Source organism: Ambystoma mexicanum, chromosome 6q (assembly GCF_040938575.1).
Source record: "Ambystoma mexicanum isolate Mex_15411 chromosome 6q, UKY_AmexF1_1, whole genome shotgun sequence".
Classification (NCBI taxonomy): Eukaryota; Metazoa; Chordata; class Amphibia; order Caudata; family Ambystomatidae; genus Ambystoma; species Ambystoma mexicanum.
The window spans coordinates 1,056,859,989-1,056,932,077 of NC_090937.1; positions in this window are offsets into that span (position 1 = coordinate 1,056,859,989).

The following is a 72,089-nucleotide window of genomic DNA, read 5'->3' on the forward strand; positions in this document are numbered from 1 at the left end:
GACAGAGCACACATGAATTTCCACCAATCGCGTGCGGAACTTCCTGCGCACCCAAGAAATACACTTACCCAGGCCAATCGCGTGTACGCTCACTTCCCTCCAATTACACGCGATGACACTCGGACGTGCAGTTTTACCACGTGTGCTCGCATATGCAATTTCATTGGCCCAAAGGCCACCATGCGCAGCTGTGACGTCACGCGCATGGCCGTAGAGAATGGCGCGTGTAAAAATGAAGAGATACACGTCCGAGTGTCAAAGCGCGTAATTGGTGGAAATGGCCTCATTGCGTATGCGCGTCTGTGACGTGTGTATAAAAGGTACGTGTAGAACGCCATTTCCTTGTACGTGCTTTTCGTGGAGAGCGAGTGGGTGAAATCTGTACTTCTTGTCGGTTCACACGCGATTTACTTCACGGCGTTTCCAGTTCGTACTCCCTGTTACCTCTGACAGCTTTTTCTCTTTTCCTCTTTTTCCTGGGCCTGTTTCCTCAAACAGCATTCCCTACTACTGTTGTCCTGTCTCCTCAGACAGCGTACAATTCATCTTTTGGTGGGTGTGTTGCCAACGCGCACACGCGCATATTTTTCACGCTTTTGTTCCTGGCGGACGGTGAGTCACGCACGGATTTAACATCTGTGCTTGCCCCGTGTGTCACGTACCCCTTCAGAGGTCATTCTAGGTTGCGTGTGACACGCATACGTTCATTCTTGTGTTCCTGGGTGCCACAGCGTAGTGCAGGTTTATTTTTCCACGCATGTGGTCTAGGAGGGGTTGGGTGCACCTTACTTTGCTTTTTTGGGGTGCCTGTGCGTTGCGTGACCCGTCATCTTTCCCCAGGGGTGTCATACAGCCTTGCTAGAACACTAGGGTACGATTACCATCTGGTACCCAACCCCTTTGACCCCCAATTGCCCAGGACAATATTTCACATCGACTCCCATACGCACAATAACATCAGTGCCATGGCTGTGAGGCGAACAAGCCGTAAGGGTGGCAAAGGTGGCTGAGCCCCAAGTGGTGGCTGTGGTTGATCCGGTAGGGGACGTGGCCGTGACTTGCAGGGTGCCCCTAGCCCCCCATGTGTGGAGGAGCAGTCAGGGACACCCATGCCCCCCCCCTGGTTGAGGTTACCGTGGCTGACACCATCCATGCTCAGCCCTTGTTGGACCAGCCCACTGTGGAACCAGACCTGGCACAGGGTGACTCCATGGCTGACTTCCAGGTCAGCAGGTCTAGGCCACGTGCGCCGGTGAACGTTGGTGTCATCAGGCCACGTGGATCAGGGGAAGCTAGGTCATCTGCTGCCCCGCGTAGGCAGGCTGGGGAGGCTGCAGGGGCAGCTGCGGCTCCATCCACCCCACCTCTCACACACCCATCCAGGACAGTGTCGGTCCAAGTCCATCATGCTGACATTCCCCCTGACACCATCACACTTGAGATAATGCCTGCACCAACTCCCATGCTGAGTGTGCAATCCCACGCTCCTGCCCCTAGTGTCCAGAACAGCGCAGGACACTCCGGATCCCCACCACCTTCCAAGCAGAAGAGGAAGAGTGCTCGTCCAGTAGAGGTTGATGCCCCAGACACGGCTGCACAGTCCGGCCCGTCAAGGAAGCCCAGCTTCAATGAGGCCAAACTGAATGCACTTGTAGAGTATGTGTCCGCACATGACCGCGAAATGGTAATTGTTGCAGGATCCAAGACCACACCTGCACAACGTCAGGCACACTGGCAGACCATTGCGGACATCATAAGTGCCCTTGGAATCGTGAGGCGCACAGCTAATGAATGCTACAAGCGCTGGAATGACCTGAAGCGCAGGGCAAAGAATAAGCTGGCCTCAAGTCATGCCGCAACTCTAGTGACTGGAGGTGGGTCTCCAGCAGACGACATAGAACTCACTCCACATGAGCAGGCTGCTGGGACCTACGTCACGGAGGAACAGATCCAAGGCGTGGGAGAAGTGGCAGATTACGAGGCATTGTCCGGTGAGTGCACATGCATGTGTGTGTCATCCATGTGCATGGTGTGTGTGGGAGGGCTTCTGTTTGGGTGCCAGGGGAGGGTGTGTGTGCCTGAGTGGTTCGGCTCACCCATGTGCCTCTTCCTATACATTCTTGGCAACAGCATTTGGGTATAGCAGCATCCCTTCGGCCAACATTAGACATCCAGCCCAACACCACGCCAGTTGCCCTTGGAGTGTCATCTTGCCACAACACTGTTGCTTATTTGCCTCTGTTTATTCTGGCAGATTGTTTGCATACCACCACTTTTACTCAGGATTTCTCAGTCCTATTGTCACATGTCTGACATGGCTATGGTACAGTGGACTGGCTCAGTTTCGTGGACATGATTAGTTTGGACATGTCCCTGTGCTATAGGACCATTTTTGACTGGCAGCTGCAGGTTAAACATTTGGACCACTACAATGAAAATAATCAATTATATGAACAAACTGGACTGAATGAACAATTGGTGACCTCCTCTCCCTCTTCACTTCATGGCTAGGGTACATGCCATCTGTGTGATGGCATGTGTATTTGACCTGCCAATCACTGGCCAATGTGTGATGCCACTGCTAGGCAGCATGCAGCAAATGTGTTCATCTTCTATCTTGGTGTCATCAATGTGTGCCATCTGCCTCCCCATCACACGCAGTGACGGTGCATGCATGGGAGTGTTTTAGTCATGTGGGACATGTGTCAATCAAGTACTGTTTCTGTAGCCTCTCAGCCCTAATTGTGTACCATAGTGCTAATGCCTGTTTCCATTTGTTTTCTTTTATGTCTTTGCAGGGGAAGACGCAATTGATACTGCTGGGGTTGTGGAGTTGGTGCAGACCCAGGAGGGGTCTGAGGGCCGACCGACCACCAGTGAGGGACGTGGTGTGGTGGTGGGTGAGAACCCACAACTGCTGCAGGTCGTGCTCTCAAGGGGTGTCTCTGGCTGCACCTCCCCCGAGCTGTACTCAGGTGTTGATTCGGATGATGAGACCTACGTGCCGTCGCAGGTGAGTGTTCCTGGGAGGGATTCTGTTCTGTCCGACCCACCTGCACCAGGGTTAGAACCCTCAATGGGGATGTCAGTGTTGGCAGGTACGCCTCTGGTGGTTACGGATGCAGGGTCACACTCCGCGACATCTGAACCCACCTGCACCAGGGTTAGAACCCTCAATGGGGATGTCAGTGTTGGCAGGTACGCCTCTGGTGGTTACGGATGCAGGGTCACACTCCGCGACATCTGATCCTGTTCCTGGGCCAGCAGATCAGAGGGGGAATGCAGTCCTGCAGTCTCAGGCAGTGCCGGCACAGCAAGGCGCAGTTCGCCTTGCCCCAGACAGGTGTGGTGCCCGCCGACGTGGTGGCCGTACGCCACCTGGCAATACCGCATGGGAGCAATCCATTTACGGTATGGCAACCCAACAGGCAGCATCATCAGAGATGATGGCTCAGGCCATGGATAGGGTGGCCACTTCCATTGTCCCCCCCGAAAGGCTGATGGAGCGACTACAGCAGGCAACCGACTCCATCTGCCAGTCACACAGGGAGGACATGTTGGCGTCCGACAGGGACAGGCGGGCGGCACTGGCGACTCTGCAGGAAGCCATCTCCATAGAGTCCCAGGGCCACAGGGAAGTCCTGAGGCTGGAACTCCTTCACCTCAGGACGAATCTTGTTGAGCTTGAGGCTTCAACAAACCGAAGGACAGAACAGCAGCTGGAGCGTCTAACCCGTATGCTCTCAGTTGAGATGCAGGCAACTAGGGCGGAGGTCCAGGCATCCCGTGAGTTGTTGCATGCGGACCTCCGCACACTTATCCTCCAGAACGAGACCTACCACACCTGCATGCTTGCAGCCATGGAGGAACAGACTAGGGCTTTGCATGGGCTGCCTCCCATAGTGCCACCACCTCCGGATGCAGCTGCAGAGGGTGAGGATAGCGACAGCAGTGATACTCCCACAATAGGGAGATCGCAAGATCCACACAGGTGGGTTTTGGTGTGCACCCTGTCCTCGGACCCCAACCCCCCCGGGCCCATTAATGGCCATTTTTGATTTTTTTTTTTTTGGGACAGTGTGTTGCCTTGTGCGGCTCCCGTGGGCATACGCTGCATTGTGTCTGGGCACATGCAGGCTTGTCATGGATTTTGTTCAGATGCTTGGGTTTTTGTCACACACACCCCTCCTGCTTCATGTTTCCATGGGCTTGCAAAGGGTGTGCCCAAGTGACATTGACGTACATGGTGACATTGGACTCCCATGAGCTGTGTGGGCAGTCTGTAGTCAATACTGTGTATACATTCATAGTGCATATTGTTGTTGTATTGTACACCGCATGGTGTATTGATATGTGCCTCTGCATCCATCTCATCCTCTATATTTGCAGGTCCATTCCTCATGTCTTCACAATGCGGTCCACCTTGGAACTGGAGTCCATGTTGTAAGCAGTGCACCTACACTCTTGCGTGTCACTAACACTGTATACTTGGAAGTGTTTGGAGGGCTGTCATCATCAGGTGGTGAGGCTAGCTAATTTTTAAGTCTGTAATGTCATGTTTAAGGTAGGTTGGAGGTTGTGTAGGTGATTGGTATTCTTGGTAAGTATTTGGTAATGTGGGTTGTAGGTCCTGCATTACTGTGAGCATTTCATGTGTGGACATGTTTCCATTAGGGACACTGTAGCTGCTGACACTTGGGGCATGTTGTGGGGATTAATTTCTTTCCTCTCACATTGCATGACATGCCATGGTGTGTTGTGTGGCCGTGCCGGGAGGGGGTGGGTGACATGGCACTGTTTTCATGTAGTATTTTGCAAGTGGGTATTCATTTCTGCAGCATGGAAGTGTCTTTTCATGACACTGCATTGGTGGTGTTTGTGTAGGTAGGGATGCACACATTGTGACACTTCCACATGAACAATCTCAGGCTGCTATGGTTCTGACAGTTGACAGTCCCTTCGCTCGTCTTAATTGTCAGGTTGAGTCATCATTGCTTATCAGTGGGGTGTGATTTCTATGTGAAGTAATTAGCCACCAGCTGCGTACGGGCTGCCTCACCCCGTGCCCTCTCCCCTCCCATGCGCAGTGGGCGTGCATGTGGTTGGGGATGTGGGGGCACCACCATGTCCACGGCCAGGCCCCGGCGTGTTGCAACATTGTGCAGGACACATGATGCCACTATGATCCTGCACACTACTGGGGGCGCATATAACAGCTGCCCGCCAGAACGGTCAAGGGAGCGAAAGCGTGACTTGAGCACTCCGAATGTGCACTCCACTATACCCTGGGTTGCAATATTGGCTGTCTTGTATCTTACCTCTGGAGGCGTCATGGGGTTCCGAATTGGCGTCATTATGTGGGTGCTTAGAGGGTAGGCACTGTCCCCTGGTGAGGAGGTGATGGGTATCATTAGTGGGGTAGTGACATAACTCTGCATCTGACATGCATGCATGTGCAGTGGCATTCATACTCACCAAGCATGTATCGCCATGCCGCCCAGCTTCTAGGTCCCGGCTTAGGGTAGACATTCGGTAAACGAAGCTGCTCCAGTGGACCCTGGATAGTTGGCATATACAGAGGTGATGATTCCCTTAGCATTACATACTACCTGCACGTTGATGGAATGCCAGTGCTTGAGGTTCCTATAGATGTGCTCAGATGCCCTGGGGTGGACGTAGTGCCACATGGGTGCCGTCAATGGCACCTAGCACTTTTGGGAATTGTGCCACACCGTAGAAATCGAGGGTGGCAGCCTGCCTTTCTGCAGGTGTCCTGGGCAGGTATATGTGCCTACGGACTGATGGGCATGCAGTGATGATGTTCAAGACCTGGTGTAGGCAGCGTGACTGCGTGGCCTGTGACACCCCACCCACTATGGCACTTGTCCGCTGAAATGATCCTGTGGCCAAGAAGTGCAGTACATTGAGGACCTTCTCCAGGGGGCTGAGTGCTTGGGAGCACAGGGTGGGTGATGTGAGGTCATCCTCCCACTCACTGACCAGGTCCAGAATTATGTGTGGGGAAAACCTGTACCTCCCATACACCTGGTCATCAGGCATCCCAAAAAGGCTGGTTCTGGGAGTGAAAATTCGGGCCCTCACTATCCTCCTCCTCCTTTGGTAACCCACGGCCACTGCTGCTAGGAATGGTATATTCATCCTGGCGTATGAGCTTGTTTGTTGTTAGCGCGCACTTTTATGCTGCGCGAGTCGACGTACGCCTGCTTCATGCTGGCGTACGTGTCTCAGGTTTGGACCATTTAATTTTGGCACGTTGTAGGCGAACGTGTGAATCTTCCCGCCCACCCCAGGAATACACGTAGCACGCTCTCACAGGCACAGTCGCGGGTAAATATTCCCGCCCACCCCTGGAATACATGTACCCCACTCTCACAGGCCCAATCGCGTGTGGAAGTTAACGCGCACCCCGAAGTACACGTACCCAGGCCAATCGCGTGTGGGACTTCCCATGCACCCCGAAGTACACGTACCCAGGCTAATCGTGTGTGGAAGTTCACGCGCACCCTGAAGTACACGTACCCAGGCCAATCGCATGTGGAACTTCCCGCGCACCCCGTAGTACACGTACCCAGGCAAATCGCGTGTGGAAGTTCACACGCACCCCGAAGTACACATACCCAGGTCAATCGCGTGTGGAACTTCCCGCGCACCCCGAAGTACACGTACCCAGGCAAATCGCATGGCTGGGGGCTGGGGGTGGTGGTAGAAACGGGTGGCGGCCTGGTGGAGGCTGCCCCTGGTGTCTGGGGGCTGGGGGTGGTGGTAGACACGGGTGGGGGCCTGGTGGAGGCTGCCCCTGGTGTCTGGGGGATGGGGGTGGTGGTAGACATGGGTGGGAGCCTGGTGGAGGCTGCCCCTGCACTGCTGGGGGGTGGGGGTGGTGGTAGACATGAGTGGGGGCCTGGTGGAGGCTGCCCCTGGTGGCTGGGGGTGGGGGTGGTGGGAGACATGAGTGGGGGCCTGGTGGAGGCTGCCCCTGGTGGCTGGGGGGTGAGGGTGGTGGGAGACATGAGTTGGACATCAGTGGGGGCCTGGTGGAGGGTTCCCCTGGTGGCTGGGGGGTGGGGGTGGTGGGAGACATGAGTGGGGGCCTGGTGGAGGCTGCCCCTGGTGGCTGGGGGGTGTGGGTGGTGGGAGACATGAGTGAGGGCCTGGTGGAGGCTGCCCCTGGTGGCTTGGGGGTGAGGGTGGTGGGAGACATGAGTTGGACATGAGTGGGGGCCTAGTGGAGGCTGCCCCTGGTGGCTGGGGGGTGGGGGTAATAGGGGACATGAGTGGGGGCCTGGTGGAGGCTGCCCCTGCACTGCTGGGGGGTAGGGGTGGTGGGAGACATGAGTGGGGGCCTGGTGGAGGCTGCCCCTGGTGGCTGGGGGGTGGGGGTAATAGGGAACATGAGTGGGGGCCTGGTGGAGGCTGCCCCTGCACTGCTGGGGGGTGGGGGTGGTGGGAGACATGAGTGGGGGCCTGGTGGAGGCTGTCCCTGGTGGCTGGGGGGTGGGGTGGTGGTAGACATGAGTGGGGGCCTGGTGGAGGCTGCCCCTGCACTGCTGGGGGTGGGGGTGGTGAGAGACATGAGTGGGGGCCTGGTGGAGGCTGCCCCTGCACTGCTGGGGGGTGGGGGTAATAGGGGACATGAGTGGGGGCCTGGTGGAGGCTGCCCCTGGTGGATGGGGGGTGGGGTGGTGGGAGACATGTGTTGGTGATCAGTAGTGCAAGATGACATGTGGGTTGGCTGGTGGGCATGGCCATGGTGGATGGGTTGCCTGTGGGACATGAGCAGGGGTGCAGGGTAGTACCCTGTTGTGTGGGCTGCCTGCAGGGGCCGTGGAGGGTGTAGAGGGAACACCTGGGGAGACCCACATGGCCAAATCACGTGTAGCATTCCCCGGCACCACCGAAATACACGTACCCTGCAGAAATCACGTGTTAATCTTCCGCGCACATCGGAATACACGTACCCAGGCCAATCGCGTGTGGAACTTCCTGCGCACCCCGAAGTACACGTACCCAGGCCAATCGCGTGTGGAACTTCCCGCGCACCCCCACCTACCCAGGCTAATCACGTGTGGAACTTCCCGCGCACCCCGTAGTACACGTACCCAGGCCAATCGCGTGTGGAACTTCCCGCGCACCCCCACCTACCCAGGCTAATCGCGTGTGGAACTTCCCGCGCACCCCGTAGTACACGTACCCAGGCTAATCGCGTGTGGAACTTCCCGCACACCCCGAAGTACACATACCCAGGCTAATCGCGTGTGGAACTTCCCGCGCACCCAGGAACACGCGCACACGCTATTTTTCACACAGCAGGTGTCCGTGTTTGTCGGTGCCCCTTTGCACCTCATTTGTCCTAGAGGGCCACTGCATGGGCCATTCATCATGGCTGTATATGGGTGCTTTTTGTTAGCGCATATTTTGGCGCACATTTTTTTCAGTCGCAGGGGCGCTACCGCCTGCTTTCTTGTGGCGTACTTGTTTGGCCCTGTGCGCGTCTTTGACCGTGCGCTGGTTTGCCCTATTTGATTCCATGAATACGGGTTGTAGGCGAGCGTGTGGGCGTTCCGCGCACTTGCCTCCTGTACTTCCCCCGTGACGCCCATATTTTCACGCGTTGTTCCCCATTCCGAGTGTTACGCCCCGTGTTCCGCCTACTTTTGTGATGTGCGCCGCGCTATGTGCGATTTCGCAGTGGCCGTGGCGCATGCTGTTGGATGACCTGTGCGCCGGCGTGCGCGGCGCACATTTTTAGCGCACATCCAATGTTTTTCTCGCGCACGGACTTCCATGAACCGCTGTGCGCTGGTTTTCCTGCGATTTTCGCACTTGCACTGCGATTTTTCGCACTTTTCCTGTGATTTGCACATTTTGGCACCTCTGCGCGGGAATTTTCGGCGCACATTAATTCCATGAATCGACCCCTTAGATGGTTGGGTTAAGGGTTACAAAGTGAACTCCTTTGAAGGTATGCGAAATCTGTTTTTGTTGGAATCTATGTTTGATGCCTGCTCTCCCGGGCTGAGACAGCACTTGGCTGACTCAAAGGAGATTGATACCAAGAAACTAGCAAAAGCTGCTGACTTGTAGTTTGCCAACATGGCTACTCACAAGGATAGTGCAGCCATTCATTAAATGAATGAGGGGAAGCAGCACAAGAAGGATGACAAAGAGAATTCTAAAACCTCCAATCCAAAAGAAGGCCACAAAAATAAGAAGGGTAAGCCATTTGGTAAACCAGGTCAGTCTAGTGAAACCTCTGGTGCCAAACCAGAGGGAGGTCAGCAGAAGCCCCCATTTATCAAAACATTTGGAAAATGTTATGCTTGTGGGTCAACTGACCATGTAAAAGGGGATCCCAGATGCAAGGGTAAACCTTCATGGGTCCACACTGCCTCCTTAGCCTTCATCCCTGAGGGAGAAGTATATATGACAAGTGGACATTTTCAACTATTAGCTGAAGACCCCATTGGAGCCTCTGCCAGTGTTTATTTAGTGTCCCTGGGTCTGTGGGAACAGAAAAATGTAGATGTGTACAATTCTATACCAGATAACACAAAAGAATACTACAAGGACAGTGTACTTGTGAATGGTCAGAAGACCCCTGCCTTTAGAGACACTGGGGCCAGCATTACAGTGGTCGATGAAACCTTGTTCAAACCTGAGAATGTTGTGAAGGCACCCGAAACCCTGCTAAGCTTGCTGGCGGCCCTCTCCGGATGGTTCCAATACTACTAGCTCTCATCCAGTGCAACAATATGACTGTAAGAATACCTGTGAGTGCACAAAGTGAAGTGCCTGGGAGAGTCCTGCTGGGGAATGACTTGGAGTTTTATCAAGCACCCCCCAGCTCTCCCAATAAAAGGAAGCAGAAGCAGACTAGGAAGGCCAGAGAGCTCAACTTGAATCACTCTCAGTGGGTTGTTACAGAAGATCCTATTACACCCAGTACACAGGAAGGACACGCTTCTGTCTCCAGGAATAAAGAGACACAGGGGAAATCCAAGGTCTCAGGAAACCAGAAGAGTAGCACTCCTGTGCATGAAATCATGAGATCCCATAGAGGACAGTCCCCAGTCACACCAGTGACTCCTCCACAAGCTGAGGCTGAGTGCGAGGTCCAACCAAAAGAGGTTGAATCAGCTGCTGATGATACCAAGCTGGAAGAAGACATTCCTCCTGATGGAGATCAGGATCATAAAGACCATCCTGAGCTGCAGACTTTGCTTGCAGAAGGTGGCCCCTGTAGGGCAGACTTCAGCAGAGGTCAAAGAGAGTGTCCTACTCTTGATGCTCTTCGCCAACAGGCAGCTTCCCAGCTAGAAGGACAAGAGCCAGGGAAGCACATGTTGTACTGGGAGGATGGCCTCCTCTACAGTGAACCTATTGAGTCTACTCCAGAGGACTATAGAAGACTTGTAGTGCCTCAGGATGTATGACCCCAGTTTCTACAGTTAGCCCATGATATTCCATTGGCTGGTCACTTAAGCTTTAAGAAGACCAAGGAAAGGATTTCTTTTTATTTCTACTGGCCTAAGATGGGGTCTGATGTAGATACATTCTGTAGAAGCTGTCACATTTGTCAGACATCTGGCAAGCGTGGAGCCAAGAATGTGGCACCTTTGGCACCCGTCCCAGTGGTGGGAGACCCTTTTGAGAGGATAGGAATCGGCATTGTTGGTCCCTTAGACCCTCCCACATCTTCAGGCAACCGATTTATATTGGTTGTCATAGACCATTTTACCAGGTCCTGAAGCTATACCTATGAGGACATCACAGCTCAGGCTGTGGCTAAGGCATCCTTGGTATTTTTACCAGAGTATGTTTTCTTAAGGAGGTTATCTCTGACAGGGGATCCAACTTTATTCCCACTATATGCAAGCCATGTGGAAAAACTGTGGAGTGACCTACAAGTGCTCAACAGCCTACCATCTCCAAACCAATGAGTAGGTGGAGAAGTTTAATAGAACTATGAAGAGCATGATAGGTGCTTTAGAGGAACCCCTTAAAAGAAAGTCGGACCGTCTACTGCTATGCCTTCTATTTGCTTGTAGAGAAGTCCCCCAAGAAGGGGTTGGATTCAGTCCCTTTGAGCTTTTCTATTGTCATCTGTTTAGAGGTCCATTGGCCCTAATCAAGGAGGAGATGGAGAGTGCTCCTTCCCCCAAGCCAAGAAGCTTCAGATAACTTGAAAGCAGGTCAGGCTCTGGTGAAGCATTGGCATGACCAGAAGGCCACCATGGTTGTGTTTACTCAAGAACAGCTAATTCTAGTTATGGTACCTACAAGGCAGAGGGCCTTACAGACCAAATGGATTGGACCCTTCAAGGTTGTGGGAAAACTTGGAGAGGTCAATTATTTGGTGGATTTAGGCAATCCTAAGGAGGCCCCCAGTGTCTTTCACCACAACCACCTAAAGGCCTATGTCTCTAGACCAGAACTGGAAGCTTTGCTTCTAGCCTCTGCTCAGGAGGAGGAGGAGAGTGAGCCCCTACCTTACTTCATCAGATGACAACCGTTAGATGGAAAGCTAGAAGGAGTCAATTTCTCTTCTGATCTGACACTGGAACAACAGGAGGAGTGCAGAATTCTATTAAATCAGTTTGCCCCTCTGTTTTCACTATCACCAGGCTTGACCCTGTCGGTCCAGTTGTGCTAGTACCAAAGGCAGGATCCAAGGAGTTGAGATTCTGTGTGGACTATGACTGATGCCCATTATTTACCTAGGGCAGATGAGCTGGTGGAAAAGCTTGGTTCAGCCACGTACCTCAGTACATTTGATCCAACCTCAGGCTATTGGCAAATAGCTCGACAGACCATGCCAAGGAGAAAACTGCATTTTCAACGCCAGGAGGACTCTACCAGCTTAAGGTTATGCCTTTTGGACTAAAGAATGCACCTGCTAAATTCCAAAGGATGGTGAATCATGTTCTGAATGGATTGTAGGACTTCTGCATGGCATACTTGGTTGACATTGCAGTGTTCAGCCCTACTTTGAAGGAAAATATTGACCACGTAGGATATGTATTGCAGGCTCTTGAGCAGGCCAATCTGACCATAAAGGCAAGTAAATGTCGAATTGGTCAGAGTACAGTGGTGTACCTTGGACATGAGGCAGAAGAAGGTGAAATAAGGCCTTTGCATAGTAAGGTACAAGCTGTACAGGACTGGGCCACCCCTACTACTCAAACCCAAGTGAGAGCCTTTCTAGGTCTCACAGGTTACTATAGGAACTTTATTGAGGACCATGGGACCATAGCTTCTCCCTTGAATGTGATCTCCTCACCTAAATTCCCCAAGAAGGTCAGGTGGAATGAGGAGATCACTAAGGCATCTGAAGGACTTAAGAAAGCCCTTTGTCAAGCTCCAGTCTTAAGAACTCCTGACCACAACCAATACTTTATTGTACAGACAGATGCTTCCAATACAGGTGTGGGTGCAGTTCTGAGTCAGCTGGATGAGAAAAGCAGGGAACACCCAATCTGCTTCATCAGTAGGAAACTGAAGGAACCTGAGACAAGGTGGGCAAGCATAGAACGTGAATGTTTTGCCATTGTGTGGTCTTTGAAGAAGTTTAGACCATACTTGTATGGATCTACTTTTGTGATTCAAACAGACCACCAACCCTAAAAATGGTTAATGCAGATGAAGGAGGGACATCCTAAAATGTTAAGATGGTCAAAAAGCCAACAGGGGTTTGATTTTACCATTGAACCCAGGTCAGGATGTAATCACCAAAACGCTGATGGTCTCTCCACAAAGTATGACCGACTGAAGTAAGGAGATTCACCCAGGGGTGGATTAAATCCCCCTGTCACTTTGTCTGGGGGGGACGGGTGTTAGGGAGAATTCTCAGAAATGTGCTAATTCCCTCTACCTTAGAGACCCCTAGCAACTTTGCTGGATTTTGAGGTCTTGATTTTTTTAACCTGGAGAGAGTAAGACCCTTTTTTCCACTCTCTCATGTATTTTAATGTGATTTCTGAGATTTGTGTTTCTTTTGGATATGGAGTCTGACAAACTCCATAGGCATCATCTTTTACATTGTATCAAACAGCGACTTCAGTGCAGTGGCACCGGGAAGCCTTTCATATTTCCCAAGGTTTAAATACTTTATCTGGGATAAACTACTGTTTCCCAGAACAGTAAAGTGAAATTGAATTTACTTACATTTGTACATTTCTAGACCCAGCACACACTATCTTACAATAGGCTGCTGGGGGGGTTACCTAGTAGCCCCTTTGTCTAGCTACTCATGTAACAATTTTATCTTACCCTTTCCTCACTGACTGGCTTGTGGCAGTGGTTTCGTTTTTACTACCATGGTGTGCATTTACTGAGTGTTGCATTCGCAGCTGCAGTAAAGCACCCAAGAGTGCCATTTTTGTCAAAATGGTCCCGGTCTTCTTTTTTCACCATTTCTCTGTGGAAAGGTCCTTTTTGTGATGTACTCTTCATGCCAAACCAGGTTTGGTCCCTTTGTTCACTCTGCCTTTGGCGGGATTCACGAGTGAAGCCCGCCTCTGGCTCCAGGTTGTCAGGGGTGGGCAGGAAGTGAGGGAGGTGCCCAGTCTCCTAGGAGACCCCATATGCACTCTGTAGTGATTGGCCGGCTGATTGTCCGGCAAGGACAGCCAACCTGCTGGTTGACTGACAGCTAGGCTGGAATGAATGGGAGAGAATGAAATAAAAGGCAAGGCTTTTGGCTTGGAAGGCAGAGTCGACCACTGGATGAAGGAACGGAAGAAGAACTTGAAGAGGACGCCTGCTGCAACTCATGGACTTTTGGTTTGCCTGGTGAAGCCCTGCTGCTGTGCTGAAACTCCAAATTCGTATCGACAGAGAAGCCCCTGCAAGGACGACTTCTCCCCTTGAGTTGGTGGGACCAATGAACTCCAAAGTAAGCCACCTGGACATCCTTCTCGGAGCGGGTTGAATTTCCACAGAGTTGCTGCTGGAAACCATGTAGCCAGGGAGAGGAACACCAGATTGTGTGTGTTGCTTTTAAGCTGGCCTAGAGCTCCAGGAAGATCCTCCGGACTCCGAGGAAGCAGGACTGACCGAGCCTGAGCCCCCTCAACAGAGTGCAGCATCCCAGAAGCAAGGAAATCCCATCTCGACACCAGGAACCACAGTGTTGCTATTTGCGGTAGACACGAGGAGCTGAAACACTGAACAGCCACTGATTTGAAGATTGACGGCTGCGAACAGTCACCATCCCATTAGAGTGCAGGAGTCCCCTCTTTGTCCCCACGACTGAGGCCCAGGAACAGTGAGATATGTAGAGCTGCTCAGGAACAGAAGTCGTCTGCTGCACTTGTTCTTCAATACAAAGGTACTGTAAAAAGTCTGAGAGAACTTACTCTTGCTGTACAGTTGCTTGCATCTTCTACTCACAAATCTAACGGCTTGTGGACCTACATTTGATTCTTCCTTTCTTCAAAGACTTCTAAAACATTGTGCAAAGACTTTTTCTACTTACCTACCAGAGGTGCTTCATCCTATATAAGACTTTTGTCCATTGACTTTGGTTTAGCCTATTATACTGAATGACTGTGCTTAGGGGATCCAAAAGTATTTGCCTGCTTAAGAATAGTTGTGGTCTTTTGTTTGTTCTAACCACCTTTTCCTTTTACCAACTTCTAAGAGTGTTCTAAATGCCAACGGTAAAATATTAATGTTCCCAGCACCCTAGCTATTGAAGTCACCTGAGGGTGTAGGTTGTGTCTGTGGGCCATCCCAAAAGGGTCTTTACTGATTTAGAAACTAAGTGTGTACAGTATTGAAGTGTATTTGTGTGTTACTATTATATATTGCTCCCTTCTGAGGATTGCTTAGTCTAACTGACTGATAAATTAATAATTGTTTATTCAAGAAACCTTGTGTATAAGAGTTTATTTGAACATGTGTCACTGTGAATCTCTGTGTAATTCCACTACAGCTCACATTGACCCCTCTTGAGATAGGCCTGGCTGCTCAACACGCTACCAAAACTGTGTAGTACAAGATTATACCAAAGGTTGGGTTTCCTATTAGCTGTAGTCATGGTTGTTGTAGTGGTCCCAAAGGGTACTGCATACAATCTTGCCTAACACTGGTGGCAGGCGGTGAGGATATATTGTAGAGTTGTTACACTAAGAATGTGCTTTGCTTTTGTTCAACTAAAACCTTCACAAGGCTAAGCTCCACTAGAAAAACCATTGTAAAATGCCAGAGAAAGGAGCAACTTAAAGCTATAGAGGATCGGCACAGGAAACTAAATACGATTCCTCCTCACACAATTGGTCTGAGTCACTGTAGTTTCTCCTGCCCATACATCATTGATATCTGCAGACCACACGTATCTTTGAGGATTTCTTCAAATCTTTTTACAAATAATATTCTGGAGGCTTTTGTGAGAAAAAAAAAAAACCTTTGTTTCTGCTGCAACTGCACCTCCTAAAGAATGCCCACACCATAACGGGCAGGGAAACACGTGTTGAGGTTCAGGCTAATGATTAACCAAATTTAAGGATAAAAAATAACCAGTGAAATTAACTGGTGTTTGCTCAACAGAAAATTCATTCCGGCCAACCATTAAACCGTGAAAACAAGTAACTAATAGACTTGGCATATCACTAATCAGACAAAAGGCTAATGTCTAACCAGTGATCATAACGAGTTGTATAAGTGGAAACAAGGAACACCAACTGAACAATAGACTTGGTAAATTACCAATTAGAAGTGAAAGTAAATGAGGAACAGATTGCATATATAAACTGTACTATGCACAATTGGAAAAGAAATACTCATCCTTTGTGGAATTGTAACCTGTTTATCTATTTAGTTTTCAGCAACTGATTTAATAAAGACATTTTCTACCAAACTTAGTCTAATTCATCTCAAAAACGGATAGGCGCAACTTAGGACTACAACTAATATTAATGTTATTCAGAGCCCTGGCCAGTCTCAGTACAAAGTCCAGAGTTTGCAGCTAATCTAGAATTTACTATTGACACCAATCGGATAGCGCCTTAGCTCTTAAGACTGTATGTTATCTTCTAAAAAGGGTTGTTGTAGTGGTCCCAAATGGTACTGCATACATTCTTGCCTAACAATACCCATTTCTTCAAACATGGATATGAGACATTGGCAATGCTGATACATTTTACTACCCGTTAATTAATGTATGGGCACATGGCATTGTCACAAACATAATTTTGGGAAAACAACAGAATACAGGCATTGTAAAGGACTGATTTTGTGGTAATTGACCTGGTCAACTACCATTCCTAGGCAAATGGGGCAATTCACAGAACAGGTTTATGGTTGTTGCTGTGAGCTGCCAGATCAATCAAGACTCTACTTTAGCTTTCGGTAGGTTAGAAGGAAGGGGCTTGCAGATTTTCGGTGTTAGACTATGAGGGTATGTTCTCCAAATATCGATATACCAACTATAGAATTTGTGTTGAATACATACTCTATCTAAAACTATTCTCAGGTCTGCTGTGCATAATTATGATGCTGCCCTAACAGCATTAAAGGGGGTCATTTTACTATGAGAAATAGAGATCCTGGCAATAATTGTCATAATTCTGTCTGTACTTGCTTTTCACTTGTAAACATGTGGGTGGTGTCTGCAGCCTTAGATTGGCTGCTGTCTTTTCATCTCACGGCTTGCACAGGTAGACACTAGTTACATCTACAACTAGACTTATTCAGATCAGGGAACCACAGGATACCCCGGCCACTATTGGTGTAACACAACATAGCTCTCTATTCTTTCCCCAAAATTATATGGTTGGTAAAATTAAAAATAGGTCAGTGAAATTGCTTTCTTTAAACTTGGCCAACCTCTCCTCTAAAGTGAGAGATACTGACAGGATATTTTGTGTTAACTGGTTTGAATTTATTTTGTCAAAATAATCGCAGATTTATTTTAAAAGAGACATGGGTGTCTTAACTTTATTTAATCTTCCTGCCAGGCCTAATTGTATAGGCTGCAGTTTTGGGGTTGATAACACATTCATCACGGTCCGTGTGAAGTTGAAAATGCTGTCCCCTGACTCTAACTAAACAATAATAACAAGGAACTGAAACTCTCTGATGCCATCACCAGTGGCCTTTTCGTTATATGTTTCCATATTGCATTTTTTTATAGAAGAAATGAGCATTGAACTTAATAAATGGTCATTATCATGGAAATACAGAAATTAGAGATGCAGTGTTTTAATTTCCCTCCATTGTAATTGTTGGTGGAAATGTTGACATGAAAATGGGGTAAGAGGCACACAATAATTTGATGGATGCGGGGTTGATGCATATACTATCCCTAGATTCCTTTTAAGTGATCTTCGCTCAGATGACAAATGCCTAGATCTATGGTTGTTTCTTTTGAAATATGGGCTTGTGGCTTTAAATGGAAGGATTTCTCTGGCTGGTCTGTGAAACACTACCTTAAAAAATGTAAGATTAAGCTACCTCATTACATATTTTATGGCCCAGGTTGCTGTTCGGGGTATAATTAAAACATAAAACATGTGCAATCATCCAGCAACCAAAACAGTACCACAGTGGGCCTCATTACGAGTTTGGCGGTAGCCGTGGCCTTATTAAGGGCACGGCTACCGTCAAACTCGCTACCGGCCCCGGCCCCAGCACCTGCGAATGTGCCATTAACGGCCCATTAAGAGATGAATAGGCCGATAATTGCCCATTTGCGGGTGCCGGTATTGCCAGCCTCCCGATCCCCATTCTGCCACATAGGGTACAATGGGGGTCGGGAGCATGGTTGCACCGGCACTGTTAATAACAGTGCCGGTGCAATCACGAGTTCTGCTCGCGGGTGCCGGTCTGCACGCCTGGTCAGACCACATGTGCAGTCCGGCACCGGCAAGCAGAACTCGTAATGTGGTGGAGAGGTAACAATGGCGCCGGTAGCACTACCGGCACCGTTGTTGCCTTTCCGCCACATTCGTAATGAGGCCCAGTGTCTTTTGATGTATCTGTATGTTATGCACTGAAAATTCATTGAATTGACAGCTGCCACCATTCATCATGAATAAATACTTAAATATAGTGTAGGTTATCACTATTGTTCACCAGCCAAGCACAATGGCAGTAGTCAAGTCCAATAGGAAGCAAGTTCATTGAGTGTTTTCTAATCAGTAATGGACGAAGTTGAATGTAGTACATTCAAAATGTTTTCATATCAGTATAAGGCAATTCAATATCAGTATGAGGCAATTCAATATCAGTATGAGGCAATTCTTCTTAAAGTTGTCTTTAAAGCGTATTGTGAACGTGTTAAAACAATCAATATATTTGCACATTGAAATAATTACAGATGAATGTCATACACATGGAAATAATATATACCAATTTAAAATATATCCAGATTTGAAAACGTTCTCATCAAATTATGTTGATACTATCTCTGCTCTGTACATAATTTGGGATGAAACGGTATTCCGAAAAATAGATTTCACACCTTTTGATATCTAAATAAACACCAACAAAAAGTGCCCCTGTCGCCATGATTCCAGTGTGTATTTGATCAAATGATATTCAGCACTGACCTTAATTCATGTTGAAAATCAAATATGCAAACCCACATTATGAGATTGATTATGAAAAGCAAATAATGAAACTCAATTATCTCATGAGGCTCAAGAAAAAAGATGGTTAGCTGGTAAAATGGCCACCAATGCCTGAACTTCTTAAATGTCCACAGGAATACCTGTACGATAACCAGTGTAACACTGACGATTCAACTATGATATAAGAAATGCAAGTATATTTTTACCCAAACATCACATCTCTCTTCAGATTACTATCTGGAGAAACTCATGTCTGACATATGGTACAATACCCATCACAAGCAAAATGTGTTCTGTCATTAATGGAAAGAAATCACAAGGCCGGGCTTAACTCAGAAGACAACATAAGCATGCATAACATTTTAAAGTCACTACTTTATAATCTTGACCATTCTGACAATGCAATAACCAAATATTTTGGATCATACACATCACTTATTTTAGCCTTTAGATATTTGCATCATCGTGAATGTCAATGCATTCAAATATAATGTATAAACATTGTACCAGTAATCTATGTGTTCCTAATTAGCATGTAAAATAAAAAAGGACATTGTAACACATATGAACAATTATTGTGAATAACATGAAACAAGAAGGCAATATGAAGAAACTTTGTCATCAAGAAGAAATAAATAACAAGTTGTTCACAAGACAAAGAAAATAAAAGAAGTCCACCTGATACTGAAATAATTTTGTCTTTGAAAAATGTTTCACGATTAAACACTGAACCTCTCAAAAGAAAATTATGCTTAATGCATACAGTTTAGTGAACACTTTATGTTGAGAATCAGTTAATTACTAGTTATCTTGGACATCAAATTATTCTCTCAAATTGTTTTTAAATATCATTGCAGGCAACAGTCATGATATGCATACTTCTGATATGTTTATTAATGACAGTACTATTATGAGTTTTATGCATATCATATTTTGATTGGCAATCTTACGAGTCCTATCGATAATTAATATTAACAACCAAGAAGGTGAGCAGTGGTTACATTTCTCTTCTCTGGAGGATGATTTGCCCATGTTTACGGAGGGGGGCAAGGGGGGTAGGAGAGGTGTGGTGTGTATTGCCACTATTTCACATGCACAGACCATGCAGCATTACGTGGTTTACGAGTCAGAAGGAGAGACTGAGGCATTGACAGTGGCCTCAGTAGAAAGATTAGGCTAAGAATGAGAAGCAGGGCCATCTGAGGAATCCCCCTTAAGCATAAAGGTAAATAAATCTGGGTCTATGGTTGAATCTCCCTTTGAGGCAGGGCTGGCAGGGACTATATTGGAGGACCCTATGGATGAAAGACTGTGGTGGCAGAGGGGAGCATACAGGTGGTACAATAAGTGGACACATCATGCACCTAATGGGCAAGAGGAAGCAGTTTATGTAAATACCCTGGAGGAATACAGTGAAAGGCTTCCAGTCTGGGATGGGGGCATTTCAGAGGAGGAAGTGGTCTTCACCGAGCAGGGGTAGTGTAATGATATCTATTGAGGACCACTATTGATATGATATTTCTATTCATATTGTGCCCATACACAAGTGATACAGGGCACAATGAGGCAAGGGAGGGGAACTAGCGAGGACAGTACAACAATCTTACTAGGCCCAGTGACATCAAGAATGCGCAAGTGCAGGGGAGAGGGAAGGAGGAAAGCGCAAGGGACATGGAGGAGTGGAAAGTGCTGACCACGGGATCAAACAACAAGTAGTATGGCTGGCAGTTGGCAAGTGCAAGTGCAAGAGTTAAGCGCAGACAACGGGTGTCTAATACGTGCAGGTAAGGGGACTGTAGGATTACAAATACAGACCCAATTGTAAGGGTTGCCAGGAGGCAGTGCAGGTGTGCAGCTTTGTGGGCAGGAACCTAGGCCCGAATTCAGAGGGTAGCCAGGTGCCCAGTTCAGTAACAGACAGAGGAGTGGAAGAGATAAGGCAGAAGCAAAGGGGAAGGTCTTGAGGTGTTTCCAGAACCGAAGATGGTTCTCCTCAAGTTGCAGAGAGACAGGGAGGCTGTTCCGGGGGGGGGGGCACAGCCAAAGAAAGAGATCTACCACCAACCTGTTGCCTGGAGAAGCTACTGACACTGAGGGAGTTGGAGGTGGAGGAGCGAAGAGCTTGAGTAGAGTGGTATTTCCGAAGGGAGAGTTGAAGGTATTGTGGACCCAGGCCCTAGAAGGCCTTGTGGACAATACAGAGTGTCTTGAACTTAACCCTTGCAGCCACTGGGAGCCACTGGGAGCCAATAAAGAGATTTCAGGGCTGGAGAGATTCAATCCTTGGGCTTGAGGCCAAGGATAATTCTTGCTGTCCTGTTCTGGATGAGTTGCAGAGGGCGGAGAGTAGAAGCAGGCAGATTTAGAAAGAGGTTGTTGCAGTAGTTCAACCTAGAGAGAACCAGAGCTCTATAGACAGTAAACCTCTGGGGGAAGGTGAGGAAAGGAGTTATACCTCTGAGGAGGTGAAGTTGGTAGTTTGACTTCTTGGAGAGATCAGAGATGTGAGGAGAAAAGGAAAGTGTGGAGTCCAAGATTACCCGAGGATCTTAGCCTCACAGGTGGGATCAGGAAGTGGGCCAAGGGGGGTCTAACAGAGAGTGACAGGAAAGGCAGGTGCAGGTGTGCCAATGAGGAGGCTCTCTGTCTTACTGGCATTCAGGCAGAGGTCGTTGGCAGCACACCACTCCTGGAATACAGAAAGACAGTCAAAGATGAGAGAGGGAGAAGAGGTGGCAGAGGGGTGCCTGAAAACAAGCTGAAAGTTGTAGCAGAGAACGGCAATGTGGTGGGCAAGAGGTGCCAGGTATTGGTTGAAGAGCCAGGGATAGAGGTTAGACCCCTGGGTAACACCACAGGTAGTGAGTGAGATAGAGGAAAGGAAGGACCCAAGTTGGACCTGGGAAGGGCGGTTGGAGAGGAAAGAGGTCAGCTAAGCCAGGGTCTGATCTTTGATACTCAGGTTATCAAAGAGGCAGTTCAGCAGGATGGCATGGTTGACCGTGTCAAAGGAAGAAAAGAGATGAGTAAGCTGAGGACTAAGGGGAGATGATTTAATACTAAGAAGCAATGTGAAATCTTAAAAGTGAGGTCGGAAGCAATCAAAAGCTGTTTTACAAATGAAAATCCGTGGCAAACTTTTCAGTGCATGGTAATCGCGATTACGGGAGAACTATGTGGATGCTAGCTACAAGCAGAAGTTGAAATTTTGTTCCTAACATAAAAACTGAAGAAGTTATGGATGTTTTAGTGGAGGGCATTTTTTCAAGATAGGCGCCAGAATGGGAAACAGGAATGCCCTTTTAAAAGACAAATGGGATTTCTTACAATAAATTATGACTATAGAAAACGAGAATGCCACACATGAATCTCCATCAGTTCCTGACCCGGGAACCCTTCACGTGGTGGATACTCAATTTCTTTCTGGGATTCACATTAGTTACTCACAACACTAATGACATGATTTTAGAAAACAAATGAGAGAAACTCATCGTAAGAAATGTTCTGACAATACTATGATTCTGACTTTGAGGATAGGATGAATTGAGATTGGGATGAGTCTATGCAAAGTACATATGCTATGTGACACAGTTCTTTCCATATATACTCACTAGATAGGTTTTAAAACGAAACCATCAGGATTATGGTCAAAGATTCTGGTCAGGGATTCTGGTCAGGGATTCTAGTGAAGACAGACAGCTGGGCACACCGGATATGACTGGGTCTGTTCACAGCAAGGCACAGCGACTGGATCGGGTCTGCAATGGCTCTGGACACAGCTTGGCACAGGACTGGATTGGATCTGTTTGTTCTGATGATAATTCTTTTAGCAGGCAGCAGTACTACACAGCCCTGCTGTTTGTTTGATGTTCCCCTTTGGTGGTGGGACCAGAATTTAAGGCCTAACTGAGAATTGTTCAGCTATGCAATGGGCCTTTTTCTGCTTTACCCAGTTTCTGGAGTCTGGAGCAAGTAAGATGGATGGTTCTGCTTCAGGGTGCTCCGCCAGCAATCGTTAGTGGGTGAATCTGTGTCTTTCTAAGTCCTGAGCTGTCTCTATTTATGCTTGCGATAAAGGGGAGTGTGTGCTGGTGTATCCTAAGTGTGCCTCTTTGCCATGGATTGGTCAGGGTCTCCTCTCTTCCTTGATAGGAGGAGAAGAACAGGGTGTCATCCTGATGATGGTTGTGAGGCCTAGAGTCCACCCCTAGCCTCTTGAACACAAATCTACTTTTGGTACAATATATATTTCCATGTATGCAACCTCTATAACAATCATATATACAGATTACATATTTTGTTTAGCAGATACTCCTCCAAACCCCGTCGCTGTAAGATCTTGTGTCTGCCTTTTACAGAATTTTGCCCTTTTTGTCCGGAACACAATGTTTGATTTCGGAGCAAGTTTCTACAAATGTGCACATTGAATATGGGCATAAGTGTATGAGGTTTCATGCTTATGGTACCTTTTAAAATGTGCAGTCAATATTTACATTAACAATGCTGTTATTTTTGTGAGTTATCAGTCTTTTTAAAATGTGTCTTTGGTCTTTGTTAAGCAACACATGTTGTTTGTCTCCACCTCCTCCTATCTCCCTGCAGCTCAGAAGCAGTCTCTTCCCAGTTCCTCCTGGGCCCAGGCTATTTTACGACCCTTCACACTTGACAGTTCCTGTAGCTGGAGGATGTCCATTGTCTCCTTCCCACAGCAGCCCAAATTCTCCTCCCACCCTGTACTCATCACTTAGGTGTGATTTCCTGGTGGAGGGAAGCAGAAGGGAGAGGCCTGGCCACTGTGGGGGAAGCTGTTATACTGGTTTGGTTGCTTTTAGTCAGGCTTAAATTCAAATGTTATTCTGTTGCATTTTTTCTTGCTTAAAATAAACTTGCAATTTCAAACAAGTAGCTAGAACAATGATTCCAGATTGTAAACCGTGGGATTAAACAGTTACAACATAGGTTACTCTCAGTAACAGGCCACTTAGATTTCAGACATTAGATTTCAGTTGTACAAGTTTCCAGTTTATCATGCAGGCTTCTGATAGGTGTCATTCTGGCGGCCGAGGGTACTGCGCCCAGATTTTGACAGATTCCACAGGTAGACAACTTTTGCTATGTATGTTTTTATGACAAATTCAGCTTTTCAGGATATTGTAAGTTTACAATGATTTCTTGAACTAAGTGAATTATAGCACCCAGCAAGAATATTGGATGTTTGAGGGTGTTTTGCAGCAGCATTCTGCAGTTTCAACAATCAAGAAAAAAGGATTTAAAGCAAGATTTTGGATGTATTTCTGTCAAGTCAAATGAGGGATGAAAGGGTCTCAACCCCCTCTCCCGAACCACAGAAGCCGAATAGATCGACCCTCCCACCGTGGTTGGCATGGGCGTCTGTATGTAAATACACAGATAACCATGTGGCAGCCAATGGGGGGAAGACCGAGTTAGGAAAAGGGTGTAATGACAAAGGGAAGGTAGGGAAGAGAAAACATGCATTTCTTAACACATCACTTAATACTGAAACTTCATAGTTGTGCACTACATGCTTGATACTGCCTATCCTATTCAACTCCTGAATATACTATGTAGCACCTAGGGTTAAATGTACTTATCTTAGGTCCGGGTGACTCGAGAGTACACCCGGACCTTAGGATATGCTGCTGTTGGAGCATCGTAGCCGGAGCCACTGCCGCGCATAGTCTGGAGCCCAAAGCTGTAGTATGGAAGATTCACTGCCGCGGCCGGGGAAAGCTGCCAAGGGACCCGCGTTGCCTCCAAGAGTAACTGCCGTAGCCCACAAGGATCAACAGACTTGGGGCGACAACTCTCTCTCACCACCGTGATTGCCTGCAGCCCCCACTTGCCGCCGTGATTGCCTGATTACCCAGATCGCCATCAGTTCGTCCAGAGCCCCATACACACCGTCCTAACCGCCCGTGCTGCAAAACATCAATTATCAGCACCTGTGCTCGGACGGTCAACGGCTAAATACTCCCCTGATCGGTTCCAGCTGTCTCACGGCGCGAACTCCAGTGACTGCAATTCGCCCGTAAGCATGCTGGGAACCGTATTCTTTACCTCAATTTCTCCTGTACTGTCTCCTGAGCTTGCCCCACACCCTATTCCTGACATTACCTCCTCTCCCAGGGCTCTTCCCTGGCCCTGCCTTTTTCTGGATGAGGTGCATGAACTTGCTTTATCAATTTTGGTGCATTCACTGAGCTGGCAGGTTCCCTTGAACAATCCTCCAGTCCATAACCAGCCCATTGGATTAAGTACTACAAGTTCCAATGTCTGCGTCTGGAATCCAATATCTTCTTGACTTCATACTCCGTTTGACCTTCTTTGGTGATGGCTGGTGGTCTCTGTACACGTGTTCCCGGAACTGCGGGTTTAAGGAGAGGCACATGGACCTATTTTTAACATTTCAGGCGATATAGGTTTAACAGCCATTGGCAAAATACATGTCACCACTTCATAGGGCCCAATAAATCTGGCTGAAAATTTACGATATCCTGCCAAGGGTAAATTACTTGTAGATAACCATAGTTTGTCTCCCACTTGATAATGAGGAGCTGCCCGTCTTCCTTTATCTACCTGTTTCTTATAATCCTTCTTTGCCTGTTCTAAATTCACTCTAGCCTTTTGTCTGATAGCCAACAGTAATTCTTTCCTTTCCTATAATGCTGGAAATGTTTCCACTGGGGTAACTGTTCTGGCAACATATTCTGTCCTTGTCCATACAAACATTCATTAGGTGACATCCCCAGTGAAGCATGCTCGGTATTATTATACGTAAATTCTGCTAACCACAAAGCCTGTACCCAGGAATCCATACTATCATGCAAATAACATCGTAAATATTGTTCCAGAGTCTGATTGACACGCTCAGTCTGTCCATCAGTCTGTGGGTGATAACTTGTAGATAAAGCACATTCAATACCCAGCATTTGACAAAAGGCACGCCAAAATTTAGATGTAAACTGTGGACCCATATCAGACACAATACTTTGTGGCAATCCATGTAATCGAACAATGTTCTGTAAGAATATCTCTGCCAATTTCCCTGCCCCTGGGATACCTTGACAAGGCACAAAAAGAGCTTGTTTGGGAATATAATCCACTACCACCCAGATTGTGCCATAGTGATTATCAGGAGGCAAGTCAGTTATGAAGTCCATTGAAATGTGTGTCCAAACATTTTCTGGAGTAGGCAGCGGTTCCAATAGTCCTGACTTACGTACATGATCAGCCTTACATCGTGTGCATGTTTCACAATTTTTAATATAATCAATGGTATCCTGTCTTAAAGTTGGCCACCAGAAATACCTTGTCAACATTTCCTGTGTCTTTTTCCTCCACGCATGTCCTGCAAAGGGAGAGTTATGGCACCAATGCAAGGCTTTTGTTTGTAAATCTTGAGTAGGCAAATATAATTTTCCTGCATAGTATGGGAGATCATTCTTCATCGTCTCTAAGGGTCCGTTGGTACCCCATGTCATATTTTTTTGGTTCTTCATTTCCTTTTTCACCTGGATCAACAGACTGTTGGTTACTGCACCTACCAATCTTTCCACAGGCAGGATAGTCTTCACCTCGGTAGTCACATTTTTTAAATTTTGCTGTCTGGATAATGCATCAGCCTTCCCATTCTTCTTCCCGGTCCAGGAAGTTACCAGGAAGTCAAATTCATTTAAATATTGTGACCACCGCAACTGTCTGGGGCTTAAAGTATGTGCAGTCTTAAAGTACTGTAGGTTCTTATGGTCAGTTATTACCAACACCTGATGTCTCGCTCCCAGAAGATACTGACACCACTCCAGAAATGCTTCTCGTATGGACAATAATTCCTTGTCCGTAATAGAGTTATTCTGCTCACAACTCGTGAGTTTCAAGGAATAGAATGCCACTGGATGGCACCTACCTTCGCCATCCTTTTGAGACAACACTGCAACCAACGCTATATTGGAGGCATCAGTCTCTACTTGAAAAGGTCTTTCGGGATCTGGATTCTGGATGTCTCAAAACAGGAGCAGAGGTAAATGCCTTTTTAAGTGCGCTAAATGCTTGTTCTGATTCTTAGTTCCAACTAAACCCAGAGGATTTTCTTAACAACTTAGTTATGGGTGCAGCAATTTGTGAAAAATTCACAATGAATATTCTGTAAAAGTTGGCAAATCCCAAAAAGGACTGAATGTCCATGACACATTGAGGCACTGGCCAATCGATGACTGCCGTACCTTCTTTCGATCCATAACTATACCAGTAGGAGTGAGTATGAATCCCAGAAATTCCACCTTAGTAGTGTGGAATTCACATTTTTCCAACTTTACACACAATTCATGCTCCTGTAGTTTTTGTAACACCGCTCGCACATGATCTATGTGTTGTTCTTCTGAAGCAGAATAAATCAAGATATCATCAATATATACAATGACAAATATGTCCAAATACTCCCTCAACACCTCCTGCATAAAGTACTGAAATGCAGCAGGTGCATTACACAGCCCAAACGGCATAATTAAGTATTCAAATAATCCAAATTTAGTTCTGAAGGCTGTCTTCCACTTGTCCCTGTTTTTAACACGCATCAAATGGTATGCCCCTCTCAAGTCCAGTTTAGTATATATCACTGCTGATTTCATCTGATCCAATAGTACTCAGATTAAAGGCAGGGGATACCTGTTTTTTATGGTTACCTTGTTCAACGCCCTATAATCATTACAGGTTCTGAGTGTTCCTTCTTTTTTCCGCACAAAAAACAAAGGGGATGACACTGGCGAAGTAGAATGTCTAATGAAACGTTTATGCAACATGTCATCCAAATATTCCTTTAAATGTTGATTTTCCTTTTCTGTTAGTGCATAAATACGACTACATGGTAACTTGGCCCAAGGTTCTAATTCAATCACACAGTCATAAGATCGATGTGGAGGCAACCTCTCTGCTCCCATTTTGTCAAATACTCCTGCAAAATCAACATACTGCCTAGGAATGCCAGTCCTCACAGCAGCCACCATTTGTGAATCTCCTGCCTGATCCACCAGAAATAGGTCCGGTCCAACCTCTTCCTCCAAATGTTCTTCACACCCCACCGCCTCAAATGATACCTCTCTCTTGACCCAATGAATACTAGGGTTGTGTAAAGTCAACCAAGGCATTCCCAAAATAAGGCCAAATTGAGGTGCTGCTATCAGATCCAACACAATCTCCTCCACATGTCCTGATTCACATCTCATCTGAATTGGTTGGGTTTGCTGATAAATGGGACCAGAAATGAAGGGAGAACCATCCACTGACTGTACTCCTTCCACCTGTGTCTTGTTTCTTAACGGTAATCCCAATTTTCGTGCTAAACCAATGGCAATAAAATTTCCAGTAGGACCTGAATCCACCATGGCTGACACCATTTGTTTTGTGCATGCAAATACTTACGTTACCAACACATACAAATGAGAATTCTTGTTATTCATCGTATTAGCTGCCCAGCTTGGGAACCTACTCAAACTGGGGCCTGACACCTGAGTTCCCCCTAAGGCAGGCCCAATCCTTTTCCCACCTGCACCTTGCTCCTTTCACTTCTCACAACCTTTTTTGGCGTATTAGGGCATGTTCGTATATAATGTCCTGGTTGACCACAGTACAAACATAAGTTATTGCGCTGCTCCTTCTCCACCGCCGATAAAGGCCCTCTTACACCACCTATTTGCATCACTACCTTTTCCTCCCGGCCCTTATCTAATATTACAAAAGGAACCACCTCAGGTCTCTTCCTGTCACCTTTCCTTTCATTCATACGATGATCTAACCTCAAAGATAGGTCAATCATAGCAGTACAGGAACTCGGTTGAGGTTCCACATGACCCATTGCATCCTTCAATTCCTCCCTGAGTCCCTGATAAAACAATACTGTCTGTTTATTCTCTTGCCAATCAGTCTCTATTAACAACCGATTGAACTGCGTAACATAGGATACTAAATCACGTGTCCCTTGCTTTAATGCTAATAGTTCCTTGTCCTGGGCTAATGAAACTTCTCTTCGATCAAATTGTCGGCCGAATTCTGTCAAAAGCATATCCCAATTCTATAGCAATGGGTCATCCTTTGGTACTAATGGTATGGCCCACGCCGCCGCATCCCCCGTTAAAAAGGAAATCACAAATGCTCTCCTAGCTTGGATGGTTTCAAATGCAGCAGGTTTACACAGAAAATGTAACCTATATTGCGTCAAAAATGTCATATACTTCCTAGGATCTCCCGCAAATCTTTCGGGTGCCGCTAATGGAACACTGCTGGGTGTGTGTACAATAACTGTAGAGGCTCTTCCTGTGGTTGCCCCTGTGGATGGTCCCGCCCCTCCAAGGGAGTACCCTGAGCCACTAACCCTTGTACTTGAGCCTTAATATTATTAGACTCCTGTCTGGCATGCACTAACTCTGCTTGAATATCTTGCAATGTCTTTAGCACTTCTGCTAAAGAAGGAGGATTCGACTCCATTTGGCTTGGGTGGTTCAAATACCCCTAAACCGGGGGCTGATAATTCTTTCAAGTCAAATGAGGGATGAAAGGGTCTCAACCCCCTCTCCCGAACCACAGAAGCCGAATAGATCGACCCTCCCACCGTGGTTGGCACGTGCGTCTGAATGTAAATACAGAGATAACCACGTGGCAGCCAATGGGGGGGAAGATGGAGTTAGGGAAAGGGTGTGGAATGACAAAGGGAAGGTAGGGAAGAGAAAATATGCATTTCTTAACACATCACTTAATACTGAAACTTCATATTTGTGCACTCCATGCTTGATACTGCCTATCCTATTCAACTCCTGTATATACTATGTAGCACCTAGGGTTCTTAATTATACTCTAACATACCCATGACTATGTACATGTGTGTATAACGTGTATAACACATAGCAAACATGAAGCAACATAAACTGTATGGCACACACAATGGAATCTTCCCTACATGAATTCAACATGACACATGGTCGTGTGGACTGACATTGAACGTGAGCAAACATAAGCGAAAACATAGATCATGAGTTGTCTGTAGTTGGATGCATGAATTAGTAAAGATTCCTCTCTTTACTGCGAGTATTGCCTGATACTCTGGGTATAAACAAAGTTACCAACAACCTACTGAACCAACGCAAGTAGCTCATGAAAATCGCTGAATATTTAGCACTGAAAAACCATGCTTAAGGCATTAACATAAATACTTGAATGTACTTATCTTAGACATTAGGACATGCCGCTGTTGGAGCACCGTAGCCGGAGCCACTGCCGCGCATACTCTGGAGCTCAAAGCTGTAGTATGGAAGATTAACCGCCGCGGCCGGGGAAAGCTGCCGAGTGACTTGCGTTGCCTCTAAAAGTAACTGCCATAGCCCGCAAGGATCAGCAGACTCAGGCCGACAACTCTCTCTCACCACCATGATTGCCTGCAGCCCCCGCTAGCCGCTGTGATTGCCTGATTACCCAGATCGCCATCAGTTCGTCCAGAGCCCCATACACGCCGTCCTAACCGCCCGTGCTGCACAACATCAATTATCAGCACCTATGCTCGGGCGGTCAATGGCTAAATACTCCCCTGATGGGTTCCAGCTGTCTCACATCGCGAACTCCAGTGACTACAATTCACCCTTAAGCATGCTGGGAACCGTAGTCTTTACCTCAATTAATCCTATACTGTCTCCTGGGCTTGCCCCACACCCTATTCCTGACACTTTCAGCAAAGCACTGCTTTTCCCTCTGTGCTCCATTTTCACTTGTTGGGAAGCCCAGTGACATGTTTCAGGAGTGAGATCTTTGTTCCACCACTGACAACATGCATGGTAGATTTGGCAGCCATCTTTTTGTGTTGCAAAGTGCGATTTTCATAGGTTTTGGCATACACAAGGGTTTTGCGGCCATTTTGATATTTCTGGCACCATCAGAACACAGGGATGCTGCATGGCAAAACAAAAGTGGGTCAGGACATCCCACAGAGCCCCCCCCTGCTGACTTAAGTTTGATCGCCCATAAAGGGGAAGTCTGGAGATTGGGATGGTCTTTCTTTCTTTTTGGTCCAGATGGAGAAAGTCGTCTGCTTCTCCCATCGGTGCTGGATCGACAAGTTCCCCTCGCCTGTTCCAGATGGGAGTATGGAGCGATACTCCGGGCCCCTTGCGGCTTTCCTCCCGGTCCCCGAGTGGCCCTCCTTGGTGGTTAGAATCCATGGTTTCAGTACTATAAAACAGAACAGAGCATGGTTATGAACATTTCCCCACCACTATTCATGTAGTGGGACAGATGCATACATTTGATATATAATTGACAATATTCCCCACCTGTAATTCCTAATGATTTTAACAGGTGGAATGGTTTTTAACAGTTGGAATTTTCTAGGGATCCAGAATGTCCACCTCTGGGTTTCTGGAGGGCTCCTCTATTCGCCGCAGAGTATGCCTAGGACGGCAACACTTCAGCTGGTTGATGTGGATCCACTTGTCTTCCCCCTCTGCCAAACTGCATTTGGGGATGAAGATTTTGTAGGTGACTGGTGAGATTCTGTCTACAATTTCAAAAGAACCCTGCCAGCTAGGGAGGAATTTTCGCTGTTTGGCTTGGCTCCTTTGGAAATTGTACAAGTATATCCAGTCTCCTACTTGGTATTCTTTTTTAGTTGTCTGAAGGTCATAGTGGGTCTTCATACTGTCTGCAGATCTTTCTAAATTCCGCTGAGCATAGGCAAAAGCATGTTGAAGGTGTTTTCTCAGATTCTCAACATACTCATGAGTTGTGGAGGCATTTATCAAGGTCTGCTCTTGGGTTCTGTAGAGCAGATGCTTGGGAAGCACCATCCTTCGTCCAGTCATCAGCTCAAACAGAGACATTTTTGGTGCAGAAGAAGGAGTAGATCTGATGGCCATCAGGACAAGGGGTCATCGAATGTCCCAACTTGGCCCAGAATCTGCCACAATTTTTTTTAATATGCTCACAATAGTATTGTTGTATCTCTCAACTCCACCACTAGAGTCTTGCTGGTAGGCAATGTGTAGTTTCCTTTTGACCCCAAGTATCTCCCACATCTTTGTCATCACTTTGCTAGTGAAGTGGCTACCTCGGTCTGACTCAATCCTTTGGGGTAGTCCAAAACGTGAGAAGATGTGGTTGATCATCAGGGCAGCTGCTGTTTCTGCCTTGCAATTTGGGGCGGGAGACATTCTACCAATTTAGTGAACAAGCATGTTACGGTCAACATGTACTTGTTCCCCCTAGAGGAGTGAATCACGGGCCCGATAAAGTCGGCTTATAAATCTGACCAAGGTAGTGTCATCCCCGTCTTTTGGAGGGGAGTATTGTGTGTGAGTGATATTGGCTGAAATTGTTTGTTTGTTTGTTTGTTTATTTGGTATAGCGCAAAACCAAACCCAAAGGGTAGCTGGGCACAGACAATACAAGGATACTTGAGAACTTGGTTGCAGGAAAATACAGTTATACAGTTCACAAAACACCCCTTCAAGTATTGGTCGAGGTCCTGCCCCATGTGTGGCCAGTATGCAACTTCTCGCAAGATTTCTAGTGTTGTATGAAACCCCCGAAGACCGGCTGTGGCCGCATCATGGGTGTGGCTTAGCATCAGGCTTCGGAATGAGCTAGGGACAACCCACTGGTCACGGCCAGATATGGATCTCCTCACCAACAAACAGTCTTGGATTCGGAACATTTGTGGACATTTCATCAACACTCATAGGTCCTCTTTCCCTATGTAATCGGTATCCGTCAGGGGAAAGTTCTCAGGGTCCTCAATGTGTCGATAAAACTTACCAATTATTGGGTCCCCTTTTTGAGCCGTAATAAAATCAGCATCTGGGGTCTCCTTACTCCATTGTGCAGTTGAGAGTTAATTGTAAGCATTTGTCTGGGACCTAGTGATAGCAGTGACCTGGATTTCCCCCAACAGGGACTCACTCTCAAGTAGATCCCCTTGGATGGCTCTGGTTCTGGCTAGCTGATCAGCTAGGTCATATCCAGTTTTGTCTGTTCCCTCTACTTTATAATGACTCTTGATCTTTTTCCAGTAGATGACCAGTAGGTGACCAGATCATCAATATTTTGGATTCATTTTGCATGTTTCAATGGTTTATTATTAGTACATAGCACGCTTCTGGTTTTCCAGTTAACCAGGTGCTTCATGAACCCGTTCCATACATAATCTGAGTCTGTGATTATGACCAGTTCGTAGAGTTGGTGTTGGACAGCAGGGAGGATGTCTTGATGCACAGCCATCAGCTCTGCCACTTGACTACTTCGGGACCGATTTTTTACCCAGCAGAGGTTTCTGGAGCATCATTCACCCCTGCATTCACTACGCCGGCCACAAGTTCTTTTTTCCCCATTGTTGTCAACATGGTAGGAGCATCCATCCACATAGACAGTGGGCATTCCCTCCACTGGTCTTCTTCATAGACTTTGTGTGGGAAATTAAGGTATGCATCCATGTTGACTTTCATCCTCCAGATAGTTTTCTCTGGCACAATCATGCAAGTCAGCCACACCTTGCGCTAGGGGACTCTTCTTGTTTTGGCCATATCTGACCTCTGCAGGAAAGCCTTGCTTCGAGAGAATCCAGGAAGTAATTCCGGAATTACACACATTTCCAGCCCAGAGTCTGAAGATATTGCAAAGGTTCGTGTGGAGTCTCCACTATGATGTGTTCCCCCTGGATAAACTGGCGGTAATTCTTGAATGCCCACACCGTTGCCAGGCGTGCCTTCTCACAATCGTTGAATTTTTCCTCCACTGTGGATAAAGTCTTACTCGCATAGGAGATTACTTTATTGACCTTGTCATGCTTTTGATGTAATACTGCAGTCAAGCATGTATTTGAGAACCCGGTCTCCAAGAAGAACTCCTTGTTTTTGACAGGGTAAGGTAGGCAAGGCGCTTGTGAGAGGCTTCTTTTGAGTTGTCTTACTGCCTCGGCTTGTTCTGGACCCCACTCCCACTTGACCCCCCCGTTCAAAAGATGGATCAGGAGTCTTGTGATCACTGCGTAGTACTCAATGAACTTTCTGCTGTAATTAGTTAGTCCAAGGAGGCTCCAAAGTTCCCGCAGAGTTGTGGGGTCTTTTAATTTCTGGAGTGCTTCCACTTTCTTTTCCTGGGGACAGAGACCCTGAGGAGTTATTTCATGCCCAAAGAAATTGACACGGGTTCTGCACCACTGTGCCTTTTGAAAGGAGAGTTTTGCTCCGACAGTCCTCAACTGTGTCAGGACATAACGGATCTCCGCTATGTGTTCCTCCACAGTTGAGCTTTTGACTAGACATAGGCCAGGTTACCCCTTTCAACCAGGTCGGCCATAGCCTTATGTAGAAAAATGTTAAATTCATTGCCGGAGATGATGTATCCGAAGGGAGTCCGGGTCCACGTGTACTGCTACCCCCCGAATGTAAAGGCCAGCTTTTATTGGTCCTCCCTACTGACAGGTACAGTCCAGTACCCATTAGTCAGGTCATTTGCAGTGAATACCTTTAACCCCTGGATCTGGGCAAGCCCTTGCTCAATGTAGGGAAGATGCCATTGGGAAGTATGGACCCATTTGTTGAGTGCCCTTAGGTTAGCACAGAGACCCCACTGGCCGTTTAGCTTCAAGATCCCCAGCACTGGATTATTGAAGGTGCTGTGGACTGGACGAATTATCCCACTGGACTCAAGGTTCTTAATTGTTTCAGTAAGCGACTTCATTGATGCGAGAGGCAAGCGATTTTGCTTCACAAACACTAGAGTCATGCCAGGGTCTGTGGGAATTGTTGTTGTGTGGATGTCGGTGCGACCACAGTCATATGAGTCCACCGCAAAGAGATCTTTAAAATCTAAGAAAACGTGTTTCAGTTTTTGCTTTTGCTCCAGAGTCTCACAGGCATCAGATAGGTTGACTCTCTCTTCAACCATCTGCCTGAAGCCTGGAAAGACTTCTGGTTTGGCTATCTCAGCGGCCTCCTCCAGCTGGGTGGAGAATTCCCTGGTCAGAGTGCTGATTTGGACTGATGGCTTCAGGTGGGGAAGGCAGTCCTCGTGGACTTGAAAGATCACCTCATCCCTCCTAAAGTCACAGGTCACATCTTCCCTACCAGTACACAATTAAATTCCCCCATGCCGGGTGAAGATCCTGTCTGGTGTTGTGTCATCATCGTTATCACTGTCAAAGCAGTCCATGGGGATTGGTCCTAACAGTTCATTACCTAAATCTATGGAAAAATGTCGGTCATCAACCACCATTCCAATAATGGTGCCTGCGGCCAGAGTGATACTCTTTAGGTCACTGTTATCCACCTCTATTGGAATGGTGTTGTGTTCTATGTTGACTAGTCGTGTTGGGTTTACCCCCTACCCTTGCTGTTGGAAATGAGCATTGAGATGGATATAGGCATCAGGGTTTTTCAGTTTCTGTCCTTTTTAATTTTTACTTCCAGTGAGAATTGTCGGGTCCGTTCTGGGATGGTGACTTCCTTTCCAATCTTAATTTCAACTTCATATGGCAACAATTGAGCCGACTGAAATGCTTTCTCTGTGTCATCAACGTCCATGGGATTACCCGCTAATCAGGACCAAGCTTTGAAGTTTATTAGGTCCAAACTAATGGCAAAGAGATTGAGAATGTCACTGCCTGAGTAGAATGCAGCAGGGACATCTCTTACGACCCAACAACTATGGGCTATGCTCTTGTTGCCTATGGACATTTTGAGCATACACATGCTAGGCAGGAGATGTTTGGAATTGGGTGTTTCCAGGTCCATTTCCCATTTGTCTAACAGTTTAAATGTGGGAATGGCTGGATCTTTTGGGAGTTTGCAGAACATGGCCTCGCTGATGAAGCTCTTACCGTTGTTCACACATACTCGGGCGAGAACAGAGTCCTTTCCTTCATTTAACTGAATAGGGATGAACAACTGCTCTCCAATTTTCTGAATATCAGCCAGGCTCTGAGCTGATTTCTCATCTTTTTCAGCTATAGGAATGGGGTTTTGTGATTGTGAATTAGTGTAGAATTTCAGAGTGTTTCCTTCCAGTGTGGAATGACACCTTAGACTGGAAGGAAGGTTGATTTTCAGAAATAGAGAGGACTCCCCATCACCAGTTTGTTTTCCAACTGCAATTACTATTACGTCTGGGATTTGAATATTCTGGAAGTGAAATTCTATTTGGTCAGGTTTTTGTTCAACGATGTGGCATGTGTCGTTCTAACTAACATGGTTGACACTCTGTTTTAATTTTATTGGTCGGTTAGTCTGGGTCCAGAGGACCTTTTTACACAATCTATGAGGGGAGACAACCTACGCAGGATGTCATTCCCTAGTAAACAAGGGGTGCCCTCTGGAGTCACAACTATGACCGGGTGCTTCACCTTATGTCGCCCAATTTTAATGTCCAAATCTGCAGTCCCCTCAACGGGAATTTCCTTCCTGTCGAAGTTCTGAAGTTGTCCAGGAAGAGAGGTGGTATTTCTCCCCCCTTCCCGAAATCAGTTGATCAAAGGCCCTTTTTGACGGAAGGGGAAGCTTGGGATCCAGTGTCTACCAGTGTCCACCAGTGTCCACCAGTGCCAAAATTGTACATTGCCCCTGTATCTGGACAGGGGCATAAAATCTTCCCTCCTTTTCCTCAAGGGGGCAAAGATAATGTACATTTTTGGACAACTGGTGGGTTAATTTCCTTGCTTTTGGATACTGACAGAGAGGTGATTTGGGCAGGATTTTGTTTGGGCTCTTGGGAATCTGTAGGAAAAGGGTAACAGCTAGATATGGAGGAAGTATTGGGCTCCCCTGGTTCTGATTCTGAGCTGCCCCCCACCCTTTTTGGAGGCAGTCACCAGGATGGGTTTGATCCTTTGGGACCCATTGTTCTTTGGGAGGAGTTCCCCCATCCCTGAAGGAGAAGATCCTTTTCCCAGGATCCTCTCAGGACCCCTCTCATTCAAACTGGAAGATTTGAACCTCCTCCTCAAAATGGGTCTTTTTGGGCTCTTTATTTCTCCTGCGTGCCCTCTACTGCTTGGGTTGCAGACTTTCGGGGGCACGAGATTTTGGTTCCGGGTCCTGGGTTTCCAGGGGCGTTCCACAAGTGGGGAAGGAAGCTTCCTCCAAGGCTTTACACCCCCCTTGCCCTTGTGCCTCCTTCTTGGGAACCGGTGGGTTGTCGGGGTTCTTCCCCATCATTGTTCTAGAGCACCAGGCACTGGATTTGAGGCATTCTGAGCCGCCATGCTCATCTGAGGGTTCTGTTGAGCCCTCAGCATGCGACCCAGATCCTGTGCCATGTTCTGGACCTGGCACTCTAGTTGGGACACCTGCTCTGGCTGGTACGGGGTCCTCAAGTCTCCCCTGGGTTGATCCCGGGAAGGGTAGCTATCCCATCTCACAAAATACCCCTGGTTTGGAAAGTTTGGGTACCCCTCCACCTTTGGCCTCCCCTCTCCCGGATTGGGCTGTCTGGGCTCAGGAAAGTGGGGAAAGAAGGATGGGTTGTATTGGGGGTTGAAATTTGGCGGGTACCTGGGAAAGAAATTTGGTCAGGCATTTGGGGGATTACTGCCCTCCTGGGGAAAGTGAGGCGGGAAGTTCCCTGGGTTTCCTGCTGTCTGGTTGGACCCCCCCCCCTTGGGCTGGAGGAGTCCACACATAACCCAGGATGTGTCTATTTCCCTTGTAGCGTGGTCTGATGTAGTCAGGGGAGTTAGGGGTCCCATTTGTGGGGTTACCTCCCGGGCTCCCTGTTTGGGATTGGCCCAAGGGCCTTCTGGGTTTGGGGTTGTTTGGATTCTGTGCGGGAAGGTTTTTAGGCCACCCCATCTCCAGATCTAAAATGGGGTCAACCTTCGCATCGCCACCTTAGCAGCAGCAGGGGTATTGGTTGTTTTGGGGCTTTTGCTACTATTTTTAATTTTCAACAGCTTCTGCGCCTCATAGATGTGCGGTGCTTGTTCAATGACCCAGTCTAGTGATAGTTTATCGTGAAAGTCCCTCACTAGCTGGGTCATAATATACTTAGGGAGAGCATGAAAGAAGGTGTTCACAAATGATTTACTGTCAGTGCGCACCCTTCTAGTTGTCTGCGCAAATTCCTGAACAAATTCTTGCGGGGCCTGGTCTTCCCCACATTGCAAGTTGTAGGCTGCCTTGCGAGCCTCTTGAGGGTTCCTATGATTGGAAAAATGTTTCAGGATGGCCGCTCTATAGATAGACCACCTAGAATGGTCCTGATCCTCCAGCCCCGCAAAGAAGCTGGAGTACTCAGGAGAAAATGTCCACTTTACATACTGTATACAGCTTTGGCTGTCCTTCAGATGGAAAGTTTCCATCATCTGTTCAAATTACTCAAGGTGCTCCCAAACCGAATATTTAGCATTTTTGTGGTAGGGTGTGTTGATGCTCCTAATAGCTTTTATTTGCTTTAGGGGATCCTTGCGTAAAGCCCTCTTGACTGTGTTGGCTTTTTTAGTTCGGGTCACCCTGGTCCACTCATCCTCTGACTCAGAAGCACTGCTACCAGAGGTGGCTGTCTGGTCTTCTAGGCTCTCCTGGACTCTGCGAGCTTGGGAATGGCTGGCAGAATGTGGGGGCCTAGTTTCTAGGGACCTGTGGCACTCAGAATAGTCTTCTGACTCTTCCTTGCTCCCAGGATTGGCTGAGTACCCCCTACTGTCCTAGCTGGGAAGAGGTTTTTAGTATGCTCTTAGTGGACCTACTCTCATGGAATTTCCCATCAAATTCTACCATATGATCTCTGGGTAAGTTATATTTCTGAGGATCCATTTCTCTGATCCTCCCCTCACTGGAGTCTCCCTGATCAGAGAAGATGGCCCTAGCACTCGGAAACCCATACACAGATGCCCGCCCATCCATTTCCCGGAGGCGCTGACCTATTAGCCCCATATTTCCCCTTGGGTTCAAGTCTACAATCCCCATGGTCCTTGGCTCATGTGAGCCAATGGACATGGGGTTGTCAGAGTACATGGAATTGAAGAGATTGAGGTCTCTGGTGCCAGGGTTCCTGAGGTTATGCTCAGGGGTTTCCCTCTCCCTACTCTTTGTTGATATGCAAGAACCTGACCCTTCTGTTCTTCTATTAAGGCCTTACTGGTCTCTATTAGTTGTTCCTGCATAGCTACCTGTCTATGGCCCATGTCATTTTTCTCACAGAGAGCCCCATTGCCTCTCTGTGCTTCCTGTCTGATTTGGGAGTGTTGGGCCAACTTTTGCTGCAGGAGACTCACTTCCTGAGTCCTGTCCTTACTGGCCTGGTCATTCTTTGCCAGAGCCTCTTCCACCCTCCGACTGTGCTGTACCAGTTTTTCACAGTCCATTTTGAGCTCACCCAGTTCCTGAAGGGCCCGGTCATTTTCTTCCATTTTGGTTTTGAAATAACTGACTTTCTGGCCTAAAGCGTCCCTTTCCTGAATTAGAGTACCTCTCTGTGCAGCCAGGTCAGCCCTTTGTTTTTTTAATGCACCAGCTTTCTGGCGCTCTTCATTGAATTCTGTTTGGGATTCAAGGTCTTTGAGGATTAATTTATTATTTTCCTCTTTTAATTTGTCTATGCGGTTCTCTAAAGTGACCACCTATTCTGCGCATGCTCTGTTAAAGGTTAATTGCTGTTCTAGCTTTTGTTGGCTCTGTAGTAGAGAGTCCAATCTCTCCTGACACTCTTTTTGCAATGTCAGTTATTTGGTGTCTTGCTCTACCTACTCTTGCTGCAGGAGATCCAGATCTTCCTTTACTTTTATCAGGTAATGTCTGGTTTCACTCTCTGAATCTTGGCTCTTTTGTAGCCTTTGCTTTGAAGAGTCCAGATCAGTTTGGCCCTTCTCTATTGATTGTACTTGCCTTTTTGCCAGATCTAGGTTTTCGGCATATTTTTCCTGTATTACTCCAATATGGAGGTACAAGTACGCCGCTATTTTGGCAATTTTGCATTGCTCTTCTTTTATATTGGGGCCATATACAGCTCACCAAGTGCCTGGTGTAATGGACCCTGATCATGCCATTTATCTGATTCTGTGGCAGTGGCTTGTTGCTTGATTTCTTGCAGCCAAACATTCTCATTCTGCTCAGCCCATTCAACCCTGACAAACAATGTGTGCAGTAAGTGTTCTTTTGCCATATTAATTTCCACTGGGGTCGCCATTCCGGAGATATTAATTTCCTTCTGACTTATATCAGGGTTATTTTTACCTTTGCAAAACAGGCCCAACTCTTTTGAATGTTTCTATTGAAGGGTGTTTTTACAGTGTAGCACAGTGTGGTAGCCCTACAAGGTGTATGTACAACGTCAGTTAGCACACTGTGTTAGACGAGCCCCCAATCTGTAAGTGATTTCAATCCAGCACTTCACCTAAGTCAATGCCTAGCGTGTAATCCACAACTGAAATTCTTATTTATTTGTGTCTAAAAGTTCTTTTATTCTGAACGATGTACCACTCATATCACGCCCCTCTCTTGGAACCCCCCCCGGTCATACTGAACCAGGAATCAGGCTGGTTTGCAACGTTAAAATATTTTTTTATGTAGTTACAATTTAATCACACTATTTTTAATGGGTATACAATGATCACCAATGGGGTGATGTAACATTAAGCAATCTCTTTTAATGCACAAGGAGCAATAGTGAGCAAAACAATTCAGCACAGAAATAATACTTTTGTGTATGTGTTCAAATCAAATAGCAGTGTGGTTACTATTTCCCCCTGCACACCCCTCAACCTCCCCAATAGACAATGTAAAGAGACAGGAGGAGAGAACAGGTTTCAGGAATGGCAAAATTCAAACAAAATATCAATCCCAATTTCCCCCCAGCAACACAAGAGAAAAACAGAATTGATTGGCAAGCGGTCAGAATGGTTTTAAAGTTGTCTTGAGAATGGATTGGGTAAAAACACTAAATAGGGGCTAAATCACTGAAAATATATAAATTCTTATGGGAGCCGCTTTGGATAGTTACAGACAAACACTAGCAATGATTTAATACTAAGAAGCAATGTGAAATCTTAAAACTGAGGACGGAAGCAATCAAAAGCTGTTTTGCACATGTCAGAAATTCCCTAAACGAAAATCTACGGCAAACTTTTCAGTGCACGGTAATCGCGATTACGGGAGCACTATGTGGATTTGGAATGCGGTTTTAGGTTCTATGGAAAGCTGGGGATGTTAGCTACAATCAGAAGTTTCTAGCATAAAAACTAAAGACGTTATGGACGTTTTAGTGGAGGTAGTTTTTTCGAGCTAGGCGCCAGAATGGGAAACAGGAATGCACTTTTAAAAGACAAATGGGATTTCTTACACTAGATTATGACTATAGAAAAAGAGAATGTCACACATGAATCTCCATCAGTTCCTGGCCTGGGAACCCTTCACGTGGTGGATACTCAATTTCTTTCTGGGATTCACTTTAGTTACTCACAACACTAATGACTTATGATTTTAGCAAACAAATGAGAGAAACGCAGCGCAAGAAAAGTTCTGACAATACTATGATTCTGACTTTGTGGATAGGATGAATTGAGATTGGGATGAGACTATGCAAAGTACATATGATATGTGACACAGTTCTTTCTATAGATACTCACTAGATAGGTTTTTAAACAGAACCTTCAGGATTCTGGTCAAGGATTCCGGTCAGGGATTTTGATCAGGGATTCTGGTCAGGGATTCTGGTCAAGACAGACAGCTGGGCACACCGGATTGGACTGAGTCTGTTCACAGCACTGCACGGGACTGGATCGGGTCTGCAATGGCTCTGGTCACAGCTCGGCACAGGACTGGATTGGATCTCTTGGTTCTGATGATAATTCTTTTAGCAGGCAGCAGTACAGCATTGCCTGGCTGTTTGTTTGATGTTCGCCATTGGTGGTGGGATTCTGGTTCTGCGATTTAAGGCCTAACTGAGAAAGGTTCAGCTATGCAATGGGCCTTTCTCTGCTTTGCCCAGTTTCTGGAGTCTGGAGCAAGTAAGATGGATGGTTCTGCTTCAGGGTGCTCCGCCAGCAATCGGTTAGTGGGTGAATCTGTCTGTGTCTTTCTAAGTCCTGAGCTGTCTCTATATATGCTTGTGATAAAGGGGTGTGTGTGCTGGTTTATCCTAAGTGTGCCCCTTTGCCAGGGATTGGTCAGGGTCTCCTCTCTTCCTTGATAGGAGGAGAAGAACAGGGTGTCACCATGATGATGTGGGTTTATGAGGCCTAGAGTCCACCCCTAGCCTCTTGAACACAAATCTACTTTTGGTACAATATATTTCCATGTGTGCAACCTCTATAACAATCATATATACAAATTACATATTTTGTGTAACAGATACTCCTGCTAACCCCGTCGCTGTAAGTTTTCGTGTCTGCTTTTTACAGAATGATGCCCTTTTTGTCCGGAACACAATGTCCAATTTTGGAGCAAATTTCTACAAATATGCGCATTGAATATGGGCATAAGTGTATGAAGTTTCATGCTTCGATCAAAAATACATTTTGTGTAATATCACATTTTCCTCTGTTTCTTCATAGAACATGTCACAGAGTTCTGGCGCCTTTTAAAATGTGCAGTCAATATTTACATCAACAATGCTGTTATTTTTGTGTTCTTAACAATTTTACACAGTAAGTTATCAGTCTTTTTAAAATGTGTCTTTGGTCTTTGTTAAGCAACAAATGGTTGTTTGTCTCTGCCTCCTCCTGTCTCCCTGCAGCTCAGAAACAGTCTCCTCCCAGTTCCTCCTGGGCCCAGGCTATTTTACGACCCTTCACACTTGACAGTTCTTGTAGCTGGAGGATGTCCATTGTCTCCTCCCCACAGAAGCCCAAATTCTCCTCCCACCCTATACTCATCACTTAGGTGTGATTTCCTGGTGGAGGGAAGCAGAAGGGAGAGGCCTGGCCTCTGTGGGGGAAGCTGTTATACTGGTTTGGTTGCTTTTAGTCAGGCTTAAATTCAAATGTTATTCTGTTGCATTTTTTCTTTGCTTAAAATAAACTTGCAATTTCAAACAAGCAGCTAGAACACTGATTCCAGATTCTAAACCATGGGATCAAACAGTTACAACATAAATTACTCTCAGTATCAGGCCACTTAGTTTTCAGACATTAGATTTCAGTTTTACAAGTTCCCAGTTTATCATGCAGGCTTCTGACAGGTGACATTCATGTGGCCGAGGGTACTGTGCCCAGATTTTGACAGATTCCACAGGCAGGCAACTTTTCCTGTGGATGTTTTTATGACAAATTCAGCTTTTCAGGATATTGTAAATTCACAATTATTTCTTGAGCTAAGTGAATTGTAGCACCCAGCAAGAATATTGGATGTTTGAGGGTGTTTTGCACTGGCATTCTGCAGTTTCAGCAATCAAGCAAAAAGGATTTAAAGCAAGATTTTGGATTTCTTTCAGCAAAGCACTGCTTTTCCCTCTGTGCTCCATTTTCACTTGTTGGGAAGCCCAGTGACACGTTTCAGGATTGAGATCTCTGTTCACCACTGACAACATGCATGGTAGATTTGGCAGCCATCTTTTTGTGTTGCAAAGCGCGATTTTCATAGGTTTCGTCGTTCACACAAGTTTTGCGACCATTTTGATATTTCTGGCACCATCAAAACACAGGGATGCCGCATGGCAGAGCAAAAGTGGGTACCAATCAGAGGTACGCCCTGCAGATGTGTAGAAGAAGCTTGAGGGGGGCAGAAGAGGAAGGAGGAGAGGGCAAGGTAGCCAAGGAGTAGGCAGAGATGGGGGCAAGGAAGCCGGAGAAGAGAGAGAACAGCAGGAGAAGAAGGGAAGTTGATGAGGAGCGGGAAGCATCTATCAAAGAGGAGAAGGTTGGCCTGCTGGCCTTGGACCAAAACATTGCCATTCAGGTAAACATTAATGATGACCTTAGAGGAGTGGAAGGGGGCCAGGATGGACTCCCCCTGGGTGCCACCATTGATGGGAGAAGAAGAGAAAGGAGAGAACACAGAGACCATATGAGTAGTCCATAGGTCTGGCAAAATAAAGACAAAGAGGATGTCTGTGAGGGTCTGCCTGGAGGAGGCGCTGGCTTAGGTGTCAGCGATAGAGAGATCAGGATTCATGACCAAGATATCATTTATCCTACCAGACTAAGTGAGAAGGGTAGGATAGTCAATCGAGAAACAGTTGGAGAAGACAGGAGAAACAGAGAGCACCAAAGGTGATGTGGAGGAGGGAGAAGAGAAGAGAATGGGGGTGGGTAAGGAGTGAGAAAAGAGCAGAAGGGGGGCTGGGAATACTGGGAGGAGCATGGAGAGAGCAATGCAGAAGAGGCAGAGCAATACAGGAACAGCAGGACAAAGTAGCGCAATGCAGCCCCTGGGCACATCTGAAATGAAAATGAGCAAACAGGGTGAAACACAATACAGTCACTGAGCACAGCTAGATTTGAAATTTAGCAAACAGGGTGAATACTGTTATTTCTGTAATATTCAGTAGACTTAGCCCTGTCTGAACCACATGTAATATCACCAAGGATTTCTCCCCCTGTGCCACACTTAAGCCAAGAAGCAGGATGGGATTTTGAAATAATAGATATTTTTTTTTAACACATGGTTTTAATAGATATCTAGAAAACTATTAATGTACACATGCCACCTTCTTTGTGGCATCCAAATCTACACAAAATATATGGGACACTTTATGTTTTGAATTAGCGAAAATACAACTCAGGTTTACTCTTTTGATGTCCTGTCCCACGAGCTCTGAATTATTAAATCACACAATGAGTTGCAATATTAAAGCACAATCGGGCACATTACCGTTTGGTTATCAGTTTAGAAAGTTCAAAGGCATTTATACATTCAAATTGAACATGGGCTTAATCTCTCTGCACCCAAGATACATGCATTTGAGAACACACACTGCTCTCCATTGTTGGTGACTAGGACTTGATGAACTTTACAGCTGCAACTTTTGATGACCCAAATTCCAGGTGATTCAAAACATTACTATATGCCTAAAAGGGAGACATGTAATTAGAGCACCTTCCTGATCCTAAGCAGCTTTCAGAGAGGCAGGAGGTTGTTACTTGAGCCTGGCTTAACGGATCTAGGGAAGGGAGATTAAACCAAGATGAAGCAATATAATTGAGTAGGAAGAAGTGTAGGCAGAAGGAGTGAGTGACTGGGCACTCAGAGAGTTTAATTTTGGGTAGGATTTACTTAAGCAGTGCTGTGTCACATATTCAGGGATTTGAAGTTGGTTAACACATGGGAGCCAACTGGTGTGATTTTAAGGAGAAGGAATTCCTGTGAGGTAGTGCAGCTCAGCTTGGATAGCTATTGGAAACAAGTGCATGCAACTCTTGATATCCTATGGGCAGTTTGTGGGAGAGTCATGCTCACCAGATTTCAGTGGGAGGATGAGCAGACATTTTGAAAAGCAGGTGACACATCAGTCAGTGTACATCTCTCAAAAGTAAGTTAGCTGATGAGGAACATGCCATCATGTGATACATGGAAGAAGGCACTGGAGAAGCCAGCAATCCTTAAAAGGCAGCATGTGGAAAAGTCATACTCAATTTGTTTTGTTGGAAGGAAGCAGTAGAGATTAAGTGAGGTGGGTGACATTCCATTCAGTGCCTGTCTCTTAATGTTAGTGGATTTGTAAATACCTGTATGCGCCAGGTGAGTGGAGGTGTGAGGACCTGCCATCTGGCAAGGGTGCAAAGCAGTGGCTTTTTTGATTTTTAGTTTGAATAATGAAATGAAGCAGGTAGCTCGATCTCTGAGAGGGTAATCTAATGGTCAGATTACCCTTTTGCAAGCTCCATGCCAAAAGCATAGTATGTATCTATAGCCTGTTTCATCAGTATCCTGATTTGCAGCTTCTGCTCCACCTGTGGCACCAGACAGGTCCCGGGGTCATGGATGACCATGTGACAGCGGGAGTGACCAAAAAGTCTCTGCCGTGCAGGGGAGGCATTAAAGATATGCCCCCATGTACCCAAACAATGATGATCATAATTAAACCATGATGGTGGCAGGGTAATCTCTAAGAATATAGCTATGCCTACGTTTAGCCATAGTGCATGCGACTACTTATGATCATGGCCGCCACATTCCAAATGATATTGCGCATGTGTCAGCTCCTCTGAGACAGCTCTGCTGTGGAAGGTAATGTGTATTCTTGTCAGCCAGTTGTAGCCTGACAAAGGTTACATGTCTTTATATTGAAATCCGATTTAGTGAATGCAAATACCTTGAGTATTTTATAATGGAAACCTTTATAGTGAATGCATTTATTTTTAATGGGGGGTCCTCCCCCCAAAAACCCTGTTTACCACCCCAAAAAATCCACCTCAAATGTTTCCTGAAAAAATTTAACCCTTTACCCCACCTCAAAATGCATTCGCTATAAAGGTTTCGTTATTAAATACTCGAGATATGAGCATTCACTATAACGGATTTGATATGAAATGAAATTAAATGAAAATGAAATGAAATGATATTTTAGTTATATTCCGCTCATACACAAGTGTTTCAGAGCGCAACCGGGCAAAGGGAGGGGAACAGGGGAGAACAGAAACAACGATCTTACTAGTCCCAGTGATATTAATAACGCACAAGTGCATGGGAAAGGGAAAAGGGGGAAAGTGCATGGAAGAGGGGAGAAGTGGAAAGTGCGGAATAGAGGAGAGAACAGAATAAATAATACTAAGTAAAATGAATAAATAGATGAATAAAGGCAATACATAAGTGACAAAGTGCTAGGCTAGTCAGATAGGGAGTATCTGATAATTGCAGAAACAAAAGTGGTTGGGGGACTGTGTGGGTACAGATATAGACCTTGGTGCAAGGGGTGGCCCAGAGGCAGTGCAGGAGGAAAGCTGGGTGAGCAGTTAACTGGGCCCTAAGAACAGAGGGTGGCCAGGTGCACAGTGCTGAGAGAGAAAGCAGATCAGCAGGAGCGAAGAGGGTCAAAGGCAGAAGCAAATAGGAAAGTCTTGAGCTGCTTCCAGAGCCAGAGATGGTTCTCCTCAAGTTTCAAGGTGGCACGGAGGCTGTTCCAGAGGGAGGCCCCAGCCAAAGGCAGAGACCTACCTCCATCTTGTTTCTTTGAAAAACGACTGACCCTGAGGGAGTTAGAAGAAGAGAAGCGAAGTGCTTGAGAGGGGAGGTACTTACGGAGGGACAGTTGAAGGTATTTTGGACCCAGGCCCCAGAAAGCCTTGTGGGCAATGCATAGGGTTTTAAATGTAATCCTTGCATCCCATGGGAGCCAGTGAAGGGATTTCAGAGCTGGAGTGAAACGATCCCAGGGACTGAGGCCAAGGATAAGTCTTGAAGTCCTGTTCTGGAATAGTTGTAAAGGGCTGAGAGTGGAGGCAGATTTAGAAAGAGGCTGTTACAGTAGTCCAACCTAGAGAGAACCAGAGCTTGAGAAAGAGTGAGATTCTGGGGGAAGGAGAAGAAAGTAAGAGTACCTCTAACAAGATGCAGTAAGAAGTTTGACATTTTAGAGACGTCTGAAATGTGTGCGGAGAAGGAAAGTGTGGAGTGAAAGATGACCCCAAGGTTCTTTGTCTCGCAGGTAGGGGTAGGAGGAGGGCCAAGGGAGGCCGGCCAGAGAGTGAGGGGAAAGGATGGTAAAGGTGTACCAATGAGGAGGATCTCAGTCTTGTTGGCATTTAGACAGAGATCATTGGCGGCACACCAATTTTGAATGGCGATTAGGCAATCAGAGATGAGTGAAGAAGAGGAGTTGGCTGAAGGAAGCCTGAGAATGAGTTGGGTGTCATGAGCATAGCACTGGAAATTATAGCAGAAAATGGAAATGCAGTAGGCTAGAGTTGCCAGGTATTGGTTGAAAAGCCATGGTGAGAGGTTAGACCCCTGTGGAACACCACAGGTAGAGAGGGATATAGAAGATAGGAAGGACCGAAGTTGTACCTGGGAGGGACGGTAGGAGAGGAAAGAGATCAGCCAGGCCAGAGCCTGATCGGTGATACCTAGGTTGTCACGGAGACGATTGAGCAGGGTGGTATGGTTGACTATGTCAAAAGCAGAGGATAAATCTAGTAGGATGAGGACATTCTTCGAATGCAACACATGCTCACTGGACAATGTTAAAACCCTCTCACTACAATTACATTGAACGCTTCAAAGAGATCAAGACAACTTTGGTTCCTTATAATCCCTACCTTAATATCTCAAATCTTTGAAATGTTGTTATAACAGTGGACAAATAATGTATGTCTAATTCTGCTTTGATGAAAACTGATCAGCTTTAAATATTGAGCCACCAGTTAGAAGTCTTAAACCGATCTGAAGCGTAAATGTTTTAATTTGAAGTTATTTTTTTAAAATCAATTTAACACATATAATTGAAGGAGCTTTAAGGCTTTGTTATTCTGCTTGCCCTAGAACAGTTCGGAAGATGTCCCCTGCCACCCAAAATGTATATGTCTCCTAACCCGCAGCCGCAGAGAGGAAGTTAAAGAGATTTTCTTCTTTTAAACGGCCCGACTCTGCTACAGCGCACCAAATCTTGACAGGTGATCCAGTAACTTTGATTGACCTGCTGAACAGAAACCCAACCAAACCTATTGCTGACTTTCTCTACTATTTTGGGTTGCCGATGAGTCCTGTGGAATCTCACAGCATACTGACTCCCCACCCGCTGGGTTCAGTTTCGGTTTTAGATATGTGTACAATTTTCAGAACTTTACTTTGAATAAGTGCTTTCAATATGAATTGAGTAGTGTGTGCTAAACATGTTAGGATTATGTGTTTCTTTTTTTCCCAAGTGTTGTGGTTTATTGGGTTTATTTTCTTTATCTGCTTTGTTTGATGCTTCCCCTCTTTTTTCTACCTTCCCCCATCCTCCACACATCCTCAGTTGTTATTTCCTCTCCTGCCCCGTGTCGACAGTGCACTCCCACCCACTTCAGGTAAGTCTCTCATTAGTTATGCCAATGTTGGTGTAACTTACCGTCTCCCTTTTGCTGTCATCCCTGCCAACACAACCACTATTCTTTGTACCGTATGTCACTTAAAATATGCGACTGCACGGATATCCTTGTGGTTTTAATGATTTATATATAGACTCGACTCGTGTTCTGCGCATGGCATGTCTTTCCCACTATGAGCTCCTGTTGGATATATGAGACAGACACCAATACAAACATTTCACGATATATAAAGAAAAAGAAGTGCGACCTTCCTGGGGCGACATAATCAGGGTAATTCATAGAATTCAGCGCACAAGTAGCGCACGCGGCTGGCGCACAGCGTGCGCGTGCGATAGTCTGCGCCAGCCGCGTGCGCCAAAACCGAATCCGGCGCACAGCGTATTCATGGATTTTAGCTTCCCCAGGCAGCCGTGGCGCATAGTGGCGCAGCGACTCGCTGCAGCGCCAGTTACGCCCCCAGGAACGCCCCTTGCGCTGGGAAATCTCATAAAAATCACAAACCAGCGCAAGGGGCTACGCTAACCCTGGACCATCACGGCAAGCGGCCCATGCGATTTTCTAGGGTGCGCGGGAAGTGTCACACGCGAAAAGCTAGGCTACGGGAATTGCAGGGGTGCGCGGGAAGTCCCACACGCGAAAAGCCAGGCTACGTCCATTACAGGGGTGCGCGGGAAGTTTCACACGCGAAAAGCTAGGCTACGGGAATACCAGGGGTGCGTGGGAAGTCCCACACGCGAAAAGCCAGGCTACGTCCATTACAGGGGTGCGCGGGAAGTTTCACACGCGAAAAGCTAGGCTATGGGAATTGCAGGGGTGCGCGGGAAGTCCCACACGCGAAAAGCCAGGGTACGTCCATTACAGGGGTGCGCGGGAAGTTTCACACGCGAAAAGCTAGGCTATGGGAATTCCAGGGGTGCGCGGGAAGTCCCACACGCGAAAAGCCAGGCTACGTCCATCACAGGGGTTCGCGGGAAGTTTCACACGCAAAAAGCTAGGCTACGGGAATTCCAGGGGTGCGCGGGAAGTCCCACACGCGAAAAGCCATGGTACGTCCATTACAGGGGTGCGCGGGAAGTTTCACACGCAAAAAGCTAGGCTATGGGAATTGCAGGGGTGCGCGGGAAGTCCCACACGCGAAAAGCCAGGGTACGTCCATTACAGGGGTGCGCGGGAAGTCCCACACGCGAAAAGCCAGGGTACGTCCATTACAGGGGTGCGCGGGAAGTTTCACACGCGAAAAGCTAGGCTACGGGAATACCAGGGGTGCGCGGGAAGTCCCACACGTGAAAAGCCAGGCTACGTCCATTACAGGGGTGCGCGGGAAGTCCCACACGCGAAAAGCTAGGCTACGGGAATTGCAGGGGTGCGCGGGAAGTCCCACACGCGAAAAGCCAGGGTACGTCCATTACAGGGGTGCGCGGGAAGTTTCACACGCGAAAAGCTAGGCTATGGGAATTGCAGGGGTGCGCGGGAAGTCCCACACGCGAAAAGCCAGGGTACGTCCATTACAGGGGTGCGCGGGAAGTCCCATACGCGAAAAGCCAGGGTACGTCCATTACAGGGGTGCGCGGGAAGTTTCACACGCGAAAAGCTAGGCTACGGGAATACCAGGGGTGCGCGGGAAGTCCCACTCGCGAAAAGCCAGGCTACGTCCATTTCAGGGGGGCGTGGATATTTGAACACGCTACTCCGATCGTTGAGTCTTCACAGGTCTTCCCTGTACAGCCTCCACGTCCCCTGCATGCAGTCCACACCACAGGTGATTACCCTGCACACCTGCTCATGACTCCCACCCCCCAGCAGTCATGGGGCACCTGCCAGCAGGCCCCCACTCATGTCCCACTCATGCCTCCCACCACCCCCACCCCCCAGCACTGTGGGGCACCTGCCAGCAGGCCCCCACTTATGTCCCACTCATGCCTCCCACCACACCCACCCCCCAGCACTGTGGGGCACCTGCCAGCAGGCCCCCACTTATGTCCCACTCATGCCTCCCACCACACCCACCCCCCAGCACTGTGGGGCACCTGCCAGCAGGCCCCCACTCATGTCCCACTCATGCCTCCCACCACACCCACCCCCCAGCACTGTGGGGCACCTGCCAGCAGGCCCCCACTCATGTCCCACTCATGCCTCCCACCACACCCACCCCCCAGCACTGTGGGGCACCTGCCAGCAGGCCCCCACTTATGTCCCACTCATGCCTCCCACCACACCCACCCCCCAGCACTGTGGGGCACCTGCCAGCAGGCCCCCACTCATGTCCCACTCATGCCTCCCACCACACCCACCCCCCAGCACTGTGGGGCACCTGCCAGCAGGCCCCCACTTATGTCCCACTCATGCCTCCCACCACACCCACCCCCCAGCAGTCATGGGGCACCCTCCACCAGGCCCCCACCCATGTCCCACTCATGCCTCCCACCACCCCCACCCCCCAGCACTGTGGGGCACCTGCCAGCAGGCCCCCACTTATGTCCCACTCATGCCTCCCACCACACCCACCCCCCAGCACTGTGGGCCACCTGCCAGCAGGCCCCCACTTATGTTCCACTCATGCCTCCCACCACACCCACCCCCCAGCACTGTGGGGCACCTGCCAGCAGGCCCCCACTTATGTCCCACTCATGCCTCCCACCACACCCACCCCCCAGCACTGTGGGGCACCTGCCAGCAGGCCCCCACTCATGTCCCACTCATGCCTCCCACCACCCCCACCCCCCAGCACTGTGGGGCACCTGCCAGCAGGCCCCCACTCATGTCCCACTCATGCCTCCCACCACACCCACCCCCCAGCAGTCATGGGGCACCCTCCGCCAGGCCCCCACTTATGTCCCATTCATGCCTCCCACCACACCCACTCCCCAGCACTGTGGGGCTCCTGCCAGCAGGCCCCCACTTATGTCCCACTCATGCCTCCCACCACACCCACCCCCCAGCACTGTGGGGCACCTGCCAGCAGGCCCCCACTCATGTCCCACTCATGCCTCCCACCACACCCACCCCCCAGCACTGTGGGGCACCCTCCACCAGGCCCACACAGATGTTCCCCTACCAATAGGAAATCACAATACAGATCCCAGGATCCCATGGGCAACCACATCCCACCCCATGTCACCCCAGTCCATACACACATCCAAGGTACACATCCATTCAAAAATCAAATACCCATTACATGATACATAACCAATGAGCAGTATGCGCATGAGTCCAAGTCCGTCAGACTCACACAATGGCAACACATGACTGTGAAAACCCAGATTGTGACAGTCAACAAACCAATGAGAGAAGTCCACACAATAGAATCAAAAGAACAATGTATTAAAATGTAAGAAGGAAAAAAAAAGAAACACCTAAATGAATACACAAAGTAACAGGAAAAAAAAAAAAAAATTCTAATGAAAGGTGAAATCCAAAAGAACGGGTGCAAAGTCAATCAAAATGGAAATCAAAAACAAACACATTGCCCCATGGTCCAAATAATAAAATCGAAAACATCCACAAACTATGTACAAAGATGATTGTCCGGGTCCAATATCCCTAAAAACCATAAAATGAAACCTACCCAAAACCTAACTAATGCGAACTATATACAAAAAACGTGGGCCATTGTCCAATCAACCCAAATAATAAATAAAAATAAAGGAAACCTACTATCTACATAACTATATACAAAGGCGGCGGGCCAGTCCTGCGGCTCACTGAGAGATGTTATGGGCCAGGGCATCATCGAACTCCCTTTCTATCTCCCCGAGGCGTTCCTCCTCAATGGCCCCGAGGGCCCGCAGGGCTGACGCAGTGTCCACCTCCAAGCCCCTGCGGATCTCCTCGAGGCACTCGGCACGCCTCAGGGCCCTCTGCATGGAGTCGACTGCCCTGACCATAGCGAGCCGCCCCTCTTCAGCCCGCCGCCTCTCCGCATCTATTGCGTGGCCTAACCGCTGCCACACGGAAGACACATTCTGTCCAGGGTCCTCCTGCCCTCCAGCCGATGGCTGCCCCTCCGATGTTGATGGCCCCGAGCCATGACGCCTCCCACGTCGCTGCCGCTGCCTCTGCAGCCACTGCCTCTGCCAGCACGACGGCATCCAGGCTGATGGTATCCACCGACGCCGTCGTGCACGTGCCCTGCCTGATGATGCCGGCACATCCTCCACCTGCAGGGGTCCAGTTGCCATGGTGTCCACACCAGCTGGACCACCGACTCCCGACTGTGGCAGGGATGGGATCCCCACTGAGCCGGCTGCATTGGTCGGGGCAGGTCCACAGGGGGCCCTGGTGTCAACTGGGCCGGAAGACGGCAAGGAGAACGACCGGCGCATACTTTCCACAGAGGAGGAGATGCCCGACACATTGGCCATCACCTGCAGAAAACCCGCGCCAATGGCAGATCCCAACTGGGCCACGTCGGCACGGTGCTCTTCGTGATGATGTGCGTGCTCCTCCCGGGAAGCACGCACGTCATCACGAATGACCCCCGTGTGCAACGCGACCCCAATCAGGACCTTTTCCATGCGCCCACGGGTCCCCTCGTCCGCAGGTGGAGGGGAGTTAGATGACATAGACACCCCCTCCACCTGCGGACGGGCCTGGGACGGGGCATCCATGCTGGTGCATGGTGGTGCACTCACAGGGTCAGGGACAGCGACATGCACAGGCACCTCCACGGCGACCTGTGCTGCCTCCTGCCCCTGGCCCTGGACTGCACCACTTGCACCAGCAGGGATGCCCCCACCAGGCCTCAGGTGTGCCTCAGTCTCGGCCGCCTCCTCCTCTGTAGACACCACCAACCTGGATGGCTCCTTGCCCTCTTCCGCTGTTGCTGGCCCCTGTGGGGGCTCACCCACCCCTTCCGCCGCAGCCGTGGGGGCATCCCCGCCGTCTACCTCCACAGCGCCGTCTCCGCCCTCTCCATCACTAGCCGCTGCATAGAGGGAGACATAGAACACAAGCATCAGGGCACTGTACAATGGTCCCCTACACAGGAAGCAATATCAGATGACTGGCAATGGTAAAGTACACTTCTATCATGTCCCTCCACAAGACATGGGTCAGGCAATACACACACGCAACACCCATGGTCCATGGCATGCACATCAACATACATGTCCACTGCACTCTTCTAAAGTACGATGTCATGGAACACACATGCATCATTGGTCATGCAAATCACATGCACACACTTCACCTCTGTCACATCCATGTGGCCTCGTACATCACAAACACAGTGGATACAAGGATGATTAGGCAGCATCAGTGAATCTGTACAGTGTCACAGACATGTGTCATGCATCCATGCCATTCAAAAGTCACAGACATGCAGGTCAAGCACACCGACCTCGACACCATACATGTACCTGGCATCAGCATCCATCCCTCACCCACACCCATGTCCACGAACATACACTTGCATGCTCACATGTGTCCAATCTGCATAGGCCTCCTCAGGTTGCATAGCAACACATACAACAACCATGTGATCCACAAATTACTGGTCGCACATGCATCGCCATGACAACACTGCACACATACATGCCTACAAGGCCCATTCCACACATACAGCATCACACAACCAGCACACTGCAACATGCACTGTCTCACACAGCAATGCCTGCACACTTACCGCTCAACTCCAGACGGGTCTCCCTCTCAAGGACCTGGGAGTGGAGCGCTGGGTGTATGCGTGCCAGGACCCTCATTTGGATCGAACTCATGTGGCCCCGGCCCCCCTCCACGAGGCGCCGGGCCTTTGAGAGGGTCCTGGACCTGCAGTCCTCCCAACGCTTCCTGACATGTCGGTTGTCGCGGACTGCCACCCCCTCCGCGTTGATGGCAGTCACGATGTCGTCCCAGATCCGAGTCCGTCCTTCATAGTTGGCGCGGCTACTTCCGAAGAGGGCATCATACTGCCCCAGGACTCGCTCCACCAGGACCCCAACCTCGGTGACACTGAAGCTGGGGCCCCTCTGCCTCTCTGGCTGGGGGTTGCCAGTGGTGCCAGATGTTTCAGTGCCCGACATGGCAACCCCAGAGGCAGGAGTGGGTGGGCAACTTGGTCCTGGGGCTGGGCTGTGGAGTGGTGTTCTTCCAGTCGGGAGTCTTCAGTTCCAGCAGGGGTGGACACAGCAACTGTACGCCTGCAGATGGCTGATGTGCAGGCACCAAATGGCAGGGCACGGTGGCAGCAGGCAGGCAGGCAGGCAGCAGCAGATGGCACGTGGGAGGCTGCTCGGGGCACTGGGGGGCAGTAACTCGGCCTTCTGGGCAGGAGCGTGGTCTTCCGTGTGTGAACGCGTGGCCAGCTTGATACGGAGTGAATTGGCACGTGAAAATCATGCACGTCTGCGTGGAATCCGAGGAAAGGCCCTCAGCGCGTAAGCACGTCAGCACGCGTACGCGATTTCATTGGTCCAAAGGGCCAGGCGCGTAAGCGCGCCTATGACGCACGGGTGTTTCCCAACCCACGTGAAAAATAAATACGTGCCGCGCGAGCGCGTCAGCACGCGTACGCGATTTCATTGGTCCAAAGGGCCAGGCGCGTAAGCGCGCCTATGACGCACGGGTGTTTACCAACACGCGTGATTGGTCCAAAGGGCCAGGCGCGTAAGCGCGTCTATAATGCACGGCCGTTTCCCAACACGCGTGAAAGAAACACAAGCCAGTGTCAATGCGTGTGATTGGAGGCTGGCCCTTCAGCGCCTACACGCGGAAGTGACGCAGGACCTGTGGGCCTGCATAAAAGGTACATGTAGAACGCCATTTGCTTGTACGTGCTTTTCGTGGAGAGCGAGTTGGTGTATTCTGTACTTCTTGTCAGTTGACACGCGATTTACTTCACGGCGTTCAAAGGTCGTACTCCCTGTTACCTCTGACAGCTTTTTCTCTTTTGCTCTTTTTCCTGGGCCTGTTTCCTCACACAGCGTTCCCTTCTACTGTTGTCCTGTCTCCTCAGACAGCGTCCCATTCTTCTTTTGGCGGGGGTGTTGCCAACGCGCACACGCGCGTCTTTTTGACGCATTTCTCCCTGGCAGACGGTGAGTTGCGCACGCATCTATCATCTGTGCTTGCCCCGTGTGTCACGTACCTCTTCAGAGGTCAATCTAGGCTGCGTGTGACACGCATACGTTCATTACTGTGTTACTGGATGCCACAGCGTAGTGCAGGGTTTTTCATACGCACACGTGGTCTAGGAGGGGTATCGTGCACGTTCCTTAACTTTTTTGGGGTGCCTGTGCGTTGCGTGACCCGTCATCTTTCCCCAGGGGTGTCATATAGCCTTGCCACTGCACTAGGGTACGAATACCATCTGGTACCCAACCCCTTTGACACCCAATTGCCCAGGACAATTGTGCACACCCACTCCCATACGCACAATAACATCAGTGCCATGGTTGGGAGGCGTGCAAGCCGTAAGGGTGGCAAAGGTGGCCGAGCCACACGTGGTGGCCATGGAGGATCCACTAGGGGACGTGGTTGTGACTTGCAGGGTGCCCCTGTCCCCCCCAGTCTGGAGGACCAGTCAGGGACACCCATGCCCCCCCAATCCCCCCCCCAGGTTGAGGGTCATGTGGCTGATACCAACCCTGATCAGCCCTTGTTGGACCAGCCCATTGTGGCACCAGACCTGTCCGAGGGTGACTCCATCGCTGACATCGAGGTCAGCAGGTCCACTGCACGTGCACCGGTGCACATTGGTGTCATCAGGACACGCGCATCTATGCCAGATAGGTCATCTGCTGCCCCCCGTGGCCAGGGTGTGGCTCCATCCACCCCACCTCTCATACACCCTGCCAAGACTGTGTCGGTCCTAGTTCATGCACCTCAGATCAGGCCTGACCCTATCCCTCTACCCCCAATGCCTGCACCTACTCCCATGCTGAGTGTGCAATCCCACACACCCAGTACTGAGTCCACCACGGCTCCTGCCCCTAGTGTCCACAGCGGCGTAGGACACTCTGGATCCCCACCCCCTTCCAAGCGGAAGAGGAAGAGTGCACGTCCGGCACAGGCTGATGCCCCAGGCACGGCTGCACAGTCCGGCCCATCAAGGAATCCCAGCTTCACAGACGCCGAACTGAATGCACTTGTTCAGTATGTGTCAGACCATGATAGGGAAATGGTCATCGTTGCAGGGTCCAAGACCACACATGCCAGACGCCAGGCACACTGGCAGACCATTGCTGACAAAATAAGTGCCCTTGGAGTAGTGAGGCGCACAGCTAGTGATTGCCAGAAGCGCTGGAATAACCTTAAGCGCAGGGCAAAGGATAAGCTGGCCTCAAGTCATGCCGCAACCTTGGTGACTGGAGGTGGGTCCCCAGCACAGGAAATAGAACTCACACCACACGAGTCCGTAGCTGGATCCTACGTCACCGAGGGACAACTCCAAGGTGTGGGAGATCTCCCTGATTACGAGGCATCATCCGGTGAGTGCACATGCATGTGTGTTATATCAATGTGCATGGTGTGTGTGCGAAGCCTTCATGTTGGGTGCCTGTCAAGGGGGTGTGTGGCAGAGTTGATAGTGTCACCCATGTGCCTCATCCAGTATGTTCAGTGCAACTCCATGTGCCCACACCACTATCCCTACTGCCAACAGTGCACATACGGCCCTACACCATGGAAGTTCCCCTTGAATTGTCATTTTGTCACGACATTGTTGCTCATTCTCCCCTGTCTATTCATCTTATGTCTTACATACCATTCCTACACTTTCCCCCAGCCATTCAAGTTCCATCGTCACATGCCTGACATGCAATGATACCACATGCTAATGCGTCCTCTGTATATACATGGCACTCAACATGCTGTCATACTCTGGATTTTGCCTTGACACCCACCTCCTACCTGTGTGCTCTTGTTCCGTCTGGTTTCAAGCCCCATTCCCTCACACTCCATGCTGCTCTTCATGGTCTATCTTCCCTGACTTCTACTGTTCAGACCATCGTGCCCTACTCACGACACCTGCTTGCAAACAGTCAAATGAGGGCACCCTGCCCTCCAATGCGACCCACCCTATTGCTGACAAGTACATCTGAGCCTACTCAAGGTTAACTCTCACTGACATCTGCTCATACATGCCTTTGCCTGTCCCATGGACCCTTCACATGGTCCCAGTCCTCTCTCCTTGCTCCTCTTCCACCATCAATGGTGTGACCCGTTGGGGTGTACTCTTGGCCTCCTTCCAATCCTCAGAGGCCACAATTGATGAGTATGGTAATGGGAGCATCTCAGTCCAAGGACCTCAGGCCAACCTTATTCTCCTTGACAAATGCTACCCACATCTCATCAACTTCCTTTCCTCTCCTGCTGTCCCCCCTCCTCTCTCCTCATCTATCCTGCACTGCCTCCCTGCACCCTCCCATGATCCTTCTCCGCCTCCCACTCCAACTCCTACACAAGCTGCACCTCTGATCTGTAGCACTCCCCGTAAGTCCTACAAGGCTGTCAACCTCCTCCACATTTACACTCCTTACTCTGCCGCTGCATCAGGCATTCCTCCAATATATGTCACTTACATGAGGTAATGCACCTTGACATCCTTGGTCTCATGGAAACATGTCTGACGGCCAGCTCTGTCTGCATCTTTGACACACTCCTACCTGACGTTCAGGAGATCCTCTCCTTGGCCCGGCACTACTGTGCAGGGGGGGTGTGCCCTTACCTTCCCTGAGGGTATTCCTGCCACTGTCACTCCTACGTAGACCTACTCCCCTCTGGAATGACTTGTGTGACGTCTCTCTCCATCTCACCTCGACATTCACAAACTGTGCGTACTGTGTATCGGAAAAATGGTCAAATGTACTACTTCCTTTCTGAGTGGCCTCACCTCTCCTCCTCACTCATGTCCCCAGACACTGAAATCCTCTTCCTTGGTGGTGTACGCATCCACCTGCATGCTTGTTGTCCCCCCACGTGACTTTTCCGTGACCTCAGCAACTCCCTATCACCCACTAAACTCCCGTCTGTCCCTACTCATTCTGCAGTGCACACTCTTGATGCTCTGATCTCATCTGACCTTCCCCTCTCCATCCCTCTCTGCACTCCTCTCTCCTGGAGTGATCACTTTCTCCTCTCCTCCCACCTCACCCTCACCACCCCACAGGCAAAGCCACCCTCACCACTGTCACACACCTTCTTGGTATTCCAACCCATGAAGTGTGTGTCAGTCGAGGCTTATGCAGCCAAAATCTCCCCCCCATCCAGCTCCCCCTTAGGCTCACTCCCATCCTGACAGGGCCCACTCCATGCTCCACTCTATGTCAGGTACACTGGATGTCTTTGCCACGGTCATGACAATCCGCCTGAAGCCCCATGCCAATGCTGACTCCTAGCATGACTCGCATCTTGTGAACCCAAAACACAGGTGCCGGGTGGCAGCGAGGAAATGGCCTGCATCATGCTCATCCTCTGGCAAACTGGCCTGCCACCTGCTCCAAAGGCAATAGCGTCTCACCCTTCTCACCAAGATGAGAGCCCCAATCCAAGGGCACATATCTGCGGCATCTGACAACTCTGCAGGACACATTGAAATCTGCAAGGACCTTGCCAAGCCAGATGCAGTGTGTACCTCCCCTGTCCCCTCCGAGCCCACAGCAGTGCATGACTGTCTCTGTACCCCTATAGGCCACCCCCCCCAGCACTTGTCTGCGCCTACCACCATCTGCCCTCGACGTTAAGTCCTACTTCCCTTGTACAGCACTACCAGCCGCAACTTCCCCTTGCACTTCATTGTGCCACCCACCTCTGCACTTGCGTTACATGAATGACACCAGCACCAGTAGGATTGTTGAATGGCATCCCCTTCTGCCCCACCACCCCTCAGTGCTCCGCTGTTCCTTCATACATTTCTGTACAGGTGCTTCACGAATGCTATATGAATCCATTACAGGTGATGGGGAGGTGGAATCTCATTGTTTACTGCATTATGTTAATGTTGACAAGGCACTGTGCATCGTGGCCAATTGGGACTAGCAGATCCATGTCCAGCATGTTAACTTCTTGATGTGATGAAGCAATGTCAGGACCAGAGTGGCCAAAATCCAAATTAGTTGCCCTCCTCTCCCTCTTCACTTGGTGGCTATGTCACATGCCATGTGTGTGATGGCATGTGCATTTGACATGGCAATCACCGGCCAATGTGTGATGCCAGTGCTAGGCAGCATGGGGAGCAGGCGTTGCTCTCCATTCTCTGTGTCATCATTGTGTGCCCTGAGCCTCCCCTCCAGACCTAGTGATGGTGAATGCATAGGAGGTTTCCCAGTCATGTGGGACATGTGTCATTGAACTACTGGCTCTGTTGTTCATCAGCCCTTGTTGTATGCCATGGTGCTAATGCCTGTTTCCATTTCTCTCTTTCATGTCTTTGCAGGGGACGACGCACTTGTTGATGCTGGGGATGTGGTGGTGGAGCCGTCCCAGGAGGGCAACCCGGGCCGACCTTCCACAAGTGAGGGACGTGGTGTGTTTGTGGGTGAAAACCCACAAGTGCTGCAGGTCGTGCTGTCGAGGGGTGTCTCTGGGGGTTCCTCCCCCGAGCAGTATTCAGGTGTAGACTCGGAGGATGACACCTATGTGCAGTCGCAGGTGAGTGTTCTTGGGAGAGAATCTCCTCTGTCCGACCCACCTGCAGCCGGGTTATTGCCCTCAATGGGGATGTCAGTGTCGGCAGCTCAGCCTCCGGTGGTTACGGATGCAGGGCCACACCACACAATCTCTGATCCTGTTCCTGGGGCTGCAGATCAGAGAGGGAATGCAGTCCTGCAGCCTGAGGCTTTGCCGGCACAGCAAGGCGCAGTCCGCCTTGCCCCAGGCAGGTGTGGTGCCCGCCAACGTGGTGGCCGTATGCCACCTGGCAATACCGCTTGGGAGCAATCCATCTACGGTATGGCCACCCAACAGGCAGCATCATCCGAGATGATTGCACAGGCCATGGATAGGGTGGCCACTTCCATTGTCCCCCCAGAAAGGCTGATGGAGCGACTGGAGCAGGCTACAGAGTCCATCTGCCAGGCACACAGGGAGGACATGTTGGCGTCCAACATGGACAGGCGGGCAGGACTGGCTACTCTGCGGGAATCACTTTCCATGGAGTCCCAGCGCCACAGGGAAGGCCTGAGGGAAGAATTCCATCACCTCAGGTCGACCCTGTCAGAGCTTGAGGCTTCATCCCATAGAAGGACAGAGGAGCAGCTGGAGCGTCTGACACGGACGCTCTCGGCCGAGATGCAGGCAACTCGTGCGGAGGTCAGGTCATCCCGGAAGTTACTGCATGGGGACCTCCGCATGATCATAATCCAGAACCAGACCTTCCAGACCCGCCTGCTTGCAGCCATGGAGGAGCAAACTCGGGCTTTGCGTGGGCTGCCTCCCATTGTCACACCATCTTCTGAGGCAGCTCCCCCACCTCCTGAGTCAGCTGCAGGGTCTGGCCAGAGCGATAGCGACTCATCTCCCACAACAGAGTAGCCGTGTGGGCCACAAGCCTATGGGGTGTTTTTACTTCCCATGATCCACACAGGTGGATTGTGGCGTGCATCCTGTCCTCGGACCTCATAGGTGGCCCCCCCTCCCCACCGGCCCTTTCATGGCCATTTTTTCTTATCATATTTTTATTTTTCAAGTGTGTTGCCTTGTGTGGGTACCTGGGCATACACTGTATTGTGGCTGGGCACATGCAGGCTTGTCCTGAGTTTGGTTTCGATGCTTGGGTATCTGGCATCCACACCCCTCCTGCTTCCGTTTCCATGGGCTTGCAAAGGGTGTGCCCAAGTGACAGCAAATTACACGGTGACATTGGACTTCCATGAGCTGTTGGGCAGTCCATAGTCAATACTGTGTAGACATTCATGGTGTACATTGTTGTTGCACCTAACTATGCATGATGGTTTGATATGTGCCTCAACTTACATATGTTACTCATGTTTTGCAGGTATTTCACACAGTTCTTCACACGGGCATACTCTCTGGAGTCAGACTACATGTCGGTAGATGTGCAGTGACACTTTTGCGTGGCGCCATCACTGTACATCTGGACGGTGAGGACATACCAGCACAATCAGGTATTGAGACTACCATTGATTACATGCATTGTGTCTTGTTTTGGTGGGCTTCAGGGTGGGTTGGTGTGTAATTTGATTGAAATGACTCTTACACAGGTGTGTAGTAGTGCCTCCGTCACGGTTAGCTGTTCAAGTGCGGCTATGTTCCATTTGGGGCACTGCTATTTGTGACACCGGTGTCATGTTGTGAGGGTCAGTTTGTTTGCTCTCACATACCATGACATGGTGTCCTCTGTGGCGGGACTGTGAAGGGATTGGATGACATGGCAATGTTGTAATGTAGCAATTCGCCTGTGCCAATGCATTTTTGATGAATGGAGTTGTGTCTTTTCATAGTTATGCATTGCTGGTGTATGTGTAGGTAGGGGTGCACACATAGTGACACTTCCATGTTAACAATCTCAGGCTGATGTGTTTCTGACAGTTTATTGCCAAGAAATTTTGTGACATTGTCAGGTAGTGTCATCATTGATCGTCAGATGGTATGTGCCAGAGCAGTGTGCACTAGCCAGCACTGTGATTCCTAGGTGAAGAAGTTGGCCACCAGTTGCGTACGGGCTGCCTCCCCCCGTGCCCTTTCCCCTCCCATGCGCAGCGGCCGTGCATGTGGTTGTGGATGTGGGGGCACCACCATGTCCACGGGCAGGCCCCGGCGTGTTGCAACGTTGTGCAGGACACATGCTGCCACTATGATCCTGCACACTAGTGGGGGAGCATATAACAGCTGCCCGCCAGAACGGTCAAGGGAGCGAAAGCGTGACCTCAGCACTCCGAATGTGCGCTCCACTATGCCCCGTGTTGCAATGTGGGCTGTGTTGTACCTTACCTCGGGTGGCGTGGTGGGGTTCCGGATTGGGGTCATCATGTGGTGGCTGATAGGGTAGGCACTGTCCCCTGCGGAGGTGGTGATGGGTATCATTAGTGGTGTTGTGACATGACCCTGTATCTGACATGCATGCATGTGCAGTGGCATTCATGCTCACCAAGCAGCCATGTATCTCCATGCCGGCCAGCCTCTAGGTCCCGGCTTAGGGTAGACATTCTGTAGATGAAGCTGTCGTGGGTGGACCCGGGATAGTTGGCATATACTGATGTGATGATTCCCTTGGCATTGCATACAACTTGCACGTTGATGGAATGCCAGTGCTTGCGGTTTCTATAGATGTGCTCTGTTGCCCTGGGGGGACGTAGAGCCACATGGGTGCAGTCAATTGCACCAAGCACTTTGGGGAATTGCGCCACACCATAGAATTCCTGGATGCACGCCCGCCTTTCTGCAGGAGTCCTGGGGAGATATATGTGCCTGCGGACTGATGGCCGTGCAGTGATGATGTTCAAGACCTGGTGTAGACAGCGTGACTGCGTGGCCTGTGACACACCACCCACTATGGCACTTGTCCGCTGAAAAGATCCAGTGCCCAAGAAGTGCAGTACATTCAGGACCTTCTGCAGGGGGCTGAGTGCTTGGGAGCACAGGGTGGGTGATGTGAGGTCATCCTCCCACTCACTGACCAGGTCCAGTATGATGTGTGCTGGAAACCTGTACCTCCCATACACCTGGTCATCAGGCATCCCGAATAGGCTGGTTCTGGGTGAGAAAATTCTGGCCCTGACTCTCCTCCTCCTCCTCCTTTGGTAACCCACAGCCACTGCTGCTAGGAACGGTATGTTCATCTTTGCACTGAGCTTGTAGGATGTTTTCACGTGAATATTTAGACGTGCCGGGTCACGTACGCTTGCTTCCTGCAGGCGTACGTCTTTCCGTATTGCCTGTTGTAATTTTGCACGTGTCGTGGCCGAGCGTGTGTGACTACATGCTCGAGGTTTACCAGGTTAAATGTACGTTATTAATATTGTAATTGTATTCAGATGTAAATGGTAACCGGGCGTTTTTCACGCGCGCAGTTGAATATGCGATTACTCGCTGTGTGCCTTTGGACCAATGAAATCGGGTACGCGTGCTGACGCGCTCGCGCGGCACGTGTATTTTTTTCACGTGGGTTGGGAAACACCCGTGCGTCATAGGCGCGCTTACGCGCCTGGCCCTTTGGACCAATGAAATCGGGTACGCGTGCTGACGCGCTCGCGCGGGAGGTTTATTTTTTTCACGTGGGTTGGGAAACACCCGTGCGTCATAGGCGCGCTTACGCGCCTGGCCCTTTGGACCAATCATGCGGGTTGGGAAACGGCCGTGCGTCATAGGCGCGCTTACGCGCCTGGCCCTTTGGACCAATGAAATCGCGTACGCGTGCTGACGTGCTTACGCGGCCTTTCCTCGGATTCCACGCAGACGTGCATGATTTTCACGTGCCAATTCACTCCGTATCAAGCTGGCCACGCGTTCACACACGGAAGACCACGCTCCTGCCCCTAAGTCCGGAATCCTGCCCCCCAGAGCCCCGAGCACGCTCCCACCTGCCATCTGCTGCTGCCTGACTGCCTGCTGCCCACGTGCCCTGCTGTTTGCTGCCTGCACATCAGCCAGGGGTGCAGTTGCTGTGACCACCCCTGCTGGAACCAAAGACTCCCGACTGCCGTACCATCGCTCCACAGCCCAGCCCCAGGACCCAGTTGGCCACCCACTCCTGCCTCTGGGGTTGCCATGTCAGGGAGCACAACATCTGGCACGACTGGCAACCCCCGGCCAGGGAGGCAGAGGGGCACCAGCTTCAGTGCCACCGAAGTTGGTGTCCTGGTGGAGCGAGTCCTGGGGCAGTATGATGCCCTCTACGGACGGATGCGCCTCGACAAGGAAGGACGGACCAGGATCTGGACGGACTTTGTGACTGCCATCAACGCAGAGGGGGTGGCAGTCCGAGAATTCCGTCAAGTCAAGAAGCGCTGGGAGGACTACAGGTCCAGGACCCTGAACAAGGCCCGGCGCCTCGTGAAGGCAGTGGATGCCAAGGGGCGGCGGGGCCACTTGTCGCAAGATGAACTTTGGGTCCTGGAACGCATATCCCCAGCGCTCCATGTCCAGGTCCTTGGGAGGCAGACCCGTCTGGAGTCGAGCGGTGAGTGTACATGCATACTGATTGTAAGCTGTGTGTGTGGTGGTGTGCCAGGAGTGTGCATGTTGCACATGTCTTTGTGTGGCCATGTATAAATGTGTGTGTGCAGGGCTGTGAGACAAGCACATGTGTGCCTGTGATGTGTGAGACAAGGATGGTGCATGTGTGTGTGTGTGCTTGCAGTGCAAATGCTTGTGTGTGGGCACATGTGTTTGACTGTGCATGTGAGTTGGCATGCTTGTGGTGTGACACATGGATGTTGATTCCATGTGCATTAGTCTGCAGCGTGTGCGTGTGTGTAGTTGTGAAGGGTGCAACAGTGTTGCTACATGGATGCAGGTGACACTGTCATGTTGGAGAGTGAATTGCAAATGTGACATGGATGTTCATCTCATGACTGACAGTTTGCGGAGTGGTACACATGCTTGGATGTGTGCTTTGCATGTGTGCATGTGTATTTGAGTCCGTGTGTATCATGTGATGTGTGGCTCACCTTTGTCTGCTCATGCTGCTGTATGTGAATGTATGTAGCGGGCTGTAGCAATATGGCTGTTGAATGACTCATGTGTGTGCGTTGAGGAGACAAGTGTGTTGGGGATTGTGATGCCAGGTCTGGAGTATGACAATGCCACTCTTGTACAACTGTTATGTGTGTGAGTCAATTGTACAGTGTCCTGATGCCTGTCTCCTGTCTCTCCCTGCCTGCAGCGTCATCTGATGTGGAGGGCGGAGAAGGTGCTGTGGAGCACAGCAGCAGGGATGCCACCGCCAGCCGGAGACGCAAGGCCCGGCTCCCCTCCCCTGTTGTCATCTCGTCGGGGAGTGAGGAGTCCGGTGCTGTGTCCCAGGTCGCAGCTGCCGAGGGGAGGTCCAGGAGGCGCAGGAGGAAGTTGGACTCCTCGGCAGCAGAAGGGGCAGCTGAGACCCCACAGGGTTCCGCAGCGGAAGATGGCAGGGAGTCATCCAGGTTGGTGGTGGGTTTGGTGGAGGAGGAGGCCGTGCAAGGGACTGAGATGGGGTCTGGAGATGGGCATTCCACTGGTGCTAGTGGTGCAGCACAGGGGCAGGGACAGGAGGCAGCACAGGCCGCCGCGGAGGTGCCTGTGTGTAATCCTGTCCCCGGTCCTGTGTCTGCATCATCTTGCACCAGCAGGGTTGCCCACGTCCGGACCCATTCTCAGGGAGACCAGGCTGTGTTCCTCCATACACTGGGCCTTGTTCCGACCCCCTCCTCACCTGAACCCCCTATGCGCCAGTCGTCCTCCGTGCCATCTTCCTACCCACCTGTCACCTGGGTGCCCTGTGGAGCTGCCTCTGACGATGGGGCCAAGCTGGTGGAGGACACATCCCTGCCCCAGTCGGGAGTCGTGAGTCCAGCAGGGGTGGCCACCGCAACAACAGCACCCCAAACAATGGAGGATGTGCAGGCAGCAGGTGTCAGGGCACCGGCACCAGCACGTCAGCAGCAGGAGGAAGAAGGTGGGAGCCTTGATGGCTCGGGGCCATCACCATCAGAGGGGCAGGCATCAGCCGGAGGGCAGGAGGACCCTGGACGTCAAGTGTCTTCCGTGTGGCAGCGGTTGGGCCATGCCATAGATGCGGAGCGGCGGCGGGCGGAAGAGGCGCGGCTCGCTATGGTCAGGGCGGAGAACTCCATGCGGAGGGCCCTGAGGCGGGCCGAGTGCCTCGAGGCCATCCGCAGGGAGTTGGAGGTGGGTACATCGGCGTCCCTGCGGACCCTCGGGGCTGTGGAACGGGGCCGCCTCCGGGACATCGAGCGGGAGTTCGATGATGCCCTGGCCCGGAACAACGATCAGTGAGCCGCAGGACTTGCCCGCCGCCTTTGTATATAGTTCTGTAGTTTAGTTGTAGTTAGGTTTCCTTTGTTTTAATGTTATTATTTGGTTGCCAAAGGACAATGCACCACATTTTTGTATATAGACAATTTCTTACTTAGTGTAAATAGTTAGGTTTCATTTATTAGGGCTCATGGACCCGGATCATCATGTTGATAGTTTGAGGGATGTTAATATGTGTTTGATTTTTTCACATGAGGCAATGTGTTTCTTCTTTCATTTGTACTTGGATTTGATTTTGGACTTTGATTTTGGACCCCTATTTTACTTAATTTTTGTTAATTTGTGTTCCTGATTTTTTTGGTTGTGCTTTTTTATTATTTAGTTTGCATTGCATGTTTATTGTTATTTTTTATTTTTACCATCCTTGTTTATTTTTAATACATTTTCATTTGATCCTTCAATGTGTTGTATCATCTCATTGCTTTCATGCATGACATGTGGGTTGTTTGGACATTCACTTGCAACATCTGTGTGTGACAGACATGTGTTCATTCATATGATTTACATTGGGTGTGTCACATGTCATTGTGTTTGATATGTGGGTGGATGGGATAGTTGTTTGGGAATTCTTGCAGGGCAGACTGTCCATTACGGTCATGATTGTGTGGGGTTGTGACCCAGGTGAAGGTGGACATGGATGGTACATGGGTGGGGGCCTTCTGGTAGGTGCCCCTGACTGCGGGGGGGGTGGTAGACATGGGTGGGGGCCTGCTGGAAGGTGCCCCTGACTACGGGGGGGGTGGGGGTGGTAGACATGGGTGGGGGCCTTCTGGCAGGTGCCCCTGACTGCGGGGGGGAGGGGGGTGGTGGGAGGCATGAGCAGGTGTGCAGGGTAGTCCCCTGTGGTGTGGGTTGCATGCAGGGGACGTGGAGGGTGTGAATGGAACACCTGTGAGGACCCACCCAGCAGAGCCGCGTGTGAAACTTCCCGCGCACCCCTGTAAATGACGTACCCTAGTTTTTCGCGTGTAGGATTTCACGCGCACCCCTGGAATTCCCGTAGCCTAGCTTTTCGCGTGTGAAACTTCCCGCGCACCCCTGTAAATGACGTACCCTAGTTTTTCGCGTGTAGGATTTCACGCGCACCCCTGGAATTCCCGTAGCCTAGCTTTTCGCGTGTGAAACTTCCCGCGCACCCCTGTAAATGACGTACCCTAGTTTTTCGCGTGTAGGATTTCACGCGCACCCCTGGAATTCCCGTAGCCTAGCTTTTCGCGTGTGATACTTCCCGCGCACCCCTGTAAATGACGTACCCTAGTTTTTCGCGTGTAGGATTTCACGCGCACCCCTGGAATTCCCGTAGCCTAGCTTTTCGCGTGTGAAACTTCCCGCGCACCCCTGTAAATGACGTACCCTAGTTTTTCGCGTGTAGGATTTCACGCGCACCCCTGGAATTCCCGTAGCCTAGCTTTTCGCATGTGAAACTTCCCGCGCACCCCTGTAAATGACGTACCCTAGTTTTTCGCGTGTAGGATTTCACGCGCACCCCTGGAATTCCCGTAGCCTAGCTTTTCGCGTGTGAAACTTCCCGCGCACCCCTGTAAATGACGTACCCTAGTTTTTCGCGTGTAGGATTTCACGCGCACCCCTGGAATTCCCGTAGCCTAGCTTTTTGCGTGTGAAACTTCCCGCGCACCCCTGTAAATGACGTACCCTAGTTTTTCGCGTGTAGGATTTCACGCGCACCCCTGGAATTCCCGTAGCCTAGCTTTTCGCGTGTGAAACTTCCCGCGCACCCCTGTAAATGACGTACCCTAGTTTTTCGCGTGTAGGATTTCACGCTCACCCCTGGAATTCCCGTAGCCTAGCTTTTCGCGTGTGATACTTCCCGCGCACCCCTGTAAATGACGTACCCTAGTTTTTCGCGTGTAGGATTTCACGCGCACCCCTGGAATTTCCATAGCCTAGCTTTTCGCGTGTGAAACTTCCCGCGCACCCCTGTAAATGACGTACCCTAGTTTTTCGCGTGTAGGATTTCACGCGCACCCCTGGAATTCCCGTAGCCTAGCTTTTCGCGTGTGAAACTTCCCGCGCACCCCTGTAAATGACGTACCCTGGCTTTTCGCGTGTGGAACTTCACACGCACCCCTGATATCGACGTGGCCAGGGCAATCGCGTGTGGGACTTCCCCGCACCCCGGGATACACGTGCCCAGGGCAATCGCGCGAGTGACTTCTCGCGCAACCCGTTGTACACACACGCGCAAATTTTTGAACAGTGGGTGTCCGTGTAAATGGCGTACACCTTTGCACATCATTAGTCCTTTGGGGTCACGGTATGGCCCATTGCTGTATGTGGGTGGTATTTGTTGGCGCAGGTTTTGGCGCACTTTCGTTGAGTGCGTCGGGACGCTACCGCCTGCTTACTTATGGCGTACGTTTTTGGGCCTGTGCGCTGGTTTGATCGAGCGCTGTTTTGCCCTGTTCGAATCCATGAATACGTGTTGCTGGAGAGCGTGTGGGCGTTCCGCGCACTTGCCTCCTGTACTTCCCCGTGCCGCCTACATTCTTCCCCATTCCGAGTGTTGTGCCCCATTTTATTCCCCATTCCGAGTGTCCCGCCCTGTGTTCCGCCTACTTTAGAGCTGTGCGCTGCGCTCGGAGTGATAGCGCAGTGGCCGTGGCGCACGCCGTTGGTTGACCTGTGCGCCGGCGTGCGCCGCGCACTTTTTCAGCGCACGTCCTATGCTTTTCTTACGCACGGACTTCCATGAATCGACGTGCGCTGGTTTCCCTGCGCTTTTCGCTATTTTTCGGCGCAGCGCACGTATAGGCCCCTCTGCGCCGGAATTTTCGGCGCACATTTATTCCATGAATCGGCCTGTAAGTTTCTGACATCATGGATTTCAGGGGTGCGCGTGAAATCCTACACGCGAAAAACTAGGGTACGTCATTTACAGGGGTGCGCGGGAAGTTTCACACGCGAAAAGCTAGGCTACGGGAATTCCAGGGGTGCGCGTGAAATCCTACACGCGAAAAACTAGGGTACGTCATTTACAGGGGTGCGCGGGAAGTATCACACGCGAAAAGCTAGGCTACGGGAATTCCAGGGGTGAGCGTGAAATCCTACACGCGAAAAACTAGGGTACGTCATTTACAGGGGTGCGCGGGAAGTTTCACACGCGAAAAGCTAGGCTACGGGAATTCCAGGGGTGAGCGTGAAATCCTACACGCGAAAAACTAGGGTACGTCATTTACAGGGGTGCGCGGGAAGTTTCACACGCGAAAAGCTAGGCTACGGGAATTCCAGGGGTGCGCGTGAAATCCTACACGCGAAAAACTAGGGTACGTCATTTACAGGGGTGCGCGGGAAGTTTCACACGCGAAAAGCTAGGCTACGGGAATTCCAGGGGTGCGCGTGAAATCCTACACGCGAAAAACTAGGGTACGTCATTTACAGGGGTGCGCGGGAAGTATCACACGCGAAAAGCTAGGCTACGGGAATTCCAGGGGTGAGCGTGAAATCCTACACGCAAAAAACTAGGGTACGTCATTTACAGGGGTGCGCGGGAAGTTTCACACGCGAAAAGCTAGGCTACGGGAATTCCAGGGGTGCGCGTGAAATCCTACACGCGAAAAACTAGGGTACGTCATTTACAGGGGTGCGCGGGAAGTTTCACACGCGAAAAGCTAGGCTACGGGAATTCCAGGGGTGCGCGTGAAATCCTACACGCGAAAAACTAGGGTACGTCATTTACAGGGGTGCGCGGGAAGTTTCACACGCGAAAAGCTAGGCTACGGGAATTCCAGGGGTGCGCGTGAAATCCTACACGTGAAAAACTAGGGTACGTCATTTACAGGGGTGCGCGGGAAGTTTCACACGCGAAAAGCTAGGCTACGGGAATTCCAGGGGTGCGCGTGAAATCCTACACGCGAAAAACTAGGGTACGTCATTTACAGGGGTGCGCGGGAAGTATCACACGCGAAAAGCTAGGCTACGGGAATTCCAGGGGTGCGCGTGAAATCCTACACGCGAAAAACTAGGGTACGTCATTTACAGGGGTGCGCGGGAAGTTTCACACGCGAAAAGCTAGGCTACGGGAATTCCAGGGGTGCGCGTGAAATCCTACACGCGAAAAACTAGGGTACGTCATTTACAGGGGTGCGCGGGAAGTTTCACACGCGAAAAGCTAGGCTACGGGAATTCCAGGGGTGCGCGTGAAATCCTACACGCGAAAGGGTACGTCATTTACAGGGGTGCGCGGGAAGTTTCACACGCGGCTCTGCTGGGTGGGTCCTCACAGGTGTTCCATTCACACCCTCCACATCCCCTGCATGCAACCCACACCACAGGGGACTACCCTGCACACCTGCTCATGCCTCCCACCACCCCCACCCCCCCCCGCAGTCAGGGGCACCTGCCAGAAGGCCCCCACCCATGTCTACCACCCCCACCCCCCCCCGTAGTCAGGGGCACCTTCCAGCAGGCCCCCACCCATGTCTAACACCCCCCCCGCAGTCAGGGGCACCTACCAGAAGGCCCACACCCATGTACCATCCATGTCCACCTTCACCTGGGTCACAACCCCACACAATCATGACCGTAATGGACAGTCTGCCCTGCAAGAATTCCCAAACAACTATCCCATCCACCCACATATCAAACACAATGACATGTGACACACCCAATGTAAATCATATGAATGAACACATGTCTGTCACACACAGATGTTGCAAGTGAATGTCCAAACAACCCACATGTCATGCATGAAAGCAATGAGATGATACAACACATTGAAGGATCAAATGAAAATGTATTAAAAATAAACAAGGATGGTAAAAATAAAAAATAACAATAAACATGCAATGCAAACTAAATAATAAAAAAGCACAACCAAAAAAATCAGGAACACAAATTAACAAAAATTAAGTAAAATAGGGGTCCAAAATCAAAGTCCAAAATCAAATCCAAGTACAAATGAAAGAAGAAACACATTGCCTCATGTGAAAAAATCAAACACATATTAACATCCCTCAAACTATCAACATGATGATCCGGGTCCATGAGCCCTAATAAATGAAACCTAACTATTTACACTAAGTAAGAAATTGTCTATATACAAAAATGTGGTGCATTGTCCTTTGGCAACCAAATAATAACATTAAAACAAAGGAAACCTAACTACAACTAAACTACAGAACTATATACAAAGGCGGCGGGCAAGTCCTGCGGCTCACTGATCGTTGTTCCGGGCCAGGGCATCATCGAACTCCCGCTCGATGTCCCGGAGGCGGCCCCGTTCCACAGCCCCGAGGGTCCGCAGGGACGCCGATGTACCCACCTCCAACTCCCTGCGGATGGCCTCGAGGCACTCGGCCCGACTCAGGGCCCTCCGCATGGAGTTCTCCGCCCTGACCATAGCGAGCCGCGCCTCTTCCGCCCGCCGCCGCTCCGCATCTATGGCATGGCCCAACCGCTGCCACACGGAAGACACTTGACGTCCAGGGTCCTCCTGCCCTCCGGCTGATGCCTGCCCCTCTGATGGTGATGGCCCCGAGCCATCAAGGCTCCCACCTTCTTCCTCCTGCTGCTGACGTGCTGGTGCCGGTGCCCTGACACCTGCTGCCTGCACATCCTCCATTGTTTGGGGTGCTGTTGTTGCGGTGGCCACCCCTGCT